Consider the following 72,089-nt stretch of genomic DNA (forward strand, 5'->3'; position numbering starts at 1 on the left):
TTGGTAACTTGTTTCTCTTTCCGGGATTGTGTACAGTACAATGTTGCCGTGCAGTGTGCCGATGTGTCCGAATGAGGCATGGCTCTTTTTATTAGTTGATAATTGCAACTTTTCAAAATAATAATAAAAAATTATATTATTAATATTAGTTATATTTTGGTGTAATAAATATTGTTATACAACCTCGTTAATGAGTTAAGTTTCCTGCCTATGTGTTCGTCTTGAAAGTTTGTTTGTATGCGTGTTGATCCATTTGAAAGCATGTATTTTTATGTCGATGTGATATTATTAAACGTGTTTAACGGTTGGTTTGTTTATATTCCTAACAACTAACATGACTGACAGAGTTTTTGCTTTCAGACTAGTTTCAAGATTGATATTATTCAGGCGTGAAACATTTTTTTGCTTAAATATAAAAAAATCTGTCATTATTAAATTTATAAACTATCAATCATCATTCATAATTTTGTAAGGAAAATCCGTCTCCAAAAAAATAAACATCTACCGTCCGCTATTTTTCAATGACGGTTTCGATTTTCTGTCACTCCCTGCAATGGAGAGCATGGATAGGTGAATGCGCGAGATTATGTGCATAGATATGAAAATGTAGATAAGCAGACATTTGCAAATCTCACGTCTATGCATGCGTGACATCATGAAAGTTTGCCTAGGAAAAAAGCCGAATTGGGCGTTCAAAAAAGTGACACGGAAAAGGAAGAGAAGGAGAAAGAAAGAAAGCATGAGTGAGTGAGTGAGAATAAACAGACAGAGCGATAAAAAGAAATGAAGAGAAAGTGAAAGAGAGAGAGAGAAGAGAAATGAACGAAGAGCATGTGGGTAGAGAGAGAGAGAGAAAGAGATGTTTACGTGCTTGCGGCAGTTTCTGAACAGCAAGTGAATCTTTATTTCTTTCAAATAAATTGTCCATGTTTATAATTTGAGTAAAACTAAATACAGACAGATCAACAGAAATAAATACAATAAAATACTCAAAGAAAATACATAAACTTTTCTATTTTGATGTAGTTGAAGAGCCAGCAACATAAAGGAACATAGATAAATGAGTACAAACAACACCAGGAGAATATACAAACGTACTCAAACGAATGCGGGGAGATGCAGGCATGCAGAGAAGAGAGTATTCGTGAAGTGTGCTCATCAGGTGGGTGTTTGAAACACGAAGAAGGCACGCATACAAAATATTGAAGGACAAAAATCATCATGTTTTTTTGCTTGCTTGCTTGTTTGTTTGCTCGCCTGTACTCGTGTATGTGCTTTTGCATGCCTTTGCTCAAACGCTCACTTGAATAACAGATTGAATCGTTGAGAACAAACTTTCAGAAAAATGAAAGTTGAAAGATGCATTAAAACTATCGTGTAAAAATTAGAAAAAAGAGAGCAAAAAAGGAAAAAAAGGAAGAAAGAGAGGGAGAAAGAGTGAGAAAGACAGAATGAAAGAGAGTAGGAGAGAGAGAGAGTAGGAGAAAGAGTGAAATGCGCAAGAGTTATCTTGCGGAGGATCTCAGTGGTAACTTGACACCAGAGGAAAGCCTCAGACGTTGATTGACTAAGTCGATAATAATATGCTTTCCTGGTTATGCTGCTGCTGATTCTAGTAATGATTTTCATGGTGATGATGATGATGACGACGACGATGATGATGATGACGATTAGTGAATGGCGTGGTGATGACTACCATATGAATGATGGTCATTGTGAAAAAATGATGGATCGGTTGTGATGCTGATAGCGATTTAATAATTTTGTTTATGATTTGAAAACCAATAAAAGCTTGTATGAAAACCTCTTTTAAATATTTATCCAAAAATGATGATTCGTAAATGATTATTTGTGATAATTGTTGGACATAATTTGTTATTCAACACCCCCATTAATAAATAATTATTTTTCAAAATTAGCATCATTATTATTAAACATCCATTATTTTTAAACATCAGTATATTCATATTGATCAAAATTCTCAGAACGGAAGTTAGAAAATGAAAGCAGGCTATTACGCGGAAAGACAAACGGGCAGACACTCTCCGCTACATTCAACAGGGAACTTGGAAAATCCCAACTTTCGATTCGCATCATCTTATGGCTCATTGGCTATGGACTTCTCCCACGTGACCTCTGAGGCCAAGGCCATTTCTAAAGTAAATATACAAATTATTAAATAAATTAATTAAACGTAGCAAACTAAAGGCAATCAAGGGTTTACATAAGTAGCAGAAACGAGGGGAAGGTAGAGAAGCTTCGGGCTCCAGTCTCCATCTTGAATATTTTTTAAAAATTTTATTAAGTTACTTTTTCAATCCATTATGATTTAAAAAATAATTATCAAAATATTTATAAAATATATTTATCTTTTTTTGTGTTTGTTTAGTATTTACTAACATAAGAACCATCATAGAAATCAGGTTGAACAAAACACACACACACACACACACACACACACACACACACACACATACACACACACATACCATATGTAAATTATTTACTTATATAATTATTTTGTAATGAGCTTTGATATTGCACTATGATTACATTGAAATAAGATAAAAAAATTATAATGAAACGACTAATGAAACAAAATAATGATTAATTGAACTGCCGTTGTCTTACAAAATCAGACGAGACCGTCTCAAAGTGCAGCATCGTCGCCACACCACGTTTCGAAACCGCTGCTGCTGCTTGAACGCCAATACCAACAACAGCAGCAGCAGCAGCATTCTTCTCATCAATTACCTCATCAGCAGCCACACTTTCATCCTCCCTACCATTGCCAGGGATCCGTTGTCAACTTACCCCTGCCTCCTCTTCCGGTTGAACACCTCCACCACCAACATCAACATCGACAACATTTTCAGCAACATAAACAACAACAACAGCAACACCAGCAACAGCAACAACAACAATGCATAGCGCACTCAGCACCGAGCACATCTTCGTCATCGCCATCACTATCATTATTGACGAGGTATGTATCTGATGGATGGCTCGCGTGTATCAATGGCTGAATGAGTGATTGAATGAATGAACGATCAAATGAACGGTAAACAATCGAAATGATAAAAGAATAAAGATAAAAGAATGAAGATAAAAGCAAATGAACGAGCAAACGATCGAAGAAGTTAGGAACAAGTGAGTAAACAAGTGAACAAACGAGTTATGAAACGAACTCATGCATGAACGAATAATCAGATGGATGAACAAATGGAAAAGTCGATAAATGAAAGATTGATTGATTAATGAATGAGCAACTGAATGAACTAAAGAACAACAAAATGAATGAATCAGTGAAAATGCATGACTGAATCCGTGAAATGTATGAAAACGCTATTGAATAATAATTTATACTACACGTGGCACCAACCCAAATGATAAGATCATATTTCCACAACAAAAACGTACGTGGACCAACAAAATGTTTAAATAAAATCGATCTTTAATACATGAATGCATGTTTAATTAATTAATTAATTTACTTAGGTTAACGTATAATTAACAAATAAATTAATAAATTAATTAATTGGCATGACGACCTTCTGAACCAGAGAAAAACACTTGTTTTGACTGATAGCACGCATGTTTTGACGCTTGTATGATTACATCAATAAATAAAAGAGTAACTGTATGATAGAGTGAACGAATGAATGAATGAAAAAAGAATGAACAAAAAAAAGAACGAACGAATGAACGAATGAATGAATGAATGAAAAATCGATTGATGAATTGCTTGAAATAAAGAACAACATTTTGTTTTGTGCGAATGTCTGCAAGACCGTCTGACATTCTGTCTACCGCTGCCAGAAACATTTATTAGATACTGTATGAAGTACGTAAATGAGTAGCAGGCATCGTGTATCTTGTAGTGGTTTTGTATGTAGTATGTATATATTGTATTGTAACTTGTATGTAGTGATTGTAACTTGCATGTATTAATTGTAACTTGCATGTAGTAATTGTAACTTGTGTGTAGTAATTGTAATTTGTATGTAGTAATTGTAACGTGTATGTGTAACGGTATTATTAAATTTTGTGTAATAACAGTGGATTTTATGAAAAATGGTTGTGTAATGATATTAATTAGGTAGTAAATTATGCGTAGTAAAGTAAGTATGATACTTTGACGTGGGAGTATGCCTTGAAGTATGTAAGTAGCTATACTTCTGAATAACAATGCATTACTAGAATTTTGAAACTACCGCTGTATTACAGTTAACAAATTAGTAGCAATAGCGAAAATAGATATTGTATAAATTGTTGTTTGGATGTTTGTGGCGGGCAAAATTTAATGGCAGTGATTCATCTTATTTGTTCTAGCTGCAGTTGCTTGTTTTTGTGAGTTTGTTTATTTCGGCACATACACTCAATGGTAATATTAAAATTTTAGGGCGGCTCACAAAATTGGTCTTGCAACGAAAAAGAAATCCACGACTTCGAACAACATCGACACCAACATCAACACTAACAACAACCTCAAAAGCAACAATGTTTCAAGCAATTTCAGCTGCAACAATAACAGCAGCAACAACAGTTGCAACAGTGACGTGAGCAGTAGTGTTGGCATGCAAAACGTTTGCGGCAAACAAATAACACAACAACACCTGCAACACCAACACAACCAACATCAACAACTTATAAGGCCTCTGTATCAGCAACAGCAGCAACAACAATATAATTATCGTCATCCTCATCAGCAACAACAATTTCATCAACAAGAACAACATTTTCAACAACAACACCATCTTCAACATCATCTACGACAACAGCAACAATGTTTTGCAACAATATTATCTCAACACATCATTTGCGCTCCTCAGGGCTTCCTCAGACCAAACGTCAGTTATGCCTACGGAAAGGTAATTGTGTTGCAGCGTGGACGGAATAAATTATGCAAATTAGTTAACTTTTTATTATTGCAAAAATAAGATTGTTTACCATTGGGAGCTTGAATTAATTGGAATTAGGAAAATAACCGTAAAATAAACCAAGTTGTTTCATTATGATATGTTTCATCATTATTCACCAGAGAGCTGAAATAAACGTTGCTTAACCAAATCAATCAATAATAAATCGATCAATTAATAAATTAATTGTTGACCAATTAATAAAACGATTGCATCGTATTATAACTAAGCGTTTCAGAGAAAATATGTACAAATTTTAAAAACATTCAATCTCATCTTCACAATTTACTAACGAATTCCTAATTAAATAATTAAATTAATCAAATATTCATTTAAATTAACAAAACCCCATGAAGGTGAAACTGATGTTGAAGATATCCTCGACTGCATCTGACCATTCAAACCCGTCCAATCAGCCATCTTGTCTCTCAGTTGACCCATTTAATAGACAGGTCACAATGTTTGACCCAGTTTCATCGCTAGCCACTCACAAACCACCTCAGTCCCCTAAAACTTTTGTCTACGATTCAGTTTTTTCATCGCACGATGATTTGGTTAGTTTTTATTGTTTAATCGATTTCTAGTTGATTTACTAAAAATTGAGCCATATAGATGAATGGTTTGGAATAGCACACTTGAACAGAACAGATTGATAGAAGCAACTGAACAGTGAACATACAGATGAACGGTTTGACAAAATGGGTGAGATTTATACGAGCGCAGATGTTGTACAACTGGATGGGAGAAAGTACTAAGCCGAAAGAAATATTTTCAGCACACTTGTTAAAATATATGAAAAGTTGTGAAAAAAATCAAAGTTAACTATTAAAAATAAACAAACAACTTACTAAAATAAATAAATTGAAAAACATTTAGCCACACATATCGTTGTTTAAACCTTGTAATAAAAAAAGGATACAACTTGAATGTTGGATAGATGAGCTGTGAGCACATGCACAACCAAAATAATTTTAAAAAACTGCATTAGACAAAGAGTCAAACGATAAAGAGTTTAACAAATTGGCTGAAGTTTACTTTGAACGCGGGATAATTTAATGCAATGAACCAATAAACCGTAACTTGATACGTGCACACAAAAACAAGCACACATACAACTTCAAACACGTGGCGGTAGAAAGTGAAATAAATATATAGACACAAATACATAGAGTGACAGAGAGTGAGATGAAGACATGGAGACATAAAAAAATAAGTGATAAAGAGGCAACCTTCCGACAATAAATTATAACGAAACACTCCCGCTTTTGAGACAATGCCTAAGTGAAGTTCCATCGGTTTGTTGACAAAGATAAATAAAGAGTATCACAATGGCTGAGACGTTTGAAAATTTTTTCCTTTTTTATAAATAAATCATTTAAGAAAAAAAATCTATCTAGTTAATATTACGTTAACATTTCCTCAACAGAAATCAATTTGTAAACAAGCTCTCCCCGACGTCATTCACGCCGTTGTCAATGGTTACGATGGGTGCGTTTTTAATTACGGACACGCAAAACTCGGTTTGGACCGATTTAATTAGAAAATTATTTTTTCTTGTTATTACGTCGTAAGCGAGAATGTTGATGATGTGTTGAGATGTTGTCGCTATTTTGTTGATGTTATTGTCAGTGCTTGTTCTTCACGTTGTTAGGGTTGTTGTCGCTGTTGTTTTCTAACCAACCAATCAACAACGAGAGACAAGTCGTTGTCGATTGGTTGATTAGTTGCTGACATCAGTTTTATTATAAACTTTGTTACTAGTTTAATAAAGCAACTACTTGAGTTAAAGAATTTCAAAAAAATGCATAACAGGCAAATCATTTACAATGCTCGGCCAAGACCAGCCGTCGTCGTCTTCATCTTCATCATCGCCGTTTCCGCAGTCAGTACCGCCACCATCATCTGCATCTTCTTCTTCTTCATCATCACTGTCGTTGGGCATAATACCGACGGCGATATCCTGGTTGTACCAGTTAATAAGCGAGAGAAGTACGCAGACAGGTATGGGCTATTGCGTGAAGATATCTGCTGTCCAGGTCTTTGGAAGGCAGGAAGTGGTCACTGATTTGTTGTCTGGACTTGTTGGAGGTCAGTTTGATGGTGATGATGATATTGGTGATGATGACGATGATGATGACGATGGTGGCGGTGATGATGACGCAATGGCGATGATGATAGTGATGATGGCGATATCCATACGATGATGACGATGATGTTGTTTATGTGTATGATGAGAAAATCATTAGTGGCAAACAGTTGATTAAGATAAATTGGCACTCGTACAAAAAAAAATTAGAAACCTATTGACTCATTAAAAAATGTAAGTACGTAAATTATACAAGTGAAGAAGATGACGATGATGACGACGCTGTCAATGAGGAATGCCCACAAAATCAATCGTATACATAAAATGCTTTTTCGGCAAGTTAAAACTAGACTACAATGAAAATAAGCCAAACCATCCAACCAACCAACAAACAAACAAAACAAACAAACAAACAAAACACTTGAAACAACCTCACAACAGATTCGATAAAAACTCTGAAGGTCACATACGACCCTTTGCGTGGCCCCTTCATGGAACAACCAATCGAATTGAGGGCCCTTTCCATAGAACAAGCAGCTTATTATCTCGATACCGCCATTAAATCAAAAACCACTTCTGGTTAGTTTTATGACGTAATCTGTGACGTAAGCATGACTTAATCTTGAATTTGATAGCGTTATGAGTTGCTACAATACATTGGAGGTATATATATTTCTTCTTATGTGACATCAATTTGTCATTTGACCGATAAGAGTTGTTTTTTTGGTATTTTTAAAAGTTGTTTGCCTACACATCTATCCTGCCTTTTTTACACACAATCGCAAAGAATTTTTTTGTTTAGTTAGCACGATAACATGCATCTACATAGATTAAAATATGCAACTATTTTGACATGATGAAAAGGTTTTTTTGTGTTACTCATTTTTTTCTTATTCCTCAAAAGTTCGATTCCAACTTAGATATATTTATTTTTATACTTTTATACTTTTATTTCCAATTGCAACATCTCGTTCATCTCGTTGTTTGCATGCACGCAGAGATCAAAGAAGACTGGAGGAATTCTCATTTCATATTCACACTTCACCTCTATCATTATAAAGGTCGGCTGTTCGAGGCCCATGCTAATGACGGTGAAGATAAAAAAATGAATGAATGAATGGATGAATGGACGGACGGACGAACGAACGAATGAATGAATGAATGAATAATTAAATAAATAAATGAATGAATGAGTGAGTGAGTGAATAAATTAATAAAAAAATCTGATTTTAAATTTTTGAAATAATATAAGATTAAATAAATGAAAGAATTGTAAAATGTAAAAATGTGAAACAATGTAAAAACTGTGTAAACAATGTGTAAAACCAATGTAAAACATTGAATAAGTTGTTCATTATATCATGAGCTTTGTCCGTAAAAAATATTTTTTATAAACAAATAAAAATTAAATAATTTAAGTGGAAATAATTTAAATCAATTGAACAAATTATTTGAATTAATATATAAGATCATTGAAATATTGTGCCTGTAAGTTTATTTTGTGTGAAATATAACATTTCTCACCAGACCAATCGGTGTTGACGAACCACACTCGACTGCATCTGCTGGACCTGGGCAGTTGCAGCAGGACTCGCGAAGGGACGTCACTGAACCTCTCTGCCCTTGGCATGCTCATTTTAGCGGTACTTAACGGACAGAGGAATATACCGTACAGGTTTGTGTATGTGTGTGTGTTTTTTGTTTGTTCGTGATTCTCTTTCTTTGTTCGTGAGTTTGTAAGTAGCATCTCGTTAGTTGCCTCTTTTAATGAGCCGGTGTGCGTGTAGGTATAATAATGATGTAATGTGTTTGTGTACGCTTGCATCCAGCGTCAGTTCTTCCTGATTTTAATACTGGGATGTTTTATTAAATATCATTACGTTTTTCTTGTCACCATTATTATCATCGTTGAAACTATCACTGAATCCAGAGAAAGCAGGTTGGCCCATTTAATTAAAGACTGCCTCGGAAGTTCATCGTGCCACGTGACCTCACTAGTGCACGTGAATAGCAATCCGCTCCTTTACAACGAATCCCTCCAGATCATGCAGATAACTTCTCGATTGAACAAACTAAAAATCCGGAAGCGGACCAAGCCGGCCACTTCCGCTTCAAACTCTGAAGATGGAATGTCGGTTCGTTCGTACAGGCAGAGACGTGGAGTGAAGATGGGCACGTTGAGAGATTCTGCAGCTCTCTTTTACAGCAGTGCTTGCGAGGGAGGGTTCTACTCATCCGGAAGTGAAATGTCGGTACTTGAAAACTTCGGTAACAGCGGTACCGAAAGCGATGCGGACCATCGATCGTTCGTTAATTCAATCCCCCCGTCGGTTTCCGGATCGTGTGCTGCGTTGGATCCCGTCATGGAATCCAATTACGAGTCGACTGGTCATCAGCAAAATATTCGACCGCAACAGCTGACCGTTCAACAGCAGCACACGAATCGATACTACCACGATAAGTTGTTGCAACGACAGCGATACCGAAATCGCACGAATAATCGCTCCCCGCCATCATCAACTGTTTCCGCTCCGGCCTACCAACAACACAAACCGTTATCCGAGCGCACGAATTCCAACGACGTCGATTCAAATAATTATTTCAAAAAGTATCGAATCAACAAAAACTCTCAAATATTCTCGCCCCACCTGTCCACTTCCATATTGTCCTCTCAGGAAAAATGGGTCGACGGTCCTAATGCATATTATTCAAATAATCATGCAACTAGGTCATCCAATCAGAATCGAGAAGAACAATGGGTGGACGGCCCTGTTGAATTTAGAACAACCAATCAAAGGACATCTCCCAAAATAGCCACACCTTCATACTCGAAAATTGTTAAACTGGCAACGATGACCAATGGTTATGAAGATCAGAACTACACTGACAGTTATAGTAATAGTTTTGGTAAAAATAATTTTTGTTACAAAAATAGAAATAATAATGACAATGATGTTGATGTTGTTAATGGTTCGGGAGATGATGAAAACCCCTGGTGCATAGATCTGCACGGGGCAAATAACCCACCCAACAAAAACCAAAGTGACCACGAAAACATTGACAGTAACAACGTCATTGTCAGTGACGACAATGTCAAGGACAAAAACGGCTACGATGCAAGAATGAATCAACCAATCATCTGCACTCCAAGTAGAACAAACAAACCAATCATCTCTACCCAATCTGGCGCGCTCAAGAAACCATCACAAAACGAACCGATTCGCGCGCATCACGGCATCAAGACAGGGACCAATTCCCCATTTGTAGAGGAAACGGAAACATCAAAAGGCACAATAACAAGAGAGAACGGTGAGGGCCGAGAGAGCAATGACGTCATAAAAGAATGTGCACCTGACGAACACAACGTCAACGGTCGTCATAGCAGCCGTAACTTTTTTAAGAATGACGATGAAAACAATTTTCAAAAATTGACTGCTGCGTCCAACACCAATGCTAGTGAAAATAACGTTAATTATAACAACAGTTCTAACTCGGCTGCTTCTGACTCCATGAACTTCAATGCTAGCACTAATATTTTACGAAAAACATCTTCACAAGCTTTAGCGATAGCAACATCATCATCGTCAGCGTCTTCTTCATCATCATCTTCATCATTGACGACCACCACGCCCGCAGCAGCAACAATCACGACGACAACGAAGACGACGAAGATGACGACGACGACGACGATGATGATGATGATGGAGAGTAGGGAGTCAATTTACGAAATGCAGATGAATGAGAATTTGGAAATGTCTTCAAGTACTGCCAGCATGAAGAAACTCGTCCGCTCAAATGATGACTACTACTATGATGATGATGATGAGATGGATGATGATGACACGTACGCGAAACATGGTGATGATGTTGCTAATGGTGATGATGTCGATAACAGCGTTAGCCGAAACATTGTACTCAGTGATAATGCTATTAAAAATGGTGATGATGATGGTGATAGTTATGTGAACGGAAGATGTGACGATGAAGATGAGGATGAAAAATCTGTTGATGATAGTGATGGTGGCAATAATTTTCTCGTACCTAATTTATCGGAGCAGTGTGATAGCATCTTTAATAAAAACACCATTCTCAACAACGTAAACAAAAGTGCCAATAACATGAACAGCATTCCTAACGAAGCTAACAACTTTCCCCAATCTACATTCATCAGTGATCGCATCAACAACAACAACATGAAAAACAGTAGCAACAACGCTTACAAAAAAAGCATTACCACAAACGTTAATAACCAACCGGGTAATTACAGCAATGTTGGTAACAACAGCAACAGCAGCAGCAACAACATAACCAAACATGCACGCATATCCAAGCTACCAATGTTAAGTTTGACGAAATGTGCACCACATTCCACGCAGCAGCAATCAACCCGCTCAATGAAACCATCAAATACGGGATTCCCCACTCACGTAACGTCCGATGATGGTGAGATGGAAGGTGCGTGTTTAGCAACAACAACAACAACAGCATTAACTGCAACATCGCCAAATACATCAACAACAATTGCAGCTGCAACATCAACAACTTCATCATCAACAACAACAACAACTGCAACATTATCAACAACAACTGCAACAATATCGACAACGAAGACAGCTCAAACGAAGACGACAACGATTCCAGTTTTAAAGCAGTCTCTTATTAATTTACCAGCGAAATTATCTGCTGCGTCGTTGTCATCATCGTCATTCATTTCAGCACCAAAGTCACCAGCAAACAAAACAAATGCGTCTAAAACAGTGGAAATACCAACAATAGTGGCAACAACGTTATCAACAGCATCAACGATAGCAGCTACAACATCAGCAACATCAACAATAACAACAACAACAACGATAGCAGCAACAACATCAACCAAACCCGAAGGAAAACAAAAGTTCTTACAGAAACTGAGAACACCTTTGTTTTTCAGAAGCAAAAAAACTTCACAGCATTCATCTGATACGCCAAAACAACAAGTGCTACTAAAACAACAAAACCCTCAACAACAACAACAACACGAAAAAACAAGGCCACTCCAACAACACGCTCAGCATTTCCCTAATGGCAAACTCGTGAATAAAATTATAGTTGAGAGTAATTTAAAAGCATCGAGCAATAAACATAAACTTTCTTTTTTCAAGCACACTTCTAAAATTACTTCTCTGACGTCATCACCAACGTCATCACCAACAATATCACCTACAACATCAAAAACAGCAACACCCACACCAACAAAACCCACCAAAACAGCAATCGTTTCTCCATCCAAGCTACCGACATTCAAGAACAAATCATTTTTCTCGAGCGGCAAAACGAAAGCAACGAATGCGACGACGACAGCTGTGACGTCATCGCCTGCTTCATCATCGTTATCACCACCGCCACCGATGACATCTTTATTACCGTCATCGTTGTCATCGTCAACCACGCCATCATCCATGCCGACAGCAGCCGTAAAAAGCCATTCCGACTCTGGCATATTTGATGAAGTGTTTCCACTCACAGCAACAACTGCATCGACAACAACCTTCGAAGTGTCAACAACGACATTAACGTCAACAACGGAAGTGACAAAATCAGCGTCACTGACGACGTCTACAACTTCGTCGTCGTCGTCGTCGTCCTTATCGTCGAAAAAAGTTATAAGATTAGTGTCAGAAGATGACAAATTGTTCACAATTTCAGACAAAAACATCGGCGATATAAACAACGATAACAATGGCGGCAACATCACCACCGAAAACAACCTCAACTTGTTGACAACATTAGAAACTGATCAAAACGTTGCTCCAACTCTTCCTGCCAACATCAACATTAATGTTGCGGACATTAAAATTCAGAAATGTTGTTCCGGGAGAGAGTTTAAAGGTGATGACAGCAGCAGTTGTTGCAATCAAAACAAAATTTACAGAAACGTTCGAATTAAAAATAGCTGTAACTTTTACGAAACTGCAAAATTCGGAGAGACGATGAAAGGTTGTTGACTATTTCAAAATTTTCTTCGGTTTATTATTACTATTATATGAAGATGTATAATGATTATCGTTGAAATTTTATTTAAACCCAATATCCAAGTTTCGCAACACTTTTTATTCACCAACTGAATAAATGAAATTAAATTTAAATTTGACGTGAAAAATTATTTTCAGAGCGTAGCAAATCGGCAACTTTAACTTCCAACATAACACCCATCCCTACTTTATCACGTGTCTGTAAAAGTGATGTCATCAAAAACATAACCAAAGATAGCAAGTTTCTTAACGGAATAGGATCAAGATTGTCAAATTGCAAGAGTCTCAGTTTTGAATGTTGGTTATTGTAAATAATAAAAAATTAATTTTGGGATGGAGAATTTTGTTGTAAAAATTAAACAACACGTTCAGTAGTGGTTTCATAATCTGTTTAGTTAGACGCATTGAAAACAGACTAAAGTTGATCTCAATTCTCGAGGCGCGCATTTTAAAATATAAATAAATTTAAATCAGTAACCAAAAAAACAGTATAAAGCATAAAAAATAATCTTCGCTTTAAATTAATTCCAGTTATTCCGGGAACAGAGGAGGCCGCCAAGCGAATAAGCCATAAAAATGTGGAACAGCTTACAAGGACTGCCACGGCAAATTCCACGGCGAGGTCAAAGTTCGCGGCCGTTGCCAACTGTTTTGATGTCAATTGCGTGCCATAGAATTTATTTTTTCCACCTAGAGTTGATTTTGAAATCCGCATCTATTCATGCATGTATGTATTGTATGTGTTCATGTTTTTTTTTTATTTAAATTATCATTATCATTTATTACTTTTTTTGTTATTTATAATAAATAACAGTTTTTTTTATTTAACTTTGTTATGAACTGTTTTGAGCGTTTTTGATTTAAATAAATAAAAACATGTACTGCTGCCTGCATGTGCTGTATTGTATACTATCTGAGCTGAGTGCTGGCTGGCTGGCTGGTCGCGATACGTTTTTTGTTCGCGTCGCAGTATGAATGGAATCTTCTGGTGAATTAAGTTTCAATCGTGTTTACTAACTTCTTTCTCTTATTGTTATTAATGTATATTTATAATACTGTTATTATTACTACTTTTATTATTGCTGTTATTATTATTATTATTATTCCTTTTTTATTTATACATTTTCGTAATTAGAGCTCATCCTACATTGTAGAGTGGGTAGGGTACTGTAATATTCTACATTAATTTTCAACTTTTCATTTCAACATTTTAAATTTCAATAGCAATGCAAACAACACTGTTTTTGTCACATTTACGTTGAAAATGAAGTCGAATCAGGTACGCATAATTTTCATAGAATTTGTTCTCTTTTTTAAATGTAACAATAAAATAAATAGAACGAATTACTTCTAATGTTAAAATAAACCCGTATATAAAGCCATATAAGTACTCGATGAAACTACACAAATGTCGGTTTAAGTCTCAAGAAATATCAAACATATCAGCAATTAAGTCATCAAGTTAAGCATTCGTTAACTTCGAGTGTTACTTATGTTAAACACTCGTTAGCAGCAACATTTCAACTTGAATATATATACAATGAAAAATTGTTCAAGCAAACAAATAATCAGGCTCAGTTGAATTATTTAACATGTAAATTCGTACATTGTTTAATTTTTATAAAAAGAAAAATCACCAATAAAATAAAAATTTTAAAACTGAACTACAATCTCATTATAAACATTTTTGTTTCTATTATTTCAAGAAATGCCGTTGAAAATTCAGCACACTTTTAGATGCAATAAAATGAAACAATAATCTTGGTAAAAAAAAGTTATGGATAGCATAAATTTCAATTAGAACAAGGAACAACACCAAGCTATTTTATAAAATGCGTGAAAATAACTAGCGCTAATAAATTCTCGAGTTATTCAGAAGCTCCGTACATACAGGTGCACCTGAAAAGTTACCTGTATAAAAACCAATCAACTTTGCAGCATAGAGCACGACAATGCAGTTCGAGTTTTTTTGTTTTGGAAGAATGAACCATGATTAAATTTTAATTACAAAAATTAAAAAAATTTTTAATAAATTAATCTACTATAAAATCAATTGTTTGTATGAATGTTTATAAAACATATAATATAGTATTAAACATTGAATTGTATTGATATATAATGTATTGTATATAAAAACGAATAGAGTTATAAACTATAACAAACGAAGCATGAATCACATCAAAAGCGAAAGTGAGCAGATAAAATTTGTAATTAATCAATAAATTGCTTTTAAATATTTGTTACAATGACGTGGCCATCACCTTATAATAATCGCATCGCAATCATCGTCGCTTCCATCGCCGCCGTGGTCGTCATTCTCACTCACCCAATCGCGTTTGAATAAAATCGGGGAATCGGCTCAGACATCGTAATCTAAAATAGCTAGCATAGTAATTGAGTTTGGAGATGAATCAATATTGCAATAAAATACACTGCTGAAACAAAACAACATGCCAGCTAATACAAACAAACGCACAAAGTACAGTTAAAAATAAACACACACACACACACACACACACACACACACATACATAGAAAACTCAACCAAACTAGTCCAAAGACGCACATGACACATTTGGTGCATGGTAACATCTGAAAAATGTCATCATTGGCACTGTTTTCTTCTCTTCATTTTTTTGCCTCACCGCGCGTCATCTGTATTTTTATTTTCTTTAAATAACATTAAGCTTAATATCAAGATATCTTTTTTCTTGTAAAGAAGATGTCGTATAAAAATTGTTTATAGAATATTTGACGTTTGTTTCAAAATTCAAGTGCGTGTTTCAAATTTGATAAATCGCTCAACTAGTTCATAATAGTTAAACTACTTTTTAGTTGTTCATATTTTTTCAATGAATATATATGAAACCGTCAAAACATAGAACATGTTCAACCTTGAACTTTGAACTTTTTCAATTAATTTATTTTTGTACTTTAACAGAAAAATTTGTTTAGGCATGTAATATAACGTGAACCAACCTAAAAACGTTCGTTGAACGATTTTAAAGTTTTATTTGACAAATTTATCAAAAACTCATCAGGTTTGTTGGTTATGCAAATTAAGGTATTTAAGAAATGTATGAATTATGATTGAATGAATGAACGAGTGATAAATGAGTGAAAAAATGAATGAACAAATGATGAACGATCTAAAAATATATAAATGAATGTACGAACGAATGAGTGAACAAATAATAAATAATTAAACGAACGGACGAACGAACGAATGAATAATTGAACAAATCAACGATAACACAGCTACACAACGATCACTTAACTTGCCACAGACTAATAAAACAAAATCAACGAATAACTAACTAACTACATTTGGTAATATACTATTGAATTTGTAAATTAAAACCGTTAACCCTTTACATCCTCATATGTATTGACGCTATACAGCTTTAACTTTATTTTCAGTACAAGCAGAAAATGATAGCACGATGATGTACAGTAGAGGCAAGTATTTATGTAGTTATACACATGTTTACATATTTTAGATTTTTCTCATTAACATAAGTTGTAAATAAACTAGGCAGTTTTTTCTATCGCGTCGCTTTTTAAAACATCAGATGAGCGAAGATGCGAGGTGTTAAGTTTGGATCAAAAATTAGGCAGTTGAATTTTTCGACTGACCATTTTAACTTTTTAGTTCAATGTTTTGTAAAAATTAATTTAAAAATTTTGTAAAAATTGTAAAAACTAGTTGAAAATTTTTTTACTTATGAAGTTCCAACAATGTTATAATTAGTTACAACGTATCTTGGGGTTTTTTAACCATTTTTCATAAGAGAAAAATAATTAAGTTTAAATGTAACCTCTGACTTTAGTTATAAAAATAACTCCTCTAACGAAATCATATTTCAATGCACGCATACTGTTTCTATAAAAAGACTCATTAATATTCAGGCAGCAATTAAAATGATAGATCTGCGTGCAGTTGATACGCTAACCGCTTAATATTGACAGCAGATGTGCCTTACTTAATAAATCAAATGTGACTTTGTTAAAAACACGCATCAACTAATTCGAAAAAATGTATTTAAAACGCAAACTTTGTAATAGTCATTTAAATATGATGTATAAATCCAGTTGAGTTACAAACTTTTAGGTTAATCCCTTTTATATATTCTTCAAAAATTCTAATAATATTTATGTTTTTGGTTAAATTCATCTCAAAGATTTGTTTAAAGATTTGTTATGCGCGTTATGCGTGCACTGTAAGTATCCGTGAACGAGAAATCAGAACTGTTGAATGTAAATATTTTCATAAAAAATTTTAAACACTACATTGTCTCAACGTATTGGACGGAACTTTGCTCTTAGAATTTTTTTGAATGTTTATTTCATTTACTTATAAGTTTATCAGGATATTGTTGAATGTTTTTTTTTATTTATTTATAAAATTAGAGATGTGTGTTTAAATTTTATACATTTTAATAATGTTACAAATAATACAAAATACTATTTAAAACAGGAAGCCTGGATCGTTTGTGAACAAATTTCATTGACTGTCAACTTGTATGCTCTGATCATTACTAAAATTAAAAATATGATGGCGTTGCAGAAACAATGGTTGTACGTGCTGATCATCGTCATCTTATTTTCTGCCTGTCTCCACAAGGTTTACCATATATCTTATGTTGATGAGATGAAAATTAATTATTCTAAACAATCAGCGTTCAATTATAAAAATATTAAAAGGCCAGGAAATGACGTAAGAACGTGGAAAAATGCTGAAATTGGAGATGATGATGACAATGTTGTTGGCGAAGTTCGTGACGAAAATTTTGGTGGTGATGCTACTAACCGTAATAATTATTATGGTTCTACAAACAATAATCTACCTAAAAAGAAAAGACGACATAAAGGTGATGGAAATAATTTTCAGACATTAAAAACCGGAACAAATGATTCTTCGACAATCGGTAACCGAAATAACCTTAACTCAAAAGATAATGAAAGAAAAATGATTCTTAGTGATACCTCGACAGCCAAAAAAACAGTGATTCCCAAATGTCCCAGCGATTTTTTACCGAATGATTCTCAATACCAGTGGTACTTGCAGAGTTTCAAACAACTTTCTCCACTTACTGATAAAAAGTTGAATAAACAAGTCTTACATTTGAATAACAATCCAACAACCACAAGTTTCTTGGACGATATATTAATACTCACTCCCATTTCTAACGTTAAAGATAAATTAAGACATTATTTTTCAAACCTATGTTCACTCACGTACCCCCACGAAAAACTTTCCATAGTTCTGGCCGAAGACTCCAGCGTTGACCATACTCTCATTGAAGCTACGGCTTTGCGAGATTATCTCCAACCGTATTTCAAGAGCATTCGCATTATACCGCTGAAAGATGGACAGCCCAACTCTGGCGGAAACATTCGTCACGATAAATCGTACCAGGAAGTTAGGCGGAAACATTTGTCGAAAGTTAGAAATCAAATGCTGATGAGTTCGCTCGAAGAAAAGTTCAAATGGGTCTTCTGGTTAGATGCCGATGTCAGGTTGGTTTCAAGAAATCTAAACTAATCATTCAAATAATTTTGTTGACACACCATTACAAATGTTTTTTTTTATTTTGCTTTCATTATTTTTTAAATGCAACGATTTTTACTATTAATACGACCAAATCACAACTGTAATATCGCAAGTTGTTGTGTTATGTTATTATTTAATGTAACTGTAGTCATCAGTAACACTCCTATTTTGTTACAATTACAAATACTGTTATAAACATTGGTTGCTAGATCAAACATTGATCATTAATTGCTACGACCAAACACTCTGCGACTAAACAAACAATCTGCACAACCACCACCTTAGACATATACCGACGAACGTGATCGAGCACCTGCTATCAGTGAACCAGACAATAGTGACCGCCAACTGCCTGTACCGCAAGGACAATGGTGAGTTGGACACATTTGACAGAAACACGTGGCAAGAAACGAAGAATTCATTAGCGGCATTGAGCAAGATGCCAGAGGATTACTTGATGCTGGAGGGGTACGGACCGTCCAAAAGATTCTTTCTCAATGACTTAAAAGGTTTGCTGCTGTTTTTTCTTTTTTAATTATTTTGGTTATCACTAAATCTTTCATTTCCATTATTATATTATTATTTTCATCACCAACCATCAGCAAGCTGAATGAAAGTTGTCGAAAGTGATTATTTATGCCGACATTGTGTAAACGACGCTGTAGAAAAATATTATGATAAGTTAATGATGTTATGTCGGATTAATTTACTTTTCATTAACTCGTGCACTCAATGTTAATAAATATATTTTTTTTCATGTATGCATTATTCTTTAAATTCCAAGAATTTCTAAATTATCAAATGTTTATGAACAAAAAATAAAACTTATTTGTATAATGAAAATGGTTGAACAATTATATGAAACCATTTCACAAAGCAACACACGCACACTCGCCTAAAGAAATGTACAAACAATCACTTGACAGCATTTGAATACGAAAATGACGATGGAAAGGCAGAAGCAGAAAAGAATATCGCCACAGCAAACAACAATCTTGCAAACAACAACGTCCAATCAAGACAACAAAACAACGGGTTTCCTTCAATCCAACCATCTAAGGAAAAAAGAACAACCAAAAAAGTTGAATCAGGAAGACCAGCTGAGTTGGACGGAGTTGGAGGTTGCGTCCTTCTCGTCAATGCCGATCTACACAGGAAGGGACTTATTTTTCCGCCATTTTTATTTCGTCATCACATAGAGACTGAAGGAATGGCTAAGATGGCGAAAGAGATTTTTGGCGCTAAAATATTTGGACTGCCACGTGTTTACATAGTACATTGGTAACCATCTAAATGACTGTTGCGACAGAAAAATTTTGAATAAAATCTTTATAAAGTTAAAATTTATTTTGAATGTTGAATTAGAATAAAGAGTTTAACTTAAAAAGATATAGATTTTGTATCTAAGCAAACCAGGCTACCTGGTTGAATGTATGGTAAGGTTTTTAATTATAACTAATAAATGCATTTTCATTATTGTTCACATTATTCAATTTTTTGTTTGTCTAAAAAGCCCTTTTGTAAATTAAAAAAATTGATGAAGTAGGATATTTCGACATATTTGGAATGATTAGACAATTTCCATTAGAAATCATTAGTTTGGGCCCGTCTGTGACCAGCAGTCCAGAAGCCATTTTCATTTGTGCAATGCCATCATGAATTTTAAAAATTATATAATTTTACGAGCATTTAGAAAAAATCATTAATTTTTTAAATTTGCTGTAAAAGTGTGCAATCAGATTGTTCAAAAAAGCTGGCGTGTCGACAAATGGGAGATTGGCTGCTAGCTCGGCACATTCGTCGAAGGCCTTGCCTGCTTGTCTGCATTGAGTTGCTTATTTGGCATCAACTTCAAGCATCTGCCTTCTACATTCGAAAAATTAGTTGGACCTCCTTCGAGTAAAATTAATGATTATTTATGATAATTTGTCAAGTAATGCTAAACTCATTATTATAAAAGTTAGTATTGTTATGCTGAATCCACGTTTGCTAGACAGACAAATTAGAAAACTCAATTTTCCAATTTTGTTTATAAAAATTATACCGAAGACACTATATGCAAATTCTTTTTATTTACACAATGTGTATATACCTGACATTGTATATTGTATATAATAGTTGTCTATGCATTAAACAAAAATTACAATTATTTGTTAGTAATATGAATGTTAAAATCGAGTTGAAGCTTCTGTCATAAATTCGTCTCAGTTTCAAATTTCCAATTGAGTTTTTTGCCCTGTATTGAAAATTCTATTAGTGAAACGTGGCTACAATATACGTGGCCGGAAGAAAATTTAACGGAACATCAATGAAATACGTGGCTAAAGATTATGTGGCCTGTGCAGTGGCTTCTGCTACTGCAGTAACAATAATGAGTGTGGATTTTAATATCTTAATGTTTCTTCATCCAGATTTTTAATGAATTGAATAAAAATAATAAGTCATTTAAAACATTCAACAAGTTTTTATCAACTACAGCAATTCTTCATACGAAATAATAATTTTGTAGCTATGTAACCTAGCCAATGAATGTCAGATTAAGTTGTACGTTTTGCGATCAGGTGAGAGATCAACGGAGTGAATAGAAATGTTTCGATTTTTCAATATTAGTTCAAGTTGAACTTGAAAAAATTTTTCAAAAATTTCTCAAGAATTAAAATTTTTACGAGAAAACATCAACCTAACATTCCTTATGAAAAGAAAAAAGTACACTTCAAACGATTAACTTTGGACGAGGTTTTCTCGATCGCTGAAATAATAATGAAATAATTTTTAATTTTTTGTTAGCAACTACTGATAAATAATTTAATTTGATGGTTGTTGATTGAATGATGTAGGCTTCAATAAATGTATCTATTTACACTTCCTCGCAAGCGTTTTGTTATTAATCTAATTTATTCTCAACATTTCTCAACCTAGCTTTAAACATTTTTATTTTTTCAGTAATTTTTTCTATTTTATACAAATCAATTGATCTGTAATTTTATTAATTTGTTTGAAGACATTGGTTTTTTTGTCTTTTAATTTTTATTCTCGATTTAAAAAATAAATAATTTTGCAGTAAATATTGTAAAAATTTTCAAAAATTGAATTGGATCATTAAGAATAATTTTAATTCATTGTATTTTGAAAAATAATTCTTTGCTATTCACAAAAGTTGGCAGAGAAGGCAGTTGTTCAAGGAACAAAGAAGGTCGTTGAACATGAATTTGTCGCCAGCGACAAAACTCCACACAACCTTCATCGCCTAAATTGTTTGGTTCGCCAGGAGCCCAATTTTTTGCTTCAGTCACATTTTTGTATACGCATATTTCATCCAAGAACATAGAAGCTCTGAATATTTTCCAATTAAAAACGTCACTGGTACCTTTCCTGTGGCCGGCCGTCCAGAAACTTTCCGATGCCAATACGGTTGACGTGCATTTTGCTGCATGGTTTCGATAAAAAAAATTTTATCGCATATCAATCAATGATAACTTAATTATCTAACAAAATTCAAAGACAATTCATCAAATGTAGATAATAATAATCTCCAACAAACCTTTATAGTTGTTTCCGAGAAAATCACTCAAACCCTGGATAACAGCTGGTGTATCTACGATAGCCAGACTGGCTCCCAGTTTGATGCATTATTTCGCAGCATCATCCCAGTTCATCTGCCTGTCCACAACTGTTATACACCTGCCTCCAATTCTTGAAAAGCTTTTTGGACATCCACCTACATAGTTTAACAACTAATTTTGATCAATTATTTTTTGCAGATAAATAGCTCAATTTAAAATTGTTGAGAATTGAAATAACTAATGATCATGAAATATAAAAAGTTGTTCATTTACTACATTCAACAGAGGAAGCACAGAAAATGAGCAGACTCAAGATTGACAGAACTTCTTTGAACACAGCCATATTCTTCGATGTTTATTCACTTCATTCGCAAACCAGTTCACCTTTAAATAGGCAACCATCATACTCGCAACGGTGATATTGTTATTTAATTCATTCCACACAAAACACATCATTGCAAACGATAAATTGCTTTTACACCTCATAAAAATTTGCATTATAGTAACGTTATAATTGATCGGAGAAACGACCATTCAGGTAGTTTTTACTGCATGCTCTGCACGTTTGAGATGTTTTGAAAAATTTTTCTCCTTATTGATTGTGCGTAAAATATTTTATTACGCAACACAACGTGTTTTTCTGGCGCAAACAAGTTGAGAGGTATGACTGCCATCTTCTGGTTTTTATGACGATCGGGTGTTCATCATTCTATTGCAATCCTTTTTAAACTGCCATTATATTTTTTTACAATTTATTTATTATTTTTATTATTATTATTATTACGTTAAACAAAGGCAAAGACGAAACGTCCCTGTGCCTTCTCAAAACTAAGACAATTTTAAAACAATAAATTAAATAAACCTATGAGTCTATACTGAATTAATTAATGTTCTTATAAGTCAAATAATGTATTAAACCTTGTAAAAAAAAGATAATAAAAAACAAATATTATTATAATTTTGTATAAAGATAATAAAAAAAAACAATATAATCCTTATTTATAGTCCTTGTAATATTACCATTGATTGCTGAAACTGCTTGCCACTTTTTACAGACGTTTGTTTTTTTAAGCATCAGACCTAAGTACAGTGAAGCATAAAAAGTTTATCAGTTTTTATCATCATCATTACTATCATCATCAACAACAACAACATCATCATCATCACCATCATCATTACCATCATCAATAACAACAGCATCATCATTAACATCACCATCATCATCATCACCATCATCAACAAAAACAACATCGTGATCACTATTATTGTTATCATTAACGTAAGCAACATCATCATCATCAACGTAAGCAACATCATCATCATCATCCTCACCAACACCAACAACATCATCATCATATTATTATTATCATTATCCTCATTATCACCATCATCATAAACATCGTCGTCGTCATCATCATCATCATTGTCGTGGTAAAGTGGTTGTCACCGATGTAGTTACCACCTTGGCTGCATAACGCAAGTACAGCCAGCATCGATTTTCTAGCACCTCAACACATCCGCCAATGAGCAATTAATAAATATTTTATTATACACCAGCACACACGTTATAAACCCTGGAACTGGTTGCCGGCCTGGTATCTGATGACGTTACTTCTGATAATTTTTTCAACATCATCGTTTCGATGCTTAAGAAACCGCAAACATTCGAGCATTATTTTTATTCTCTACCAGTGAATAAAATACTTAATTTTTGTATATATTCCTTTCGTTGTATCAATCAATATCTCTTATATGTGAACCGATTATCAAGAGCGCTCTTTAATAAATTTCATAAAGTGATGGATCTTGAGATTCGCTCTAAACTTCGCAGGTGATGGAGAAGTAAATAGAGAAAGAGGAGTAAGAAAAGAGTTCCAAAAAAGATCAGGAAAGGCAAACATAGATTCAGCATAGGAGTTTTTGAATAAATACTTATTTTTTAATTAAATTAAATTAAAACTATACTTATTATTTAAAATGTTAGAGTTAAGAAATATTAAAAAAAAACACTCAGTGAGCGATTTAGATAAACTGCTAAGAAAGAAAACATCTCTGTGTAATTGCAACGTCATTATTCAAGTTGCCCATTCTCATTGCATGGATCATTTCTAAGAACCAATCGATCAAACAACCATGTTTTTGTGAGAGATACTTGTGGTATTTTTATTTGCGTAAGTGCAAATTTTAAAAATAATTATAAAAACTACATACATTACTACTGCTACTAGTATTTTTTATGTGGATTGCATGCATGATTTTGTTGATACACTTTGTTGATTGCACCAGACAGCTTTTTTTAAATCATATCTGAATGATCGAAGTTAATCGTAGGAAATCATTGTTAAAGTTTTATCTGCACTTGCGATTTTTATTCGAGCTACTCTAACCAACAACTGCTGTCGACCCTGCTACTGAAGTCATCAATAACAAAATAACAAAAAACCAGCGATCCGACTTTTTCAATTGATTGAAAAATTACAGATCTTATTAATTATTTTCTGAGTAGTTTTTTTTGTTATAACGAAATGAACATAAGAGGTGTTTAATCGGTTGTTTATTTAATTATCGCAATATAAATAACTTAAATAAATAAAGTATGGCTTAATAGGTATAAAGTTTGCACAGTCTAGAGTTAAAAATGAAGAAAGACTGATTGAATTTTTGAATGCGGTTTATTGAAATTAACGTCTAAACAACATTTGAAAACGTTTAAGTCTGTATAATAAGTTTTAAGCCATTTGGCAAATTAGGCAGTTTTTCAGTGAACAAGGAATGTTGTTGAATTGGTATTTTGGTCCATAGTTACGCAGCTCCACACAGTCTTCATCAGAACCGGGGTTGTTTGGTTCACCTGGAGCCCAATTGTTCGCTTCTTTGAGATTTTTGTAAACGATCTCATCGAGGAATTTGGATAGCCTGTAGATTTTCCAGTTGAAGACACGATCTGTTCTTCGTAGCAGACCTGCAGTCCAGAAACCGTCCGTTTCCAAATATCCACTTATACATTTTCCTACAAAAACAAGTTTTATAAATTGTTAATAATGTTTGAATTTTCAAAACAATTTAAGAAATTAAAATATTATAAAATATAACCGTGATAACTAGAACATGAAACATTCGGCATTCAAACATCTTAGAATTAATAATTACAGACAACCTTTGTTGAAAACATAAATTTTCAAGTTCCATTAAAAATAGTGATCGTGCAATCATTGTTGCTGAATTTTTTGGTTTTGGAATGTCACGTCCATCAGTCAATATAAAATTTTGTTTTAGTCTTCAATTTTACATTAAGCTTTATGCATTTATGCCAGATCTTTTAACCAACAGTCAAAATTTATCAGTTGAAGATAGGAAAAAAGCCGATGTTTTTGCAAATGACTTTTCAGGTTAACATAAACGTTTAAGATGATGGAACTTTTATTGATCCAGTGATACCAGAGGGAGCAATGGAAGAGGTTAAAATAGATAGATACTGAAAAAGTACCAAACCAAAGTAAAAATGGTTTCCATCCTCGTGTGTTATGGAAAACCAGAGACTATTTGCATAAATATTTTCATCAACTTTTTCAACAACTGTACATACAGGAACAATTCCCAATGACTGGAAATCAAACACAATAGTTCCAATATATAAAAAAGTATGTAGAAACTCAGTTAATAATTATAGGCCGTTGACCTTAACATCAACATCCTGTAAGATTTTAAAATTGATTGTGGTGGAAAAAATAAAACATTATTTTTTGAGAAATAATATATTTACTCAAAAACAGTATGGTTTCTTTTCTTAATTTAAATAAACAACGTTTGGCTTAATTAATATAAAGTTTGCATAAACTACGAAAATAGGATAGAAAATGAAGTTAGACGGATTAAATTTTTGCATACAGTCTATTGAAATAATTGTTTAAACAACGTTTGAAAACGTTTAAGTCTTTATAATTAAATTTTAAGCCATTTGGCAAATTAGGCAGTTTTTTAGTGAACAATGTTGGTCGTTGAATTGGTATTTTGGTTCATAGCTACGCAGCTCCACACAGTCTTCATAAGAGCCGACATCGTTTGGTTCACCTGGAGCCCAATTGTTCGCTTCTTTGAGATTTCTGTAAACGATCTCATCGAGGAATTTGGATAGCCTGTAGATTTTCCAGTTGAAGACAAGATCTGTTTTTCGTTTCAGACCTGCAGTCCAGAAGCCGTCCGTTCCTAAAGTTGAACTTACACATTTTCCTACAAAAACAAGTTTTATAAATTTGTGAATTGTTAATAATGTGTGTATTTATTTTCAGAACTATTTAAAGAATTAAAATATTACTATAAAATATAACCGTAATAACTAGAACAAGAAACATTCAGCGTTCAAGCATCTTAGAACTAATAAATACAGACAACAATTTCATTAGAAAATAGTGATCGTGCAATCATTGTTGCTGAATGTCACGTCCATCATTCAATATGAATTTTTTTTTAGTCTTAGAGATCACATCAATTTTAAATATTTAAAATTATAAGTAGCAGATTAAACAGAGATATTTTGCGGTCCAACCTCAACGATACTCATGATTGATTTGAAAAATGGAGAGTGAAAGTATATATTGATAAATGCCATCTTTTGACATTCGGACATGTGCAGATTATTGTTTTTCATGAAGCAAGTCATTCGATCACCAATATAGAATCTTTTCGATATCATTTTATACTATTGCCTGGCAAGTTGTAACAGTTTCTGCGTTTGTCAAATTCTGATTTTTTAAAGAATACTAAAAAAAAGAGGAGTCTGTTTCGTAAAAAATTTTCTCACTGTATTGGTGGCATCAATTTTTCTTACTAATATGCAATCTTCACATTATAATTCAAAATCAATTTATCATCTGATGAGTTTCAATGATAGTTTTTTATTTTTTGTTTAAATAACAGTTCTTATGTTTACTTAGACATCAACTTTGTTTCATTTAATTTGTTTGAGACACTTTATTTTTAAATTTTTTGTTGACAAGGGGTTTGCCCGGGCCATTTTCGCTTAAATAAATAAATAAACCTTTGAAGTTGCTAGACAGGTAGGTAGTCAATCCAGTCAAAAAAGGTTGAGTATCTATGATAGCCAAGTTCGCTTTAAGTTTGTCACACTCATTTACTGCGTCCTCCCATGTGGACTGAGTTAAAACAACTTTCACGCACCTACCACCGACATTTAAGAACTCATTAGGACAAGTATCTCCGCCAGCTGTTGCAAAACATTATTTTTAATAAATAAAATAAAGTCCTTAACAACATTGATAAAACAACGATAATTCGGGATACAAAGAATCATAAAATATTTTATTAACTGAAATTAACAAAATTATACACAATAATTTACTTACAAATGCTGAGGGCAACCAACAATATGAACATTTTGTAATCAGCCATTACAAATGTTTGTTATCAGTGGCGTATAAAATTCAACCCGGCAAAATTTCTTATTAGCGCCCCTTGACCCAAAAAATTCAATTTCTATTAATAATTTAATCAATCCAAAACTAAGTTCAATGCGTTCAATTTTTTAAATTGTGACAAACATGCTAACGATAAAAAAAGTAAATTAAACAAATACATTAACTCTGATTATATTAAAAAGTAAATTATCAAAAATTGGTTACAAAAATCATGTTTACAAACAATTAAAGATTAAAACAATTAAATTAAACAATTAAGCTTACACAAATATTTTAAAAAGTGAAATGTAAAAGAATAGTGTTTAACTTTATTAGATGTCAACTTTTATAGACTTCACAGAAGCAAACTCGTTGATTATCTCTTCAAAATTTAAACTATTCATTTTATCATCTCCAATACTCAGCGATACCAAATTGCAGAATCGTTGTTGATTCAATGTATTAATAGCTCTTTAGTAATTTAGTATTAATTTTAACTTACATTGAAGAGCAACTTAATTAGAAGAGCAACTTGTAAATTAGGAAAAACGCTTGTTCTCCATATTAGCTCACAAGTAGCAATGGTAGACTTATAGTTGGTAAAGTTTGAAGAGCAACTTGAAAATTAGGAAAAACGCATTTGATTATAAATTATCAATTTAAGAAGTACTTCTGATGTTAAAATTGTTGTATCACATGTTGATAGTAGCATTCTGCGATCAAATATTTCGAGATATGATTCACTACACATAACTAGAATAAATATCACGGCCTTCGCTCACTTTTAACGGTCGAAAAAGGAACTTAATTCCAGAGGGGATGAGGGTGATTTTTTATCGTTTGAGTCAAAAGTTACGATCGTATGTATATTTACTAATTTCGGAATATTTAAAATGTTAAAATTTTAATTTTTTTAATTGTTATTCAATGTGGTAACTAATTACTTTTATTTGGTATAAATTTAAAAAAATAAAATCGACATTACCGAAAATAATTAAAAGTAGAAAAAATTGAGGTTCTTTGCATATCCCTGCTTCAACCCATCAATCAATCAATCAATTCAATCAATCAATTAGCTTATAAAGCGCTATTTCCGCGATGTTCAACAGCGCTCCTCAATGAATTTTGAAAACAGATGGGTCTTGAGATCCGCTCTGAACTTCGCAAGTGATGGAGAAATAGTTAGAGAAGTAGGTAGAGAGTTCCAGAGAAAAGGACCAGAAAAAGCAAAAGTAGATTTGGCAAAAGAGTGTTTAACACGAGTTAAGAAAAAGCGAGAAGAAGAAGACGATCGTAAACCGGGGCGTTTAGGTTCAATTAATATATCTGATAAGTACTTAGGAAATAATTTAGATTGAGACTTATACATGAACGTGCAAATTTTAAAAATTATTCTATATTTTATAGGTAGCCAGTGCAAGAGAACAAGATATGGAGATATATGAGAAAAGAAAGGGGCACGAGCAACTAGACGAGCAGCAGAGTTAAAAGCTTTACTTAAAGGATAGAGTATAGAGTCAGGAAGACCATAGTAGAGCGAGTTACAATAATCAATCCTAGATAAGACTAACGAAGTAACAAGAAGGAGAAGAGTAGGATCATCAAGAAAAGGCAAAAGTTTTTTTATTCTACGTAGATGAAAGTAAGAGCTTCTAGCAACACTATTAATCTGAGAAGAGAGAGACATAGTAGAATCAAAGATAAAACCTAGACTACGAAACTTATGAGAGACATCAAGAGTTTTAGAATCAGGTAAGATAATAGGAGGAATAGTAATTGAGTGTTTAGATTTATTAAAACAAATTAATTCAAACTTAGAAGGATTAAGTTTAAGACACATAGAATCAGACCAAGCGATAATCGAAGAAAGACATAGAGATAAATTATGAAGAACACTATTGAGATTAGATGGAGGAAAAGAAGTATAAATATAATAATCATCAGCATATAGTTGACTAGAGAAAGAAAAGTTATTAATAATACGAGGTAGTTCAGAAGTATAGAGTATAAATAGAAGAGGGCCAAGGATAGAACCCTGAGGTACCCCGAAAGTAAGAGTAGAGGAGTTAGAAGTAGAATTATTGAGAACAACAGAAGAAAAACGATTACAGAGATAAGAAGAAAACCAAGATAGACAAGAATCAGTAATATTAAAAGAAAGATGCAGCAGTCTCAAACCTAACCCTAACCCATAAGAAAGTGTTGTAGATTGGTAAATAGGCCTCCCCTTTGTAGATTGGTAAATAGGCCTCCCCTTTGTAGATTGGTAAATAGGCCTCCCCCTTTATTCAGTACCATCAATATCTGAGTTTTAGAACTCCCTAAAAGTAAACATTTTAATATCAAATTTTCATTTTCTTTATTATATAATAAATGTTTTAAATCAAGAAGGAACTAAAATTTTCGATCAGCTTCATTTAGTTGTGCGCGCCTGAAAACTTATCACTAAAAAACAATTTATTTTTGCTCGTGTAATAAATAAAAGTGAATATGTATGTATGTAATAAATAAATAAAAGAACACATTTTTATCGTAAACATGTTATTCAAGAAGAGAAATGTTATTTGAAAATGAAAAAATCTTGTCGATACCTTTATAACGTGACAAGTGGTGAAAATAATCGATTTGCTTCTAAGGGACGCAAAACATTTTCTTTTTAGCGATCAAACTTGTGATTTTAAAAAATCAGACATTCTTTTTTTTGTTACTGAATTACAACTTTTATGTCTGAACATGAAAAATAATTTTATTAGGTTCTATTTCAAAAATAATATTATTTCATCTCGGGAAATAAATATGAATAGGTATGTTATTTTATGTGAATATGTAAATATAGATATGTTATTTTATATTCAACTGACATCCAGCGTTTTTCAGTTACTTTTTCTCACCATATGTTTTTGGTTACTACTGTCTACTGACATTTTTCCTTAACAATGCTTAAAATGTTCGTAAAACATTCTTCCATTTTATAAATTTGTTTATTGTCACAATCTACCAAACAACACACTTGAGTGTGAAACAAGTTCACCGTTTCATTATTTACTGACAACTGTTAAAAAACGGCGTCTGTCATCACAACGATTACGATTGTTACTATCAGAGCTTATGTATTACTTTTATTACTATTCCGATTTTTTAAGAAAAATAAAAAATACATAAGCTCAAATAGTAATAATTGCAATCGTTGTGCTGGCGGAGTTGTTTGAGAAGGAGGAAGAGGGTTCCAGAGAAAAGGATTAGTAAAGGCAAACGTAGATTTAGCGTTCGGAGTGTTTGAAAAAAATACTAATTTTTGATTTAAATTAAATTAAAATTAAATTTAATAATTAAAATGTTAGAGTTAAGAAATATTTATAACAACACACAAATAAACCGCTAAGAAAGAAAATATCTGTCTAATTGCAACGTTCATTATTCAAGTTGTACACTTCAAACGATTAACTTTGGACGAGGTTTTCTTGATCGCTGGAATAATAATGATGATTTATTTTCAACACTCATTTTTTCGACAATTTTTTGTTAATGACTACTGATGAATAAATGAATTTTATGGTTGTTTATTGAAATGATGTAGGCTTCAATAAATGTATCAGTGTACACTTCCACGCAAGCGTCATGTTGTTAGTCTAATTTATTCTCAACCATTTCTCAACCTAGCTATTACGCATGTTTATTTTCTCTGTGATTTTTTCAAATTTATACAAATTAAATTTTTTGTGATGTTATAAATCTGTTTCAAGACATTGGTTTTTTGCTCTTCAATTTTTATTCTCGATTTTTAAACAAATAATTTTGCAGTAAATTTTGTGAAAATTGTCAAAAATTAAATACTATCATTTGGAATAATGTTAACTTATTGTATTTCGAGAAAAAGTTTCTTGCTATTCACAAAAGTTGGCAGAGAAGGCAGTTTTTCAAAGAGCAACTCAGGTCGTTGAACATGAATTTTTCGCCATAGCGACGAAACTCCACACAACCTTCATCGCCTAAATTGTTTGGTTCGCCAGGAGCCCAATTTTTTGCTTCAGTTACATTTCTGAAAGCGCATATTTCGTCCAAGAACATAGAAGCTCTGAATATTTTCCAATTAAAAGCGTCACTGGTACCTTTCCTGTGGCCGGCCGTCCAGAAACTTTCCGATGCCAATACGGTTGACGTGCATTTTGCTGCATGGTTTCGATAAAAAAAATTTTATCGCATATCAATCAATGATAACTTAATTATCTAACAAAATTCAAAGACAATTCATCAAATGTAGATAATAATAATCTCCAACAAACCTTTATAGTTGTTTCCGAGAAAATCACTCAAACCCTGGATAACAGCTGGTGTATCTACGATAGCCAGACTGGCTCCGAGTTTGATGCATTCATTCGCAGCATCATCCCAGTTCATCTGCCTGTCAACAACTGTTATACACCTGCCTCCAACTCCTGAAAACCCATTCGGACATCCACCTACATAGTTTAACAAATGAAATAACTAATGATCATGAAATATGAAAAGTTATTCATTTACTACCTTCAACAGAGGAAGCACAGAAAATGAGTAGACTCAAGATTGACAAAACTTCTTTGAACACAGCCATATTCTTCGATGTTTATTTTCTCATTCAGAAACCAGCCCATCTTTAAATAGGCAACCATCATACTCGTAGCGGTGATATTGTTATTTAATTCATTCCACACAAAACACATCATTGCAAACGATAAATTGCTTTTACACCTCATAAAAATTTGCATTAGAGTCACGTTACGATTGATCGGAGAAACTATCATTCAGGTAGTTTTTATTGCATGTACGTAACTGCTCTGCACGTTTCAGATGTTTTGAAAAGTTTTTCTTCATATTGATTGTGCCTAAAATATTTTATTACGTGTTTTACTGGCGCAAACAAGTTGAGAGGTATGACTGCCATCTTCTGGTTTTTATGAGGATCGCGTGTTCAAACGCAACCTCGAATGAGAAAAACGTTCATCATTCTATTGCAACCCTTTTTAAATTGCCATTATATATTTTCTTACAATTGCTTGTTGGAGGTTTTTATCATCGTTTTTGTAATATTGCTGATTGATTGCTGAAACTGCTTGCCGCTTTTTACTGACGTTTGATTTTTTAAACAACAGACCTAAGTACAGTGAAGCATAAAAAATTTTCAGTTTTCATCATCATCATTAGCATCCCCATCATCATACCCATCATCAACAAACAACAACATCATCATCACTATTATTGTTATCATTAACGTAAGCAACCTCATCATTGTGAAGTCATCAATATACAGAGATTGAAATAAATCTTTTGGAATATATTTGCATATACTGTTTATTTTAATACAAAATAGTATGGTCGAGAGTATACTTCCTTGGGGAATTCCCATTTCGAGATCTTTATAGTTTGAAGTTTCGTTTTTTATTTTAACCCTAAATTTTCTGTTGTAAATAAATTTAGATATGAATATTGGTAGTCGACCTCTAAGTCCAGTATTATATAGATCATTAAGAATTCCATATCGCCATGTTTTATCATAAGCTTTTTCTACATCAAAAAAAATTATTATTACTTGCTCATCGCATATCAGAGCTTCCCTGATGTAGGTTTCTAGTGATATTAAATGATCTATAGCACTTCTATCTTTTTGACCTCCACATTGTGTGTATGATATTGTGTTATTTATATTTAGATGGAATGTTAACCTATTTAATATTAATTTTTCAAAGATTTTACAGAGAGTGTTTGTTAATGAAATAGGTCTGTAATTTTCAGGGTTGATTTTTGATTTACCAGGTTTAGGTATTGGGAATACTAAAGCCTCATGCCATTCATTTGGAACATCAGCTTGTGTCCAAATATGATTGAATGCCTTTTCTAATGCTTGTAGGGTAAGTGAGGGTAGTTTTTTAAGAATATTATATGTTATTTGGTCTGGGCCAGGAGCAGAATTTTTGCTGGATATTATGGCATGTTTTATTTCTGATAATGTTATTAAGTCGTTATACGATTCGCTGTTTGTTGAATTAAAGTCTAATTTAATATTTTCCTTTATTTTCATATAATTTATTGACTCCACTTGATGATTTTTTAGGGAGGAGTTGTTTTTAAATTGATTTGCTAGAATTTCTGTAATTTCTTTTAATGTTTCATAGGTTTTGTTTTTATATAAGATACTGCTTAAGCGACTGACATTATTTTTATTGTTTATCTTGTTTACAATAGTCCATATTTGTTTCATTGGTGTTTTTTCATCAATGCAGTTAACATATTTGTTCCAAGTGTTAGATTTTTCTTGTCTAAATGATTTTCTAGCACTAGCTTGTAGTTTTTTATATTCAAGAAGATTGGAAAGATTGGGAAATTTTTTGTATTTATTGAATGCTTTTAATTTGAGGAGTCTGCTTTTTTTACATGTTTCATTAAACCATGGATTTATTTTTTTCTTAATTCTGTTGCAGTGAATTTTTATAATTGGGGTGGTTTTTCCTATTATTAAGTTTATATTATTTGAAATGTATGTGATAGGGTGAATTTTTTTTTGACTAGTAGTTTTTTGTGGGTTGATTTCAGTATTACATAAAGTTTGAAATGTTTTCCAATCAGTTTTATTAACGTTGTATTTTATTTTTGTTTGATTATTTTGGTATGTAATGTTGTAGGATAGGACTATTGGGGAGTGATCGCTATTGTGTAAGTCATCATCTCTGTGCCATGTTATATGTTTGTAAATAGTGGGAGAGGCTAGTGACAGGTCTATTAGTCATCATATGTTGTATTATTTATCTGTGCAGTTTTATTTTGTTGTTTTTTTATTATTAATGGAATATTTAATAAATTGCATTGAATGCCTATATCCATTGTTTTTTTTGTTGTCCTTTGTGAAACTATATTAGCATATGTTGGTTTGTCATTTGATGTTGTTAAGGATTTTGCTTGTTTATATGTTATTTCTTTTATGATTTTTGTTTCAATGGTTTTTTTTTCTAATTTGTAAATTGGACAGGATTTATCAAATGTTGGATGGGCTTGACTACAATGAAAACATTTGGGTGTATTTTGACATGGATTTTCCCATGAGTGCTTATGACCAGTTTCACCACAGTTAGCACATATAACAGATTTGTTTTTACAGAATTTGTGAATATGTCCAAACTTTTGGCATCGAGTACATCTTATAGGTGGGGGAATGTATTTTTCAACCTTTATATTAGTATAGCATATTTTAATCTCTGATGGGAGTTCGGTTAACTGAAATGTAAGTATGTAAGTATTAGTTTTAATTTGTTCTTTATTTTTAAATATTTTTATATTTTTAACATCAATTACTTTTTCTAAAACCAACTCATCCCTTATTTCATCTTCTGAACTATTTTTCAGAATGTTTGTTCTAATCACACCTTTTATTACATTTGTTTTATTATCAATGTGAGTCTTTATTTTACAATCAAACATTTTGTTAATTTTTTCTATTTTATTCTTTTGATTTTCATTATTAATTTTAAGAAGAATTCTATTTGGGAAAATTTTAATTATTTCTATCTCACCTACATTGTTTGTGAAAAATTTGTGTAATTGAAAAATAGAAATTTTTGAAAAAAAATTTTATTTTCAGCCTCTACTACATATTTTAGAGGATATGTATGGTCAGACTGTTCGTCTGACATTCTTTGTCTTTTCCTGTTTTCGTTTTCCGTCATTGCTTAGGAATATAAAAAAAAACAAAACAAAACAAACAAAAAAACAAAACAAAAAAAAGAAATTAAACCTCGGAATGCTTCTTACAAAATATTTTCAACTGAAACAGCTTGAGCTGCCGGACCAGCTGGTGGAATACTCCTGGAAGTCAGCTTCTGCCAGCGATAGTATTTGGCAGAAAAAAGGATAAATTCAATTGAGTTAAATTTATAAAATCTCTGTATAAACTAGTACCAAATTTTGTTTAAACCCCACTTCACCAAAGTAACATTTGAGTAAACATTCATGACAAATTCTTTTTTAATAAAAAAAACTTGCTCAAATAAGTTGAATAAACAAAAAAATATCGCCATTCCTTCTCCCAAGGAGTTTTTGGCTATACCACTGTTTGAGAGTTTCTGACTTTAAAATCTGTTTATTCCTAATTTATTAAATGCAAGGCATGTTGGCTCTTCTAATTTAAAATTTGTTTAATTTTCTTTTCTAATATTTAGAGTTTAGGATTTAGAAATAATCAAGTCAACTCAATCAGCTATCGATGCAACAAATTTTATTATTCTACTAAATTCATCTTGTTATATTGATTTAAATATAAATTAAACCAAAAATGAGATGCAAAATTTTCAATATAAGTTTATTAATTTAGGTTTTAAAATTTTTTTCGGCCTCGAATTAAATTTAGTTTATTAATTAACTTTGTTGATTTTCCGTAAGAAGTAGTTGTTTGGTGTTATTTTCCATGCAGATGATGATGATAAAGATGGTGATGAGGAAAATGATGAGAGTTGAAGATGGTGTTGATAGCAGTGACGATGGTGATATTCAACAAGCAGCTTGTTTATTACAGTAAAAATATAGTGAATGCATTTAATATTGCCAGCAGTAAGCCAACGACTGATCGACCAACTGAACGCATCTGTCTCATCAATCAATAACTTTTCATCTGCAAGACAACTTCATCGATTTTATTTAACGAGCTGAAACTCTGTGATGCAATTTTTTTTAAATACCTTCAATTTTTTTTACACTATGTATTTCTCCACAGTAATAAAAAGTCAAAGGTATACTTAAAGAAGTAGCAACCAGAAGTAGTAGTAGAAGTAGTAGGAAAGGTTTGTTAGAGTAGTAGCATTACTAGCTTCAGCTGCAGGTGTGGCAGAGTAGTAGAAGTTAGAAGTGTTGGTAGTAATTGTATTTAGGTAGTTATATGGATTTTGGTTTGAGTCGACCAATAATTTTATGTTATGTTATTGCCACCAGACGATTGAAAATAAACATTACAAATCGTAATCGTCCAATCACAAGGATGTCATGCTGTTGACAAATTTCATTTGGTTGTATAATCTACATAATTGTAACTTAGATTTTTTTAGCTTTAAAATAATTAACTAATATTATTTGGTTATTTTGTAATTGATTGTTTTAGAGTTTATAAATTAAAGATTTTGTCTATTTGATGGTAATAAAAACAAGAACATAACATGAAAATTATGAGCACGGGCAGTAAAACCTGTAAGCCCACATCTATTTGATTCTACGTTTGAATGCAACTTTAGCCATCAAAAAATTAAATCAAATCGTTAACAAATCATGTAAAAGCTATAAATACATAATAATATCGGCCAGTTATATTGCCATTCATCAAATGTCTATGGCTTTTTACTTCTTATTATTCATGTTATTTCCATTAAAAAAAACTTCTATATCTTCTGTCTACATTTGATAGTTTTTTTCGTGTTTTTGGCGTTTTGTTTTTGTTTAATTTTTTGTTTTGCTGTTTTTTATTTGCTTGTCGGCTAACTTACTGATCTGTCAGTGTGAATCAATTAGGATATACATAAGGAAGGAGATGTCTTTTGAAAGCTTTGACATCAACTGTGCTCACTTCCTGTTTAAAGTTAACTAATTCAATTCAGCTCGTTGTTAACGTTCAAGATGGCAAACATAATTTTAGTAGCAGAATTGTTAAGTTTAATGGAGAATAACTTACATTGATTTTAAAACTTATGCGAATAAAGAATCCAACGAATTCAAAAGGAAGTGGAAAAAAACGAAGGAAGTAAAACAAACCAAACAGACTTGTCATCCCCCTTTGGAGAGGTCATTTAACGCTGAACTTAGGAACATATAACATGTAATGTAATGTTACAGGTCAAAGGTGGAATCTAACGATTTACGACACGTCTATTTACTTTATCGCCAAAAATCCTTCTATTTGTGTTTTTGGAGGATAGGTCTAATGGTTACAAATATTTAACAGTAAATGCAGTCTAATTTCTTTTGCAACTAAGATTGAGTATCAACATTCCATGTTGATACTCAATAGCATATTATTATATTACATTTTAACTCATCTGATCAGCACAAAGATCCGACAAATGTTGGGAAAATTCACAAATGCTTTGAAATCTTAATTTGCAAATAAATACTTTGAAGAATCAATTTTTGCTAGATTTGAAAAATATCTAAATTCTTAAACTTTAACATAAAAAAACAGTATTAAAAAACATTTTTGCCTAAAAAGTCAGCAGACCAAACCAACAGACAGGCAGCCAGACCAGAGACAGGCAGCCAGACCGACAGACAGGCGAGTGTTGACAGAAGATTAAATATTCTCCTCATCCTCTTATACCGACCAGTTTTCTTATCTCAGATAACCAGTCTGTTTTGATGAAGGGAGAATGACGACCCCCGTGTTATTTATATTTTGTTTTTTCATTTTCCAGGCCCAGACATTAAAACTAACGTTCATTCAAACTAACGACTGTGCCCGGAGATACAAAATTTGACTTGATATAATCGAGATTGCCGTGCCATCCATTATTTTGATGGATTGTCTTTGGTGGTTTAAAGTTAAAATTTTAAAATAATATTTAATTTTTATTTGATTATTTTAATATTACTTTGAATATTATCGTAAATTTCTTCTTAGTTAAACTGTATTTTTTAAATATTTTCATTTAAATTGAAAGAATTAAAAATTTTAGTCCTAATTTAAATATGGTACATAAAAGTTTTTCGGAAAACAATATCTTAATTATAGTGAAAAAGAATGTTGCGGATGACTATGTTGTTGCTTTTGTTGTTGATGATGATGGTGATGATGATGGTGATGATGATGGTGATGATGATGGTGATGATGGTGACGGTGGTTGAGGCGATTCTTAGTGAGTAACTTATAATGTTTTCAATGTGATATATTTATAACAACAATAGCAAATAGTGAACACACACACACAAACACACGCACACACGCACGCACCCACTCGCACATGCATTACGATCACGATTCATTCATCTTACAAATGGATTTTAAATAACGATGCTGCGAGCTAGAGGATGACAACATTAATTAATCTAAGTTGGCAGACATTGTTTCTGGACTACATTTCTTTTTTAGTAATGATTTTGATGCTAGAATTTTTAAAAAATGATTGAAAAACAAAATCCTTGAAAGATAAAATAAAGCTATAAATTTGATTTGTAGAGTGAAAATGAAAATATATTTTATAACAAAATGCCAAAAAAAAATCAAAAACCTTTAATGAATACAGCTGAAAGAAGTTTAACATTTTTTACTCAATAACTACGTCTGAAAATATACATTCCGCAAATCTCTAATGTAGCCATAACCTCGTGTAACATACATCTAGGATCATTTCCTCGATTGTTCGTTCGTTCTGTCACTATCGAATTAGGGTCAGCGGAGAAAACGCAATCAAGTCTTTCTTTCATACTAGTGCATGTTGAGTTAGGGTTAGGGTAACAATGTGTGAATGGTGAAACAATGAAACCTTTTTTATAACCTTTAATGAAAAATCTACAAAATTATTTCAAAAATTTTCTAAATATTGAAATATAAATTTTCAGTTTAGGTTTTAACATTTAACGGGAAAAAAATAAAGAAAAAATAAAATAAAAAATGCTAGTCACTTATTTGGCCACTGTCACCTAAGTCATCCATTATGTCATCGCGTGCCGCACATTGACTGCTGCGAGCACAGGAGAAAAAGAAACACAACACTTTTTCACACTGCTGTCTGTCACACTGCTGTTTTTCACACTGCTGTCTTTTCTGTTTGTCTGCTTGTCTGTCTGTTTACATGTCTGTCTGTCTGCTTACAGCCTTTCAACATTAATCACGATTTACGAGACATAAACATGCTGCTTGCTTTGTGTTTATTTATTTATGTGTTATGTTTGTATGTGTGATTGTGTGTGTGATTGTATAAACATGTATACGTTTCCCCACATACTCGTTTAATTTATATTTTCATGTTTGCTTATTTTCAAAGTCTGTTTGTATAAATTCATTTACAAATGAATATGTGATCTCAATTAAAGTAAGAGGCATAAACGTTACGTGACCCCACGGGATCACAGACAACCAGACACAAACCACAGTTGACCACAATCTACGCCGCAAGCTACGATACACGACCACACGCAAACCACAGATGACAACCGATGACACGATAAACTTATGGAATAATTGATGATGCTTAAGTCGTAAAGTGAAAAAAAATATTTTCGCCACAACTTATTTTTTAAACGGATCTGCCGTGAAGTTAATGATGGGTTTAAACCTTTTGGCTGCTGTCGGTAAGTCTAATTCACGGAATTTGCTGGCGAAAAGTTCGAATTAATTCATCTGAATATGTTTTACACGCTACTCAAAAACATAAAATGACGTATTTTTCAAAAATGTAAACTAAATTAGTCAATTTATTTTTTCTACGTACGAGAACTGGAATGAACTGGATTTAGAAAAAACTGAAACCCGCAGAAGATTAAAATGTGTAATGAGGTAAGTTTTCGGACCCAATTCTGCGCATTCCTTCAAACATAACCGCTAAAAGGATAAAAATTTCCAAGTGTTTCTTAACTACTCATCTCAACTTCAATTACTAAATTTTGCTTCAAAAGTCTGTATAGTTTCAACAACCATTATTCTTCACATATTATTACGACGTTGTCTAACACTGACGTCTAACATTGTTGCGCGACGACACAAGAGACATGCCTCGATACACACAAAATTGCATGTCCGTTATATTTCTTCGTGTAGAGATATTTGAAACACTATTTGCTATTTCATCAGCTGGGAGCAAACAGAAAAATGTATATTAAATTTTTTACAGTCGACTAACATTTTTATTCGTTCCATAAGCGAACGAAATCATTGCGCCTTTATTTGTTCATTTATTCGTGTGCTGTGCAAACAAATTTTTGCAATTTGCAGCTACCCATATCAACAACTTTCCAATCCTTTTTACTGTTAGGTATTCTTTTATTTACAAATAATTCAAAAGTTAACAAATTATGCAATCTCCATAATGTATGCAGTGTTAGTTTTTAACGTACAAACCGAACAATTCTTTATTTATATGATTCGTTTTTATTTGCTCAGATCTGGTTGCATAAACAAATCGTGGTTTGATTTAATATCCAATGTTCCTTTCAACTTGACCTATACACCTCAGATGCTATTTGCGGTTGCGTCCAAAAACATTGCATTGAATATTTCAAATTTGTGATTTTTTTTGTTTTATTATTTAAATTACATATTTTTGGCATTGTGATTTCTTTATTTAGGTCCACCAGCATCAAACAAGTTGTCAAGTGTTTGTCTTTTTAGTTTTTGAGTTTTAAATATATATATTTGATATTTTAAAAAAAAAATTTAATTTTTGAATGACGTTACTTGTTTTTCACTTTGCTGCACTGGTAGTCAGAATAAGCGTAGAATTATGTCATTTCTGGTTTCTTTTTCACGTTTTGTTAGTTGGAGTGTCTTGTAAATAAACTTTGTTAGTGAAAAAAATTAACATTCCAAAAGAAAAAAGTTAAAAAAACAATTTTCAAACGTCAGAAATACAATTAATTCGACAATAGTTGGATATCAATTGAACTTTTGATGGAGAATTTATAAATTTTTCAAACTTGCATTCTTCCACGGCATGTTGTCAGGACTGTTTGTAGTTGTGCTAAACTTTATGCAGTTCCAAGTACCAATTGAACATGAAACCTTCCATGCTTAAGTACCATCTTGATACGAACCACCCATACAATATGTCAGTGGTCCTGGTCAATGCCAGTTTTAAAAACAATGAATTATTGTAAACATTACCACAAATACTATTATAAATCATTTATAATTTATAAAAATGTATCAAGTAATTTGTAAATATCAGTTTTTATATTAAAAAAAGTTATTTTAAATTATGAAAAAAATGAAGAAAATAAATATGACGCATTACTCATGTACTTGCGTGCATGTGTGCATATATTTTTTAAAATAGAAATTTTATCTTCTTGAATTCTGATTCTTTCATGTTTATTTCACATGACTCAGTAAGGAAGACAACATCCTTTTGATGGTCACTAATTTATTTCCTGGGTTTCTTCTGTTCAACAGTGTCTCACCCATATATATATATATATATATATATATATATATGTGTGTGTGTGTGTGTGTGTGTGTATGTGTGTGTGTGTGTGTGTGTGTGTGTGTGTATACTCATGGTTTCTCCATGCACGCTGCTCACATGATGCTGAATGTTTGCTTGTTCGTTCGTCCTATCGTTCATTCGTTCATTCGTTTGTTTGTTTGTTTTTCTTTATTTTTTGTTTGTTTTTTATTTTTATTTTTGTTGTTTCGTCGGTGACCTATTTAGTTATTTGGAATTGGTAGTAGGAAACTATGATTGAAAATAGTTTTTCAATTTTGCATTAATAAAAACGTTTTTTTAAATTAAAAATTAACCGTAATGAAAGTGAAAAAAATCCTAATGGAAAGTTTATGCACGTGCTCTTATTCAAACAAACATGTGTGTGCGTGTGTGTGTGTGTGTGTGGTGTATGTGTGTGTGTTTGGTGTGTGTGATCTAAATCATTTTAAAAATGTTTGTCGGGAGTTGGGTTTTTCTTTATTTTTTGTTTGTTTTTTATTTTTATTTTTGTTGTTTCGTCGGTGACCTATTTAGTTATTTGGAATTGGTAGTAGGAAACTATGATTGAAAATAGTTTTTCAATTTTGCATTAATAAAAACGTTTTTTTAAATTAAAAATTAACCGTAATGAAAGTGAAAAAAATCCTAATGGAAAGTTTATGCACGTGCTCTTATACAAACAAACATATCAAAAATTTAGGTTCATCAAACACTCACTTAACAATAGTATAATATTGTGAATAAGCCAGAAAAATAATTTATACGTGATGTTAATACATATAATACATACGCTATTACTATTATATATATATCTATCTATCTATCAATTAATCAATTATCTATCCATCCATCCAACCAACCACACATCCATTCGTCTATTACAAATCAATTTCAAGTTAAGCATCAGACAGCTAATATATTGCATGCATTTACATAAAACTACCATTGTTTAGGTAGCCTTTTAAAAAAACTAACCTACTGATATATATATACATGTATGTTTCTGTATGCATGCATGCATATGTATGAATATTCATCGAAACATTTTTGTACGTATGTTGTGCTATGTTTATGTGGTTCAGTTTGATCTGTTCAATGATCCTATCCCTATGCTTCTCGTGTTGTTGATATGCAGATGTTGAAAGTTATTCTAAACAAGAAAGTTGATTGATTTAAGAATAATTTAGTTGTTTTAATAATTTTAAGTTAATTTCGTTAATTTAATAATTTCTTTTAGAAATTTTTAATATTGATACATGAAAATTTTGTTTTTTCGAATGTAAGGAAAAAACAGTTCAATTATTTTGGCAAAAATTGTAAATTGTTTTATAAATTTAGTTAATTATAAAATAAATATATATATATATGCGTTTGTTTAGTTATCTAAAACAGCATAAAATATTTATAAATAAATTCTAAATTAAAACTTCCGATAATAATATACAAATTATAAAAACGTCATTATCTGCTGCACGATTTGACTGAATTCCTACAACCCATCTAAATTCTAATTACAAAACGGCACAGGTGTGTACATTTAACTTTTAAGGAATTAATTTTTTCCACTCATTCAATTTTTCCCCATTGTAAATGATGATAATTTATCATTCAGACAATGACTCGATTCACGTCATTATCATCTGCGTTGGTTCCCTGCCTTCTAACGCTCATGATGACGACGATGACGACGATGTAAGGATGATGACGATAGTGACGTAATGATAATGAAGATGATGACTACAAAGTTATATCATTGAAATTAATAATGATAATGAAGATTACCTACGCGATGATAACGGCAGTCATTCTGATTGTAATGATGACGATGACGAAGACGACGACGATGATGATGACGACGACGATGATGATAATAAAGACAGTTATAAAATGAAAATGATAAAATGAAATGAGATTTATGAGAAGATGGAAAATAATGAAGCGATTCGGACGATGATTTATGATGATGTTGCTGATAATTTCGATTATGTTGAACGTGGACATTTGATGATAATGATTACGACGATGATGATAATGTTGACGATTAACATGATCAAGATGGCAACGACTTACGTGGTGAAGATGATGGTGATGAAAAAGAAGATAATAATGAAGATCACGATGATATTGTGAAGATGGAAATAGTGATAACGTTGCTGTTGCTGTTGCTGCTGATGATGATGGCGATGATGATAGCGATGATGTGATGAGTATGAAAACAACGCCAGTTTTCATATAAAAATAATTATCTTTTTATGTGCCCATTCGTCTTTTGGTCACGTTTTACGAGAGCATGTCCTCATTCGATACTTCGCTACAACACAACTCTATCAACAAGCGACGTAAAATGAAAAGCTTCAATGTATTTCGAGTTTTCAAGTGTTTATGAGATATTTCGTCTGTGTGTGTGTGTTTGCGTGTGTGTGTGTACGTGCGTGTATGTCTACATGAATAGATGAAGCGAAAATATTTATATGTTGAATTTAAAATTTATCTGTATGACGCATTTTCAATTTGAAAATGTGATTAACTTTATTTTGAAAATTTTGCAATTTTTGAATTGTTATTTAAGGATGAGATGCGTAGCGTGCGTGTTATCTTCAATCATGCGTTTATTTATTTTTGTTTTTGTGTACATGCAGGTCGTAGGTTCATTTGTGCAATGTTTTTGTAAGTTTCTGTGCGGTTTGTATGAATTCGATCAAGTTACAGTGCAAATGTTTGAAATTGCTGTACAAGTTCATTTCCGAGAAGTTTAAAAAAAATTTATTCTTGTAAAAACATTATTTATGACTTATTGAAATTTTGTCAAGTTAGCTAAAACTGCGAAAATTATTTTTTTAAAAAAATAAATACAACTACGTATGTAGAAATCTGAAATTGTTAGGAATAATATTTTATGTTTTTTTTTGTTGCATTTTTTTTGTATTTATATAAACGCAAAATTTACATCAAAAATTTTTTAGCGTTTTTAATGCCCATATTGTTGTAGGCAGGCGTGTAGTGATATATGCACGCCTTTGTGTGTGTATGTAGGAATGTTCAGCCACATAACCACGTTTTGTATCAGCCTACTCTAAATCATCATGTACTGTTTGAATGTTGAAGACTGTACGTACGTACACCTGGATCTCAAATGAAAAGATTTCAAAACTATGTTTGATTTTCTGTGCGAGCAGTTAAGGTATCTGGTTACAACGCAAGCATGGCTTTATCTGCAGGCGCATATTTGCAATGCTTTCTAAATTTTTCACTCGTGATAACGCTTTTGCATCTTGCCAGGCTTTCTCTATTTTAGCGTTGAATGTTATTTCACATCAGCCCGCCTCGTGTGATTCTTTTATTTCGAAATATTTTTAAACGATTGAGTTTATTGATGTATACGTGATGGTGCGTGTTGTCTGAGATGGCAAACCATTGTTGAGGAGTTCTATGAAATGTCTTTATTTCATCAAATGAGATTGAAACATTCGAGCGCTCTTCTGAGAAGGCACTGACGATAACATCTGCTGGCTGGCCGGCTAGCTGGCTGGCTGGCTGGCTGGCTGGCTGGCAACAACCGCACAACAAGTAGGGAGGGAGGGCGCAGAGCAATAATAAAAATATACCAAACGGCGACAACGAATTAACTACCGATATCGACAAAATAAAACTTACGAACTTTCACTCCAGCATAATTAATCAACTGTCTTAATCACCACTTGTGTCTTAGTTAGATGTCTGTCCTGTCTTAGCCTGGCATGTTTTTAACTTATATAAATCCGAATTGTTTGTATATAATGTATACCACCACGGACCAAAGTTGATCTGATTGGTCCATCAATTAGTTCCTCTGCCTGTTCAATACGATGATGAAAAATTTACTGTTTGGTTTAATAACGAACAATGAATTCCAGAAATCGGTTAGTTGATCGGTTGGTTGATTGGTTGTTTGATTGATAGTTTTGATCAGTTGACTGATTGACAGTAATTTCAAAATTTGGCGACTCGGCTTGGAATGTAAAGAAAGTGGTGCAGTGGTGGTAGTTAATCGAGATGGAGCACAGGATGGTACAAACTGTATGTACGTACATCGGCTGGAGAGGTTGGACATGTTGCCGTACATTTTACTCCGGGCGAATAATGATAGACAATGAATAATAAAATAAACAAATAAACATAATTTGTGTTTTTATTAACGATGGGAAGAGTATTATATTATTAAACGATGATGGTGGTGATGATGGCGATGAAGAAGAAGATGATGATGATAACGACAAAGACGAGGATTATCTTGAGGCTGATAGCAATAACGATGATGATGATGATGATAATAATTTGTATAACGCTCGTGTTGCCAGTACATTAAAAAAATAAATATTAACGTTAATTGACAACATAACTGCTGAACGAGAACCTCGGGGATAATGTGATGAAATGACTGAATTAAAACAAGACAAAAAAATGGTTCATATATAGATAAAAAAATTTTAAACAGCCACAAACAATAACAAAAATAATGAAATAAAATGTTTTGCGGTAAAAATGATAACAGCCTGCATATTAATAAGACCAGACCATATGTTATATTGTGTTATATGTTATGTTATATTATATTTGGTGTATGCAATGCAATATGCTATAGCGTGTTTTCTTCACCATGCCCAACAAACTTATTTAAGAACTCGATCTCAATTCAATGTTCTCTTTGCTCTGGTTCATATTTTAATTCATTTTTTTTTATTCTGTTTTGAATAAGAAAATTAAAAATATTATTGAACTTGTTTTTTTTATTTCAATGGAATACCTTTTATAAATAGTCTTCAAATTTATTTCATCTACAATAGCTTATAATTATCTCACAAAATATATTAAAAGTTTACAAATGAAAGAACTAAACTGTTGAAAATTTTATGAAGCACTATCTTTTATATATATTTTTTGTTTATTGTCTTTTTTGAAATTTTTTAGGATTTTGAAATCTATTAAAATTTATTTTTTGAACTTTGAAATTCTGCTATGCAGTTGTTGCTAGCGTTATGGTGAGAGCACATGCCTTCCTACTACACTTGAACATTTTCTACCAGAAGCGTTCAAACACTTTAAATTATTTGATGCCCACAAGAAAACTTGAAATGTTATTGGGATGAAATTATTTTAAAAAATAAGGAGAAAAATTCGAAAGTTCGCTGAAATTGAAATTTTGCTTAAACTTTCATAAAAACAATAGCGTGAAAGGGCCTGTGTTGCCTGTGCACATCACGTACTGCAAGTGCGTCATTCAAAGAAAACAATTTGCATGGCACGAAAACTTTTTATAATTTTTTATTCCCTAAAATTCGTTTCAATTTTTTTCATTAGTTTTAATTTTCTAATCACGATTTCTCATTCACAAAAAAAAAATTGAAAATTTTGTTTATTTAATATAACAATGTTTTTTTTCAGTGAATGGCAAAAACGAAAGTTTTAGTTTTGCGTTAAGCATTATTATGTAACGTTTTGTTAATACAGCCACGTAATGGCTTTGTTTCGTGTTTTATTTCCTCTGTTTTAAACAATAATTCACATGAATTTTTTTTGGGAATAAATATTTTTACTTCATTTTCAAGTTGTCCATCCAAACAAAAGCGCGACCAAAACAAACGAAAAAACATCGAATGAATTGGTTCCATGTTTAAAGTTTTAAATTTAGAACTAATTCATTAGATTCTCACTGTGAGACAGACATTGACGGACTGAATTAAGTTTCATCAGACTACTTGACGACTTCATCCTCTCTCTGGCGTTGGTTCACATCGCTCTATAAATATGTTTACCCAAACACCCACACATACATACATGTATACATGCATACATACATACATACATACATACATACATACATACATACATACATACATACATACATACATACATACATACATACATACATACATACATACATACATACATACATACATACATACATACATACATACATACATACATACATACATACATACATACATACATACATACATACATACATACATACATACATACATACATACATACATACATACATACATACATACATACATACATACATACATACATACATACATACATACATACATACATACATACATACATACATACATACATACATACATACATACATACATACATACATACATACATACATACATACATACATACATACATACATACATACATACATACATACATACATACATACATACATACATACATACATACATACATACATACATACATACATACATACATACATACATACATTCCTCGCTCAACCAGCACAAAATTCCTTGGAGTAACAATCAAGGACAATCTGTCTTGGGATATTCACATAGATACTATGTCTAAAGGAATATGCAAAACCCTAGGAGTTATAAGCAAAATTAAAAATAAATTAAATAAACCTACTCTAATTGACCTGTATTATTCATTAATCTTTCCTCACCTCATCTACTGCAACGTAATTTGGGGAAACAGTCCTGACATTCATCTAAAACAGTTAACAAAATGCCAAAACCGATTCATCAGAATATTTAAAAATCTTCATCCTCATTGTCACACAAGTGAATATTATCTCGAGATGAAAATACTCAACATCAAAAACTTGTTCATCTACCACGTTGCAACATTCATTTTTAGATTTCTACGTCAGCAGTTGCCGGCATTTTTTAGAAACTTTTTCACTTTTGGAACTTCCATTCAAGCAAGAACTACACGCCACACGCCACTTTTCTATGCTCCACCAGCCAGAATTAAAGTACTCTGCATGAGTTTGAAACATACCGGCCCAGGAATATGGGAGACGATTCCACAAGAAATTAAAGATTGTAACACTTTGCATCTTTTTAAAAATAAACTGAAAAATTTTTTAATTACGAAAAGTTCTGTTTTTCAAGGATAATAATGTATATGTATATATATGTATATAAGTGTGTACATATTTCATTAACATTGATACATTTTCTCCTAGTTGACAATTTTATTTCTTGAGAAGCAATTTTGAGCTGCACGGTGGCCGAGCCCACAAGAATTAATTTTCTTTTTTTGGTCTCCGAATCATTCATGCTTTTGTTTTGTTTGATTGAATAAAAGTGATTTGTGGTTGTGATTGTGATACATACATACATACATACATACATACATACATACATACATACATACATACATACATACATACATACATACATACATACATACATACATACATACATACATACATACATACATACATACATACATACATACATACATACATACATACATACATACATACATACATACATACATACATACATACATACATACATACATACATACATACATAAGTTCGCCCTCGACCGAGTGTCTCATCTCTCCGCCCACGACGCCCTGACTATTGTCCGAAGCGCCCTCAGTTTGCCCAAAATGATGTATTTTCTTCGTACATCCAGCTACATTAACCCATCGTTGCTGGGCAGATTTGATGATGTTTTGCGTACCGCCTTGTCAGCCATTTGCAAATGTTCATTTGACTGACAGTGGCTGGTCCCAGGCTCAGCTGCCGGTGCGGTATGGTGGTCTGGGGTTACTCAGTATGGTTCAGTTGGCACCAATCGTCTATAAATCTTCTGTCGCTGCCACTCTTGACCTCCAGTCCGCCTTGCTTTGCCGATTTTGTTGTTGCTGTGACATCCCACCTCTGCCGACCACACCTGAAAGCCCTTCACAAGCTCAATTTTTAGATGAGCAATATAAGAAGACTTTTCATGAACTTCTGTCTTCTGGTGTCGATGCTTCTTCCTCCGCCCGCTTATTGGCTGCAACTAGTGATGTTAGTTGTGGTTGGTTGAGGTCGTGGCCCAACACTTCCGTAGGCACCAGACTCGATGACGAGTCTGTTAGATTTGCCGTTGGTTTCAGACTTGGCCTAAGTATACAAAATAAATATCTGTGTCGTTGGGGCGCGGAGGCGGACGAATTTGGTCATCATGGTTTGGTTTGCCGTTTAGGTGGAGGCCGTCAACTTCGTCATTCAGCTTTGAATGATTACATTTACCGGCTTTTTTCTAAAGCTTCTATTCCTGTTTTGAAGGAACCATCTGGCATTTCAGTGTAAGATGGCAAGCGACCAGACGGTTGTACTCTTACTCCCTGGAGAGCTGGTAAATGTTTGGCTTGGGATGTTACGGTTCCTGGTACCTTGGCCGAGCGCTACGTTCACCTTACCAGCAAAGAATGTGGTTTGGCTGCAATCAGGGCATCGGACGAAAAAATTAAAAAATATGAACACGCCCTGCCTTCTTTAGATTTTTTGCCAATATGTATCGAGGTCCTTAGACCCATGGACCCCAATACTTCAAAATTTATTAAAACATTGTGTAAAATGATTGGTATTCGGTCAGGTGACAACAGAGAGTTCTTTTTTGCAATAAACCACATCTCGTGTTTGTTGCAGCGATTTCTGCGTGTTTGTGTGTCGGAAAATATTAATTTAAACGCCGACGTGTGAGACTAACGATACATTAAAGTGTTAACCCTTTTAATCAGATGTTTGACTGTTTGGTGTCATTCATACATACATACATACATACATACATACATACATACATACATACATACATACATACATACATACATACATACATACATACATACATACATACATACATACATACATACATACATACATACATACATCTAAAATATTAATTTCAGTCTGAATGACATCAAAGACGGGAATAAAAAAAAATAAACATAACATCAATAATTTTAACGAAATATAGATAGAAAAATAATAATAATAAGCACACTGATGAACACAACACTGCCTGCCCATTATCGCACTTTTTATCGCATACAATCTAAACCATCAGACCATTTTATTGGCTGGGTGCGAGAGGTATTCCTCTGCGGCTGGTTGGTTGGCTGGCTGGTTAGCTGGCTGGTTGGTTGGTTGGCTGGTTGGTTGGCTGGCTGGCTGAATAGCTAGCTGGCTGGTTGGCTAGCTGACTGATTCAACTACATGAACGTAAAGTATATATGGCGTACACAAGATGTATGTTTTCTAGCCTGTTTGAATCGTTTAAAAAAATTCAAAAACACGGGATCGGCTGTAAATTTTGTTGATCATTTACAGTTATTCTGTTTCTTACTTGGAAAAAAAATTGTGAACAACTTTAACATTGAAACCAAACCTGGTCGTTAGATTCAATGAAGAAGTGTGATCGTATTTGATTGTAAATGATAGATGCGACCAATTTCATTCAACTAATCTTCCGACGCACATCTCCCCCATCATCTTACGACTAATGAGGCGTGTAAACAAATTTGAGCGTTGTAAATAAAGCACCAACAAACTAAACTATCCGTGTATGCATGTACATGAAAATAGAGTAGGCATGTGTATGCGTCTGTGTGTGTGTGTGTGTGTGGTGTGTATGTGTGAATATATTTACTTAACGTGTAATGCCTGCACAATATGTCTGTTTGTTCTTCGCAGTTCAATACTTTCTAATTTATGAGGAGCTGATTTGAATGCAGGAGTATGTATGCTGTAGTAGGCAAACTAGTACGTGATGTGTGATAAGTTAGTTAACTGGGCTGCACGCTTATGTTATGAACCAAATTTAGTTTAGTAAATGTTATAATTGGAATATTTTAAGAAATTTCATTTGTTGTAATTTTAATCCGAGAAAAATGATTTAAGATTTAATTTTCCCACTTAATTTTATACTGCAGTTTATTGTGCCTAATTTAGTCCAATTAAATGATCCATAGCTTGTTAACGCCAGTTATAGAGGAGAATGCAATGCGTAACATTACAGTGGCATCATCTGCAATGATAAAGTCCTAATAGAAAATCAATTAAAGTCTTTCAAATGCATTTTACTACAAATTAATAGATGAACTAACAGGTGCATGAAATTTTAATGATGTCAATGATGATGAGGAAAACGACGATGATGGTGGTAGTGATGATGATGACGAAAGTGATGACATTTGTAATTAAACATTGATAAATTTATCTACCACCACACTATTACACTGCTATATTGAAATAAAGCAAAACGCTACCTGTGTTTACAACCTGTTATAAATCATTCATTCACCATTACTGCTCAGTCAGTGATTATTATCATTAGTTCAATACTTAGCTAGGTGATAAGAGATAGACACTTAGACGCGCATGGATAGATCATCGTGAAGGCTCTTTTGTTTCAAATTTCAAGCTACTTTGTTATGTTAACAGTGTTTTATGGCTTTTTTCACAAAGATCTTGAAAATCTGTTCCGGCATTTGAAGCACGCGCAGATTGAAAAAGAAATGTTTAAGTGCATACAATCAAACTAACAAACGAAGTAAAAATGTTTGGAAAATGCAAATATCCAAATCACAAATATCCAAATCACAAATATCTAAATCACAATATTCTTCAAGACACACGTAACCAAACAGAATAATAAACATTTAACGTTATTACAAATAAATTGCAAAAAAAATTCAAGTCAACCCCCGTTTAATAAATTTTCTATTTTTAAAATACTTCTATTAAGTTCGCTGCTGTTTATGTTCTTCCATTCATCCATTCATTCATCACTTCATTCATTCATCCATTCATTCATTCATCCAATCTGTTTACGCTCAGCATTTTCTTTGTAAGCAGCATTTTATGAATGAGGCTGTTAGGCATGTTGTCAAAAACATAAAAATGATTTGTTTGGGTAATATTTGTGAAATAACAAAATATTTAACAAAAAGCATGATAACCAAAATTTGATTATTTCTAGATGAAATTTGTATTTTTAAAATTATAGTTTAACAAAACTTGGATAAAATAAATTAAAAGATGCCATTCCAACCGTTTTTCATTGTCAATGTTATTTTACACTAGGAGGTCTAACTGAACCAAGGTGTTGTTGTAGTGATACATGTGTACCGCACTATACTGCATGTACTTCTACCATAAATACCATTTGTCCCTCAAATACGCTTACCAAATAAATAAGAATATTTATATGGTGGAACTAGTTCGTGCGTGTGTATACAAAAACGTTTACATCAATATACGACTCTGAAAAAGTTGACCTAGAATAATATTTAATCATAAAAGTCATAAAAAAGAATTGGTGTAATAATAATAATGATTATAATAATATAGTAAAAAGAAGTATAAGATTGTAGCACTCAACTGATCAGCACAACAAATGGAGCAAGCAGGCAAATGAACAAATACATCAGGTCAGGTTCATCGAGTTTCATTCCGAAGTGTTTATTATTTTGTTCTAATTTTCAACTGATGAACCATTTTGAAACCGTTATTTTGTTTAATTTATGGTACTTCTTGTTTAATGCCAAATTAATTCAAAGATTTTAAATCAACATAGTCAGATTTTTAAAGTTAATGAAATGAAAAAATTATGAGAAATATGTTTATGTGCTAATACAAAAACACAGTATAGAAAAACGAAAAAAACATTTTTCAATTAAATTTGTGTGTGTTAGGTTGAGAAGCAACACGCATGCAAACATCCAGTCAGCCAGGAGCGAAATTTCAAATGTACGGTTGGGCGGTCATCGTGCACTGCATCAAGCAAGAAGAGTTTTTGTCCGGACGAAACACATACGCTGCTGTTAGGTCTTGCAACAATACGACCATTCATGTGCGTGTTGTTGACGTGTTATTGTTTATGTTTTGGTTTGTGTGTGTGTGTGTGAGGTGCTGCGTGTTTGTGATGAGATCTATGTTTGTGTCTGTGTGCTGATATAAAAACAAGTAAAGAGGAGGCAAATAAAATAAAACATTTCATATTGAATGAAATTTTGCAAACAAATATCAAATAAAAAAAATCAGAAATACTAATTTAACTTTGAGAAACCAGTCAAAGTGCACTTTACTCAAAACGCTGCCATAAAAAATCTACAATAAATTTTTTGCCCCCCTTGGATGTAACATGCTTGCGTGTAAGACATTTCAGCTGTTTTAACTTGCACTTTTATGTTTTCAAAGTTTTGTTTATGTGTCCTCGTTACTTATTTAGAATATTTTTAATGCTAATGCATTTGAATAATGAATTTTTGCGTTTGCAAGTGGGTCCATCACGCGTCATGATTGATTGTCGTGCTTTCTGCGCCAGCGTTCGTCGGAAAGAACTTTTGTTAGAAAAGTTCAACGTTCGACTTGTTCAATAATAATTTGACACCTCTACTACTCCAAAAAAATTCAAAAGTTGCAGCAAAATGAATACCAGTTACTCTCTCAAGTTGATTGACGTTCAACTGTCCATGCATCATTCCCATCTATGTTATAAAGTCGTTATTACCGTCGTACGATCTAGCAATGTAAAATTTCAAAAATCCCTTACCCCAAAACAAAATTTTATTAACTTTGCCAAGAAGTTTTCTTCAACAACAAAAATATTATTGTGAACGTGAACAGGCAAATCATGACTTAAAAATAAAATTCTCTTGTGGAAAATGACATAGAGGACCGGAAGCACTCCGCACAACATCATTTGGAAGTTCATTTCTGTTTTAACAAACGCGTTAACATTAATGTTATGGTCCGCTCATAAAAGGAAACGATAATTTTTTCGAAATTTTATAAGCATACTTAAGAGTTATATTAAAGAGTGCAAGGCATTAAACTTGAAGAGCATTTTATCTTAAACCAGCATAAATTGGTAATAAAAATTTTATTGTTAATTTTATTTATTAAAAAATTAGAACGATATATTAATGTTATGTGAAAAAATTTGCCATCAAATACAAAACGATAAAATTAAATTCTATATTTATAACATAAATGTAAATGAAATGCATAGAGACATTTAGCTAATAAATGCGAAATGATGTGTGCCATGTACTGGCAAGAAGTTAAAACTAAAAATTGAAAATTATACGAGCCCTACTAATATAACGTTTCAGTATTTAGAGATATAATATTTATAAATGATTTAAAACATTTAAAATGACATTAATACAAATGACGAGCCATCATTCGATTTAAATAACATTTTTAAAATGATCCACGCCAACCTGTTATAAGTCTGCTTGCTGTGTACTTGTTACAACAGAGCGTCTCTTTATTTCAGATGCCAAAAAGCCAAAAAGCCAGATGCCAAGAACATTTCATTTGCCGAAATATGAAAGATGTGCCTGTTTGGGTTGAATGTTGTGTGTAGAAGTTATGTGTGTGTGATGTGCGTGTGTGTGTGTGGTGTGTGTTTTTGATTGTGTGTGTGTGTGTGTGGTGTGTGTGTAGTGTAAAGGCTGTGTACGTGGTGCAAGCGTGAATGTATGTATGGTTGTTTCAAAATATATTTTGTTAGCAGGACAGGACAATGGAGACATGTGGTGTACATTCCAATTACGGCTCAATTAGATGATAATCACCACAATACTGGTCAGTTAATTAGTTTATAGCCCCATTTTATTCATTGAACAACTAGTTAAAAAACACACCCCTCCTCTACAATTAATGTTTGAATACGTCAATCTACCTTCATAGAAAATTAGTTTTTTTACTGGAAACCATTCATGCAAATATTTTAGTTGGTTGTGTTAGGAATGAGAATGAAGAAAATATAAAATTCATATTGTAGTGCTAACAATCAGAATTATTAAACAACAATGAAAAAGCAAACTTAACAACAAAGCAGCAACAACAACACGATGAAATTTTATTGGAGACGCAGACGATATTAACGACATTTTGTTGTTATAGTCGTTTCATTCATCTTGTTAATGTGATGCAGTGTCCGTCCATGCATTACCGCATACCGTGCCTTAGCGACTACAAAACAGAGATCCCTCTGGTTTACGTTTCTCTATGTTTCTCTCCCTTTTTCTCTTTATCTCGCTTTCTGTGTGTGTTTGTGTGTGTGTGTGTTACTTTCTGCTGTGTGTGTGTGTTGCTTTCTGCTGTGTGTTGTTATGTAGTTGTACTATACATACTACTTCAGATTACTGATGCACATCTGTATCTGTTGTTATTACTATATCTGTTTTAACGATGACTATAATTATAATACTGTCCAATTGTAATGAATAATGATTTTATCATACACCTCAGCGTCTGTTATAATGAGCATCACAACAAATTGACTGTAAAATAACTAAAATAGTTAAGATGATGGCAACTTATTTATTAGTGATGACCTAGTTCATGACGCAGACGATAACACAGACAATGACGTAGACAATGACGCAGATAGAAACATACAACATGACGCAGACAATGATGAAGTAGATTTTACTTGTATGCTATTAACGTCACGGTAAAAAATTATGTCGTCATAAAGATGCACTTTCGCTTAGCGGACATTTCCTTTGTAGAAACCCCTCGTGTCTCGCATGTAAGTACACAATTATTTCTTGCTATTTTTTCAAAAAGATTTTAAATTTTCGAAAAAATGTCGATACATGATATAGTATATGAACTCAGAAGCAGTTGATTTAATGGCAAATCTGTGTTTTTAAGTTTTTTGTTACTATTTAAAAAATATATAAATATAAAAATTAATAATAAAATTCGTTGTTATACTTTATATATAAATAATACTTGTTACACACTAGTTGACTTACTGATCTATTTTAAAAGCTATTTATTGAAGTGTTGTCAGCGTTGTTAACATTGTGATTTGCTGGTGGTAATATTAGTAGTATTAATTATATTAGTATTAGTAATTAGTGTCTTTAGTATTTTAGTGGTTGTTCTGTCTATTTTTAAATTAAAATCAATTACCATTCCAGCTAAATTAGATTGATTAATAAAATGCAAATATTTTGTCTACATTGCTACTAATTTTGCAAACGCGGTTGTCGACGGCGATACCATTTCAAACAATTTGTGTGCATATATGTGTGTGTAATTGTGTGTGTTTGTATGTGTGTTTGATTGTTTGTCTGTCTGTCTGTATGTTTGTTTGTATGTGTGTGTTTGTTAGTTTGTTGGTTGGTTTGTTTGTTGGTTTATTTGTGTGTGTGGTGTCATCCATTCAAATAATTGTAGGTTTACATTCTCCTGTGATACTTTCCTATAGGTACGTTGTACAGCTTAAGCATGTTCTGAAACAATTTATTTAAGGGATTTGCGTTTTGGCAGCATGTTATGATTATAGAATTAATTAAACATAACGGAAACTCGCATTTATCAATAAAAAAACTGCGTTTGTGTCTATTTTATAGCACTGGCGTGGAACATTTTTTATACGTGTTCTCCCAGAACAATACTGAAGGTTTATTTATTTGATTGAAAAAAAAATAAATACAAAAAGATTGCGATAAAAGATGAGAATTAATCACGAATTAATGAAGGAGGAGAATTAAAGTAATTTCATTAATAGAAAGTGAACCTAGAGGAATGTTTATTGCTTTCCTTGCGTGTAAGATTTTTTAATGAGCAAGATGAACGCTGTTATTATAGAAAATTTAAAATTTTTTGCTAGATTATGATAATTCATTTATTTTAAATGTTAGTCCCGCCAATGATTTGAAACTATATATCTTCCATTGATTCATAATTTTGTGTTACTGTTACTGCCTCTACCAATGTCTGGTTTGTATGTACCTAACTTTGTAAGTGCATACAAAGTGAGGGATACAATTTTTTCAACAAAATGGTGTGATACAATTTGCATATCTTGATTGCAGTCGGATGTTTATTGTCTTCTGCTAAAAATGCTGATGGATCCCTTAATGAGCTGGGTCATGGAATGAAAAAATGAGTGGAAAGAAGACAATGAAGCTGGAAAGTAATGCGTGGATGGATAGAAGTAGTAAAAGAAGGGTTGAATAAAAGAAGTGAGGAAAGACGAGAAAGAAGAGAGAAAGAAAAATGAGGAAGAAGATGAGGAAGAAGAAGATGGAGAAAGAGAGAGAGAATGATGGAGGAAAGATGGATAGAGAGAAGGAAAAAGAAAACAAGGAATAGAAAAAGAGAAAGATGGAGAGATGAAAATTAAAGAAAAAGAGAGAGAAAATTAAGAAGAGAAAAGTAAAAGAAAGTAAAAGAATGAAAATGAAGGAAAAAAGTTTAAAGAGAGGAAGACAAGAAAAAAATATTGAAAGTTAAATACTGCGTTATAAAAAAGAATGCATTATGTGATTAATGAGAAAAAAATAAATAATGAGAAATCAGAAAAATAATATGAAATGATGGAGATGATGAAAAATAATGAGAGGGTGGAGGTTCAAGAAGTTATTAATGGAAAAAACTTATAATGGGAAGATATAGATGGAAGGTAATGACTCAAAATACTATAATTTTTATGGAATTATAAAAATCTATATAATGATGGAAATAGGAATACGGTCAAAATTAAATGTAGGAAGAGAGGAAGATAGAGTAGAAAGGAAGTGGAGAAAATAAAACAGGAAGAAGATTGAAGGTGACATCGATGATGATGATGATGATGGTGATGATGATGTGGATGATGATGTGGATGATGATGGGGATAATGATGTTGATAGAGACGCTACTTATTAACACGGTGATAATGGTGATGAAGACGATGATAATGATGATGGCGGTGGTGAATTAGATCGTATTTATTATAATGATGATGATGTTATTTATTAATTATTAGGATTTGCGATCTTTTTGTATTTTTCAAGTCGAGTTGTTTGTCTTGAAAAGTTGTCCAACGCATGTGCCTACTTTGCATTGGAATATTTATTTTTATATCCATTTGCGCGTGGTTGTGGTAGCTGCGTGGATACTGCATTAATTACTCCACTAAGTACTGACAGCAACGATAAAAAATACCGACGTTTTTGAGCGATATTACAATTCTCTCGGAATTATAAATAATATTTTCATATCTATGCCGATGGGCGGTTGGCGGGGTTTGTTTTTTATTCTGACTTTTCCAAATTACTTCCGGCGTTTGTGTGGTTGTTTATCGAGCTACCATTATTATTTTCGTAGTAAGTTTGCAGTGTTTATTAATAAAGTGCACACGATGCAGAAATGTTTAGTGGAGGCAAAATATTTTGAAAGTTTGAGACTTTTTGACTGAGTAACTTGCAAGAGTTTTTTTTTACCAATGAAATTAAATTTGGAATTGATCCTACATCTTCTTAAGAAATATGGATTTTCATCTTTTTTTTATTAACAATCGTTGCTAGCGAAGAAATTCAACTTCATATTTTTCATTATAACACCATTATAACAAAGTAGTCGAAAATTATAGGGCTGAGAAAAATATTGGAAGGATGGGAACGAGAGATAAGATGAAAATGATGAAGGTTATGATGATGATAGAGGTGCAGGTTTTGGTGATGATGGTGATGAAAATAAATTGCTATCATTATCATTATGAAGTAATATAAACGTTAATAACAATATGCAAAAAGAAAGCTTTCATTTGTCAACGCGAGTCGTAATGACAAGCAGATGTGTGCTTGCGTCTGTGTCTGTGTGTACGTGTGTGTGCTTGCGTGTGTGTCTGTGTGTACGTGTGTGTATATGTATGTATGCGTCTATCTATTTTTGTTCTGTTGATCAATAATACTCGATGCGAAGAAAAAAATGTATATGCAATGCATGTTTTGTACGAATCCGTGTGTGTTTGTGTGTGTGTCTGTATGTGTGTGTGTGTGTGTGTCTGCGTGTATGTGGTTTGTGGATGTGTGGATGGCTGAGTTTACAAGGCTGTTTGGTGAAAACAATTCCATTGACAAAGATATCGTGAATTAATATTCTCACAGTTATTTTCTGCTAAAAACACAATCAAAGTTTTATTCCGGTTGTGTGATTTGCGCATTTTTCATGTCTGAAAACTGGAAAATATTTTTGCGGCGTTGTTTAAATTTTATCTTCATCCATGCTGTTACATTTTTTCCATGAGAAGTTTCTTAACGGAAACGTTCGCACGAGATATGTGTGTGGGTGGATAAATATGTGTCTGCAGTACATACTATCGTTTGTATGTTTGTTTGTATGTTTGTTTGTTTGTATGTATGTGTATGTGTGTGTAAGTGTGTGTGCAACTATCTGTTAGTAATAATTATCATTTAACCGTAATTAATATCTGTTATAAAATAATACATTTGTGTACGTAACAGTAGGTCTGCTTGCAAACTATCCCTTAAACTATAAACTTTGTTCAATTTAATTTCTTCTGTTCTTATTTATTGATCTATATATTTGTGTTTTGTTTCTAAACTTAGACGTTCTTTAAAACAACTAAATAAAATTCGATCCCTTTTTGACATTCGAAATAATAATTTTTGTTAGAATCCATTTCGTTAGAGTATATATATATATATACTATGGGAAAAGAAAATATATGCCATGATGTCTATACAATGGCGTTCAAAACAATTTATCATGGTAGTTGTTGTTTTTGGTGGTGTTTTGTGGTTTGTTTTCTTTTTCCCTTTCGCCAAGTTTTTTCCCTGTTGCTCGCATTCCAACCCACCAACAACATCAATCATCATCATCATCTTTATCGTCATCATCATCTACATCACCTCTGCACATCATCATCATCATCATCGTCTTTAAAAACAACAACTCCTTTCAATGAAACAACGCAGCCACTAAAAAGGGCAATAAATTATCGCAGCGAGGACCATCCCAACAACAACAACAACTCAACAACAACAGCAGCAACAACATTTGTTGCAATAACAACAACAACAATCGTTGCAATAAAAACAAGCCACAACAACAACAGCAACGATATTAACAATCATAACAACGAAATCAATTCTATAATATTTGTTATTATTATTATACACGATATCATTTTGTATCTAACACTAATAATATAAAAAAACATTTTCCAGCAATTTTCATATCAAAAATGCTAAAAAATTAAAAGCCCGTGTTAGGTTAGAGTATTCCTACATCACACGTTTGCGTACTTGGATGCATGCACCAGCAGAAGGCATTGCCTCAAAACTACTTAGCCGCAAATTCAATCAGAATCTATTTCTGTCTAATTGAAATGAAATGATTAAAATGATTCTTTCTCTTTTCTCTTCATCTCTCTTTCCATTTTCTATCCCTCTCTCTCTCTCTCTCTCTCTCTCTATATATATATATATATATATATATATATATATATATATTTTGGTAACAGACTATTGTTAACGCAACCTTTCAAAAATTCAACACTACTTTCAACATTGTTCAACTTTTTCATATTTCTTTTTAATTTATTAATTTCCGAGAAATTAGACATTTTATTGTTTTTTTTTAAATTTTTATTAAATAAATTTGCAAATAGCTATTTCGAGTTATAAATAACTCATCTTCAGTGCATTATATATAAGGTATGTAAGATATTTGATATAAAGGAACAATTTATATAAATTATTTAATTAAAACAGAAAACCAATAAAGTAAACTTAATAACTATAAACAATGTAAAACGCGATTTTTAAAATTAAAAAAAATTTTTTTTAACGGCAAGATTGTTTATATTATGGTTGTTTAACAATATATATATATATATATATATATATATATATATATATATATATATATATATATATATATATATATATATGTATATATATATATATACATTTTATTGAAATGAGTTTTTTTTTGAAATGTTGAAGCTACTACAAAATTCGGCCGCAAAAATAAAATAAAAAGAAAATTTGTTTGAGAATTTTAATCAATTTCATATTACGTAAGAATGTAATTCCATTTTTTTTAATTTTCATGTCAACGTTTCATCTTTTGTTCAATTGCTTCCATTTTTTTTCAGTTTTCGCAAACAATTTAAATTATTATCTTCAATGACGACAATGACATGATGGCCAAAAATTTATTACAATTTTGTCAAAAGTTAAGTACAAGATTATGGAAATAAGTCCGAGCAAAAATTTAATTTTATTCATTCATTCATTCATTCATTCATTCATTCATTCATTCATTCATTCGTCTGTTCGTTCGTTCGTTCGTTCGTTCATTCATTCATTCATTCATATGTCTGTGTAAGGAATTTTTATGATTGCACGCATGTCGTTATATTCGATTTTTCATATATTAAGAAAAATGGATGTATGGATGAATGGACGGATGGACGGACGGACGGACGGACGGACGGATGGATGGATGGATGGATAGATTTTAGTCTTTGAACTGTTTTTAAAATCAATTGAAACTGCAGTCAGAGTGTCTGTTCTTTAAGACGTAGAAGTTCGATCAAATTTCAAAAATGTATTCTTTCAACTATACTTACATGGGATCCATTTTTTAATTGCAGTTATTTCAGATGATTGCATCTGTTAAAATATATTTAAAAAAAAAACATAAATCAACTTGAATGGAAAGAATGAAAGAAATTATTAATAGAATATCTTTTTGTATTACAATTCAGTCTAACTTATGAAATGACAACATATCTATTACGCACGTATTAGCAAACAAAACAAGAATAAACAACACGGCAGAACAGCAACAACAACGACAAACACCAAGTAGCAACAAAAAACATGAACCAAACCACCACAACAACAACACAATCACACACATAATGTGATATCCTTATCTTTTTATATAGTTCATTGATATATCATAAAACACTGATCAGCATAGATTAGTAATAAAGATAAAAAAATAATAATAATTTGGTGTAGGATGAAGAAACAGATGAGGCAAACACTGCCTTCTATACAAAAATTAAATTATTCATTAGCGTTTGATTGCGAAGAAAGAAACAACAGATCGATCCTCATCTTTCCTATGGTTGGTATCGTAGCGTTCGTTAAATAAAAAACGCTCGTCTATTACGTATCTATGTTTGCACTGATTAGCAAGATAAACAACAGCGTTTACAACATTACAAACAGCAACAGAATGTTACCGAAGCAAACAACAACAATATAAACAACAACAAATAAAATTGTAAATAACACAAACAACAACAACTAATAAAACACAAACAACAACAACAACGAACAAACAAAACATAAGCAACATAAACCACAACAAAACATAAACAACAAAGACACCGAGAAATATAACATAGCATCAACGAAAGCACGTACTAATGATTCCTGCCAAATCTTCTAAGTGAAGAAGCATTACCAACCTCATAATCCATATCATCCCAATCATAATTAACATTATCATATCCATAGTCATCGTCATCCTCGTTGTTGCGGTTATTAGTTTTATCATCTCCGATTTTACTTTACCTTTGCGTAATTCGTTCATTCATTCATTCATTCATTCATTCATTCATTCATTCATTCATTCATTCATTCATTCATTCATTCATTCATTCATTCATTCATTCATTCATTCATTCATTCATTCATTCATTCATTCATTCATTCATTCATTCATTCATTCATTCATTCATTCATTCATTCATTCATCCATTCATTTATTCATTCATTCATTCATTCAAAACATCCCATCAACTTAACAACATTAAAACATGCTTAACGCTAACAAACCACAATTTTCATATAACCTTAACAACAATTACAATAACTTTGACAAAAAATCGTACGGTGAAAAATTAAATAAACAAATCGATCCATCGCATTGAAACAAAAAGCTTCCAATGTCTCTTTCAAACAAGCGGTTGGAGATTACGAAGAGACGAAGATTCGTAGAAGTGATTAACTGATAAACTATTTAAAGTGCATTTGTATAATAATGCTTTCATGATTTTCTGGTAATACGTTTACACACACACACACACACACACACAAAGAGAAAGAGACATACACACACACACAAACATACACACACAACAGACCCTACACAGAAACAAACAGACATACAACACGGATATTTATTTGAAAAAAAAAGAATTAAACAATTCATTCATTTATTCATTCATTCATTTATTCATTCATTCATTTATTCATTCATTCATGAATTATCCGAAAAATGTAGTTCATCTAATTTTATTTGTTTATGCCTATGTTATTGATTTGGTTGCAGTTTTGTTGTTCATGTTTACATAATAAATAATAAATGAATATTAATGAATGGAATTTTTTATTCGATTGTAACCAAATGATAACTTTCATGTAAAATTTGTCATTATTTTTATTTTATATTTTATTTAAAATTAATTTTTTTGAACAGTTCACGTAGCGCCACTGTTTCAAAAAGTCGGCAAAGGTGGTGATGTTGGTGATGATGATGTTGATGATGATGATGTTTGTGATGATGACTTGGTGGTGATGTTGATTATAATGGTTATATTGTTAATAATGGTAATGGAATAAAATAGTACAAAGAATGTCGAAAGGAATTTAATAAATTTTATTAATTATTATCCCTATTCAATCATGCGCTTGGCATGCATTAATTAATGCATGATGAATGCATTTTAGGATGCATGGTAAATGCATTATATAATGTAGAATGAATTAATTATATAATGCAGAGTGAACGCAATGCATAATGTATGGGGCATGCATTATACGATTATATGAATCAGCAGTAATGAATGATTATGCATGCATGCACTTGTAAACAAATCGTCAGTGATTGTCTTTGCAAACACTCAAAACTTATATGTTTGCAAAGATGAAGGTGATGTGTGGAGAGGAGTATGATGATAATGATCATGATTATCATGATTATCATGGTGATCATGATAATGATGTTGATGATGGTGGTGGTGATACTGATAACGTTGACGTCTTGGCATTGATGGTGATGATGAAGATGATGATGATGAAATATTGCAAAAAATGCCGAAAGAAATTTAATATATTTAATTGACGATGATGAAAGTTTGATGTGTCAACATGATGACGACGATTATGACGATGATGATAATGACGATGATGATGATGATGACGACGACGACGATGATTGTGTGGCTATAGATGCTGCGAGATTAAAAAAATTGGCAAACAGCATTCATTCACAAACAATCTCAAAATTAATCCTTCAAATGCTCCAAAAAAACTCGCGGACGCAACAGACCTTCCATTTCAGCTACCGACAAGCAAACAAACACATTCGGAAACAGGTACAAACACACAAACACACACACGCACACTTATACACACACACACACACACACACACACACACATATATATATATATATATATATATAACTACATACTAAATCAAAAATATCGCATTAAGCCGGCAGATAAGAATGAACCAGCCCATCGGCACAGAATTGCCTCGCCAACACGCCACTGCTGATCATAAAATCTAACACATCAGCATAATAACTCAATACTCAATAATGCTGATTCACACAAACCTGTTATAAGATGTTTTACAAAGAAATACATGCGTGAATGTCGTTTATTTCTTGTATCCGTATTTTGTGGCTGCATGTTCAGTTCATGTTTCTGCTGCATAGTACCTGCTGCGATGTAAATTTTTCATTTAGCATTTGAACCTCTCTGGTTTTTTAGTGTCTCTCTTGTTTGATTATACGGCACCACACGTCTTATGTGCAATCTCACAACATCTGCCGTCGTTTTATTCACTCATCTTATCTGTGAACTGCACTGTACAGTGTACTGTACAGTGAGTTCAACGATTGTTGCCTTTCAGTATTTATAACTTTTGAACGTGTGCTTATATATAGACTGTCCGTTCAAATGACAACTTGCTGTTTTTCATTATCTCGTGTCATTTTTCAGTAATTAACTTTCATCATCAGCGCAATAAATAATATTACTTTTTGATCAATATTTTTTAATCGGCAATATTTCCATGAACGCTGTTCATCATTCCAGCGAAGTGCAGTCCAGTCACAGGGATTCGTCGTGCCGCTACATGCATGGATTATTTAAATTTAACGAGAACACAACGTTGTGAAATATAAACCGCAGCGAAATATGAACCTGGACGCATATAACTCATTATAAATAGCTGCAAATATTGAATGTGAGCTGTCACCAGCTGGCACTCGCTTTTATTTATTTATATCTACAATAGTAAAAATGTAGTGATGTTTGCTGAGATACACATACATTGCCTGTTTGACGTCTCACATTGTTAGTTTGGTGCAGTGTAATTATGTGTCATTATTACAATAAATAATTGAGGCAAGTATTTACTGATTGTATAGAGCGTAACGACGATAGTTCAATATTATCCGGTATCATTAATTGATAATATGAATCTTGTTGCATTATTTTCTTATTTGCATTTCATTAGAATTATTTCCATCATAACAAACCTAGCACTTTCTATTAGGTTAGTTTAAGAAGTTTTGTCGTCATTAAGCTTGGTTTCGTTGTTCAGTGGAATAAATTAATTGCCACTTTTTGGGATAAGTTTGGAAAATACGAAAAACAAAACATGAACATTGGGTTATAAAAATGTAACTATAGAATTCAATACAGATTTAATTAGCAAAGAGTAAACTAATAAATATTGTTACTTTCCATTTCGACGTTTCATTAAATGCAGCTCCAGTGTTCAGTCACTCATCTCAATTTCATTACTGCATTCTTCCATATGTACAAAGTAACTTAAGTCTATGTGTACATGTGTGCATGTATGTGTTTGTGTGCGTGTGTGACTGTGTGTTTCTGTGCGTGCGTGTAATATATTTCAAGTTGAAGTATTTGGGATGTAATTTCGTTACATTATTTTGTCAATTTGTTATGTTCACGTTCCTATAGATGAAGTTTTGAAAATTGTTGAACATTTTTTAGCTTTAAAGCACTTCAAATGGAGTGGTCCTAAATGTCGGAAAGTTACATTTTTACGATGTTTTGAATTTTTCACAATTAGACAAGCCATCCGTCTATTTCACATACATATTTGCACATATACGGTACATACATATTTAAATACACGCATACATTCATGCCTTTCAGGAAAATAAAAAAATACATACAATATTCGCACATACAAATTGATAGACGCAGCGTTGTGTATTGTAAACGAGTGTCTATAAACGGTCTATGTCTACTGTCTAGTTATGAATGTATCGCTATTATTCCCAACCCTACGCTATGGTGAACAGATGTTCTAGATGTTTCTCGTGAAATATTTACAAACGATGGCTGCTTATTTATAAATCCCTCGAATGCCACTTCATCTCTCCACCAATTGTCTCCTTTGTTTGCTGCAGCACACGATCAATCTATTCTTTCTTTAACATATTTTCTCTTAATTGTGCCTCCTTTCTCGTTCATAAATTAACCAAACAACCTTCCAACCAACCGTTGAATTAATTATACTGTGCACTCGGGTAATGACTATTCATCATTAATTCATTATAGTGCGCTTCAGTTTATTCATCCATCCATCCATCCATCCATCCATCCATCCATCCATCCATCCATCCATCCATCCATCCATCCATCCATCCATCCATCCATCCATCCATCCATCCATCCATCCATCCATCCATCCATCCATCCATCCATCCATCCATCCATCCATCCATCCATGAAAACTCGTCTAAACATTCAGCTATTCCTTTAAATTTTCTGTCAATCTACGTTTTATTTTTCAAACAGAAGTTGAAATGATAGGAGCAATCGTAGTGAACTGAAATGACAAGCAGGTCGGCTGTACGTCAGTTGATTGATCGTCCAATCGATTGATCGATGGCTTTGTGTCGTACTCCCCCAAGAACATTTGCATACATGACTTCTTGTGCACATTCAACACACACACACACACACACACAACACATGCATATGTACTCATTGAAACACCACACACACCCATGCTGCCTCCTACCTGCAGACCACACATCCATGAAAACATTTCATTCCACTTCCTTCACAGTGCCTTGCGACATCTGCGTTTTTTAGTTTTCCCAAAAATTTTAATATTATATAGCCTCTTTAAACAATCTCTTTTATTCAATTATTTTATGCATTCATATAATTTTCTATTTTATTCTGCGACTTTGTTAAGATTAAATTAAATGAGCAGAACCTCATGTTGGATTACATAGTGTCAGGTGCACGTCAGCAGGGCTGCATGGAATTCGAATAATCCCACGTCCAACAAGATATCATCCTTTTCTTCCTTCCATCCTTTTTATCTGTCTACTGTAAATCTCTGAGTGACAAGTTTTAAGTTTGCTAATGAATGTTTCTGTGGAATGTGGAGATGTGAATTCTTAAAAAATAATAACATTGATGCTGAGCAACATTAAATCGCACGTTACTAATAGCACAATGTAAGCCTGATACTATAATAAAGTTGGCAGCCTTCAATGGTTGTAACATTTTTAAACATTTTTAAACGTGTCAATATGAAGTTGGAACATAATTAAGCATATCTAATCTAGAATAAAATATAGGTGGTAGCATTACAATTTCTCAGGCTTGCTTGCTGTCCTTCCCACGTTCACGGGTAACACGCAATCAGATTTAGCCTTAACACAAGAACGTTACATTTACACTGACTTAAAATACGGAAAACTAAACTTACCAAAGAATACGTAGATATTCAATGGTTCGTTTAATTTCCAGAAGGTGTCATTCTCAAATGAAATTGCTTTTTAATGACCACGCACGGACAGGTCTGGAAATTTACCAAGAAGCTCATTAAATTTGCATTCAATCAAATCAGACAAATATTAAAAGAAACGATGTGAATGAAGAGACTTAACAGCGCAAACGTGACATGCTGATAAAACAGTGTGTTATGTCTTTCTACTGAAATTCATTTTTCACATTTTTCATATTTTGTTTGCTCCGTAATTGCGTAATAATAAGTATAACTATATATAGCCTCACATAAACACATTTGAGAAACTGCATTAAACACAATTATTAATTATGTAAATGCATCATTTACGCAATTAATTGGTAGCTATTAATTAGTAATTAATTAATTAATTAGTGATTCATTCATTTATATTCAACAAACCAGTAAATAACACCTGTTGATATTGGTTGGAGCGTGCGTGCGATTCAACATTCACATGTATTTATATGTGTATATATGTGTATATATGTTGTATATATATACAACATATATATATATATATATATATATATATACATACAACATATATATGAACCATGTATGTATAAAAAGTAGAAATGTAAATAATATATATACATGCATATGAAATGAATGTTAAGTCGTGTAGAGTTCATTAATTTTAATTTTACGAATTGATCCTGCTCCTGCACTATTTTAACTGACAGTTCGATTAGACGGTTTCAACAGTGCATGAGTCCATTATTATTAATCGTTTGAGAGTAAAATTGTTTGATGACTATTGTAGAAAGCCTCTGCACGACTAATATGTAATTGAATATTTCGTCTTTTAACTCTTTCATAATCTGTGAGATATTTATTAAATTAATATTAATCAATATCATTTTCAGTGGGATTGCATCAAATGAGTCTAAACTAAAAGAGCTTCGTAATCGTAACACTACACTTTCAAAGGATACTTGCACAATCGCAACATAAAGTTTGTTACGCTCGGTTTATAAAAAATTTAGGAGTATAAAGAAAGAATGAGCAAAAAAGTTGAAATGTCGTCACCAGCGTCAACCTTGGCGGACAGCAAGGCCCACCACCATCACCAACATACCGATCAGCTTCCTCATCACCCGATCCTCAAGCTACACAACGACCATCAAACCTGCGAACCGACACAAAAACCGACAACGCCCATCTCGGTTCCTGAAGAACAGCCTTGCAGATTTGACGCCGGCGATAACGACAACAACGACGACGACACGCTCCACGTTGACGACAGCTCACAAGCTTCCAACATTCGTAGACAATCAGTAACGTTTGTAAGCTCTCACGAAGACCCCAGCTTGGACAAGAGGAAGCTGCAAAGGACACCTACTCCTTTTCATGAAGTTCTCTTAGCCGAAGGTGACGTCTCGATCGCATCATCAACCGATGAAGCCACCGCACTGAACTCTTCGTTAACTGAAGATAGCACTGGTGACGACGATGATGTTGCTGGTAGATGATGTGCAGATGCAGGGGTTACTGCGGTTCTGTTTTATGGTTGAATATCCAGTCTACATGTTCATATAAGACAAGTATAGAAAATAAATAATATTTATTTTTCTACACACATATATACGTGCATACATACATATATGTAACTTAGTTGTAACATTTAAAACTATATTTTATTCAAATTTATTCAAATAATGAAATGGAGCTTACAGTGTTTCGTATTACGTATATGCATGTATGTACTTTAGTGACATCTAGAACAATGCATATATAATTATAATTTCTATTCAAGTTGTGCTATCTTACATTTTGTTGTTTATTTAATGGCGCTGTGTATGTCTGTGTGTGCGTGGATTGGTTAGAAGTTTGTTGCTGAGCTACGATACTGTTGTCGAAGAGACATGCTTGTATAAAATGTTGTTGCACAGAAAGTGTAGTTGCGCTCCTTGCGATCATTTTGTTTTGCGTGTAATGCCGTTGTTGAAACTGTTCTTGATATTTATCTCACCTTGATTTATTCTTCGCATGTCTTCTTGTATTTTTATTAGCATGTCAGGTAGTTCTAAAAATAATTTTTAAAAAACTTCAAATATCAAGAACCTTCAAGTGATAAATTTTCTTGAATTCTGCAGTTATTTGTCTTAACGGTCTAGTATAATGCTAATTAAATAGCTCTTTTAGGTTGATTCTTATGGTTTTTTTTAGTACGTTTTCTGTTGAAAAAGTTATTTGCTCAGTGAAAATTCGTGATTGAAATAATTTGCTTTTATTTTGAAATTAATTTTTAATTTTCTGTTGAACAGTGCAAGATCTGTTCGAAATAATTTAATTGAACTTTTATATCAATCAATCGATCGATCAATCATCCAATGAATTGAATATTTGAAGCTGTAATAATTATTGAATCAAATGTTGATTTTATTGTTTTGTTTGTAATTGCATATTCAAATAAACCCCAAAGACAATTAATTTGATCCTAGACAACAAATTCACGTCCCAATTATTTTGCAGTTTATACTGCAGTTGCAGCATTATATGAACGAGCGTTTCATTAAAACGTTTATTGTTGTTTCAATCAGTTGTAACAAATTTTATTGTTGTAATAAAAGTCTTGCTTAAGATTTTCTATTTTTATTTACGTTGTAATAGACCTTACAGGTAGGGTCTACGGACAAACCCTAACCAAGGCCGGATTAAGGAGACAGCATGGGCTAAGGCATCGATTGGGGCTTTCACAAAAAGCGGCATTCTCAAAAGAGAATAAAAACATATCCAAGTTACAATGGGTGGACAATTTTAACGCTTTTTCCAGAAACTTTTTTCATTTTACCGATGATACTTGCACATCATAACATTTTTTCACTTATGACGCGAATTTCTACTTTAAAAAATTACTCCTTTTTTTAGATTGTATTTGTTGGCAACGAGTTTTTGAAAAATGAAGAGAAAGTTTTTTTATTTTAAAAACAAATAGAAGCCTCCGTTCGTTTGTTGCTATGATGCTTTCAACATTATGTTTTTGTCACAATTTTTTTTCAATTATCAAAAAATAACAAAGGTAAAAATATGACGAAAAGTAAAAACATGCTTTTGTAGCTGCAGACATAAGAAAGAATAAAAAGAAAAAGATAGAAAACAGACATATTTTTTGACGCTTTTTGTAACTCCTTGTTCTGTTGTCAGGATGCTCGCATTTTATGCAGAGCAGACTCAGACAGTACAATATAATTTTGGTTCTTGGCTGCTGGCGACGAAAGAAAAATTTAAAAATAACATTTTTTTTTATTTTATGGAACTACTATCTGAGTGTAAACAAATTGTTGCAACAAAAAATTTTCCCATGTTTGCACCAGTTCAGTTGTTATAAATGCCAATAAACTGCAACCAAGTTTTTAATTTTCAGATACACTTTTCTTTTCTTCTTAGATAGATCTATGAGGAACTGAAAAGTATAAAACGCAGGATAGAGTACAGAATATAACAGAAGTTTTATAAAACCAAACAATCAAATAAAATAGGTAAGCGTCATTTCAGACCCTAGAGATTCAAGATATAAGATTCTTGCTGAATTGTAATGTAAAATTTAAAAAAATGGTTAGTGAACAAGATTAAAAAATGTGACGAATATAATTCATAAAATGTAATGAATTAGCGATTGATTGTTTGCAGCGTGAATTTATCATCAGACAGACTTCAGTATTTAATTTGAGATACTCAATACCATTAAATGTAAATACAACTTCATTATCTGGTTTGATGCTATTAAAAGAAAATTATTTGTTACAACAAGAACATATATCTCATTGTTGAATCATATGAGAAGAGAAAAATTAACAAAACTCACGCAAAAATGAATGGTTTAATATAAATAATAATAATCAGATGAATTGCGTTTTTCTGAACTGCAATTTATACAACGCAGCGTTGTATAAATTGCAGTTCAGAAAAAGTTTTATAGGTGGCATTTCGTCTCCAAACGAGTTTCAACGCGGGCAAAGAACGTTTCGCATATGATAGGTAAATATTATTAAAAAAAACAT

The 72,089-nt window shown here is 32.5% G+C and overlaps 8 protein-coding genes across 8 annotated transcripts; 3 read left to right on the forward strand and 5 right to left on the reverse strand.

Moving 5' to 3' along the window:
* Window positions 1-2,306: 2,306 nt before the first annotated feature.
* On the reverse strand, window positions 2,307-6,130 carry HELRODRAFT_62743 (hypothetical protein; the record flags this gene model as incomplete). The annotated part of the gene is made up of 2 exons (XM_009011360.1): window positions 2,307-2,506; window positions 6,013-6,130. Coding segments are annotated over 2 exons (318 nt in total), but the record flags the coding sequence as incomplete, so codon positions are not given.
* Window positions 6,131-6,838: 708 nt separating this feature from the next.
* Window positions 6,839-8,065, forward strand: HELRODRAFT_152280 (hypothetical protein; the record flags this gene model as incomplete). Its single annotated transcript, XM_009011361.1, has 3 exons — window positions 6,839-7,019; window positions 7,447-7,584; window positions 8,004-8,065. Coding segments are annotated over 3 exons (381 nt in total), but the record flags the coding sequence as incomplete, so codon positions are not given.
* Window positions 8,066-17,947: 9,882 nt separating this feature from the next.
* HELRODRAFT_153976 (hypothetical protein) lies at window positions 17,948-20,051 on the forward strand. The gene is made up of 3 exons (XM_009011362.1): window positions 17,948-18,536; window positions 18,856-19,072; window positions 19,490-20,051. Exons 1-3 carry the CDS (start codon window positions 17,986-17,988, stop codon window positions 19,853-19,855), a joined length of 1,134 nt encoding a protein of 377 aa, XP_009009610.1. The 5' UTR covers window positions 17,948-17,985; the 3' UTR covers window positions 19,856-20,051.
* Window positions 20,052-21,686: 1,635 nt separating this feature from the next.
* Window positions 21,687-22,807, reverse strand: HELRODRAFT_159477 (hypothetical protein; the record flags this gene model as incomplete). Its single annotated transcript, XM_009011363.1, has 3 exons — window positions 21,687-21,997; window positions 22,252-22,288; window positions 22,766-22,807. 3 exons carry the CDS (start codon window positions 22,805-22,807, stop codon window positions 21,687-21,689), a joined length of 390 nt encoding a protein of 129 aa, XP_009009611.1.
* Window positions 22,808-24,862: 2,055 nt separating this feature from the next.
* On the reverse strand, window positions 24,863-27,542 carry HELRODRAFT_159478 (hypothetical protein; the record flags this gene model as incomplete). Its single annotated transcript, XM_009011364.1, has 4 exons — window positions 24,863-25,143; window positions 26,205-26,363; window positions 27,172-27,357; window positions 27,497-27,542. The coding sequence occupies 4 exons, from the start codon at window positions 27,540-27,542 to the stop codon at window positions 24,863-24,865; spliced, it is 672 nt and encodes a 223-aa protein (XP_009009612.1).
* Window positions 27,543-31,435: 3,893 nt separating this feature from the next.
* Window positions 31,436-32,002, reverse strand: HELRODRAFT_62918 (hypothetical protein; the record flags this gene model as incomplete). The annotated part of the gene is made up of 2 exons (XM_009011365.1): window positions 31,436-31,649; window positions 31,827-32,002. Coding segments are annotated over 2 exons (390 nt in total), but the record flags the coding sequence as incomplete, so codon positions are not given.
* A 1,246-nt stretch (window positions 32,003-33,248) lies between these two features.
* HELRODRAFT_62922 (hypothetical protein) lies at window positions 33,249-33,602 on the reverse strand (the record flags this gene model as incomplete). The annotated part of the gene is made up of 1 exon (XM_009011366.1): window positions 33,249-33,602. A coding segment is annotated over one exon (354 nt), but the record flags the coding sequence as incomplete, so codon positions are not given.
* A 35,111-nt stretch (window positions 33,603-68,713) lies between these two features.
* On the forward strand, window positions 68,714-70,670 carry HELRODRAFT_188030 (hypothetical protein). The gene has a single exon (XM_009011367.1). It carries the CDS (start codon window positions 69,087-69,089, stop codon window positions 69,555-69,557), a length of 471 nt encoding a protein of 156 aa, XP_009009615.1. The 5' UTR covers window positions 68,714-69,086; the 3' UTR covers window positions 69,558-70,670.
* The last annotated feature ends 1,419 nt before the right edge of the window (window positions 70,671-72,089 follow it).

The sequence above is a fragment of the Helobdella robusta genome (assembly GCF_000326865.2).
Source record: "Helobdella robusta unplaced genomic scaffold HELROscaffold_1, whole genome shotgun sequence".
NCBI lineage: Eukaryota > Metazoa > Annelida > Clitellata > Rhynchobdellida > Glossiphoniidae > Helobdella > Helobdella robusta.

Excerpts from the sequence above, each read along its gene's own strand:
- HELRODRAFT_188030 (XM_009011367.1), top strand. The coding sequence starts at position 69,087 with ATGAGCAAAAAAGTTGAAATGTCGTCACCAGCGTCAACCTTGGCGGAC.
- HELRODRAFT_153976 (XM_009011362.1), top strand. The coding sequence starts at position 17,986 with ATGATTCTTAGTGATACCTCGACAGCCAAAAAAACAGTGATTCCCAAA. Across the intron at positions 18,537-18,855 it reads TGGTTAGATGCCGATGTCAG|ACATATACCGACGAACGTGA; the intron begins GTTGGTTTCAAG and ends CCACCACCTTAG. Across the intron at positions 19,073-19,489 it reads AAAGATTCTTTCTCAATGAC|TTGACAGCATTTGAATACGA; the intron begins TTAAAAGGTTTG and ends ACAAACAATCAC.